Source organism: Gopherus evgoodei, chromosome 14 (assembly GCF_007399415.2).
Source record: "Gopherus evgoodei ecotype Sinaloan lineage chromosome 14, rGopEvg1_v1.p, whole genome shotgun sequence".
Classification (NCBI taxonomy): Eukaryota; Metazoa; Chordata; order Testudines; family Testudinidae; genus Gopherus; species Gopherus evgoodei.
In genome coordinates, this window is record NC_044335.1 from 7,292,498 (window position 1) to 7,363,513 (window position 71,016).

Sequence of the window (71,016 nt, forward strand, 5' to 3'; positions counted from 1 at the left end):
TGTACTTAACTTCAAGCAGTCTTTTATGGTGAATTTCTACTGCCAAGGATGTGTGCCCAGGGAACGGATCAACCCCTGGATGCACTTGTATAGCAAATTCTACACTAGCATTGCATTCGAAACAAAAACTCTTAGCTTTCTTCATTTTGTTTGTTTTTGTTTTATATCTAACTTGATTTTTAACTAATCAGCTCTCTCTAACAAACAAACTAATAAAACATTCTCTTAATAGCTAAGTTAAATACTCGCTGGGAATTGTCTTTGTAGCTCTAGTTGAGCTAAATCTCAAGTGTCACTTTATCCCTGGGGCTTCAGATGTTGCAATTTTAGTACTTAGAGAGATGTGCAAAAATATGGAGAACTCATTGAGATTGCTTCTTACATCTACCAGAATCCATTTTAACAGGGTGTTGGGTCCCCGGAAAAAAATGAAGCAGGTTTCCCAACATGCCAAGACTCACCTATTCTTGAAAGCAACCCATCAGCTTCACAAGGCAGCAGGGCCCTAGAGACTAGCCAAAACTAGAACCCTTTATCTTATATCCATTTGGATCTAAACATGCCCCTATGGTTTTTGTTTCCAGGTAAAATACAAAACCAGAAGGGTCCTATTCTCCAATTCTGGCTTTGTTTGTGGTTGAAGTCTCCATAAGACTCTCAAAAGGTTTTGTCCCCAAATGACAGAAATCATGTGAGAACAGCTCAAGAGATTTCAGTGCCATCGTATCTGAACCTGAGCCCAAACCTATCCCTGATTCAGAGTCAAACCCAAACCCAAACCACAAACTCTAATTTAATAATGTGAATCCACATCCAGATTGTAGTCTGACTGCTATGCCAGCAAGGAAAAAGGCAGCCAACACGGCACAACAGCGACCGTAGATATACTGAGCACTGTCTCCTAATCTTGTGTCTCATTTTAACTATGACCATCATTTTCATTGTAGAAAATTACCCTGGCAAAAAGTGCACTGGCAAAAAAAAAGCAATGCAAAGTAATCATCTCTAGGGATATCTCAGTGCTATAAAGTAGATGCAACATAATAGAATTTGTGACAATTCTGATCATCCCACCTGCTACATGTCCAAAATAGTTAGATTCAGTCCCCCAGGACTAGAGCAACTCAGGAAATTACCGTCCACCTCCCCATGAAATTTGTTTACAAAAACAATTTTTTTTCATTTTCATTTCCAAATATTCATTTTAAAAAAATTTCATCCAAGTTTGGTTTTTCAGTTGCCAAAAATCCAAATATTGTTGTGCTTTTGGGTTTGTTTGTTTTTTACAAAAACCTGAACGGTCTTGACAAAAATAGACATTTTTCAACAAAAATTTCTGTTCCGTTGAAAAGCCCTTTTCCATTAAAAAAGTTTTGGTGCAAATTTTTCCAGCAGCTCTACTCAGAACCCAGACCAAGTCTTCCTCTATGTTTTGGAGATAGCTGAATGCACTCACAATCGAGTAAACAGGAACAGTGGAGTTGAAGGTTTTTATGATAATTATATGTAAATTACATGTCACGCACCAGGCTGTCCACTGAAGATATGCATCACTATCCTCTCCAAGTGGGTTGCAGTATCAGCACAGGTTATGAAACCAAGCCCAGTAGGAAAATTGAATCTATGTGGAGGTTGGAGGTATGAAAATTGGCCCAAAATGTACACCTGATTTGTATTCCATTAGTACATTTGGTCACACAAATCAGGTAATGGTGAACACAAGTACATTTTAGTGCAATTACCCAGCATGCATATGAAGGTTAGTTTTGCTCATGCAAACATGCATTTGTGTGTGCACAGTTTGCACTCTCACTTCACTTGAGATTTAGGCCTGAGATTTTACTTAGTGAAACAGAAGTAAAGAATGTCTTTAAAACAAAGCATAAAAAAGTCCACACATAATTTTTTCCTTTTAGTAAATAAGATCTTCCTGATATAGCAATCTATTACATGAGAACAAACCCATTGTGCCACCAGTAAAAATGCCAAAGAAATTTGATATGAAATATTGCCTATCCATTTAAATTATTTAATGTTATTAACATTAATTACCATACTCCGATACTGTGAGTGAATCACATTTTCCATCCCCCAACTTCCCCAGCAAAGTTTAAGTCTTAATTAAACACACTGTGTTTTTCTCCGTTCATTTCCTTAAAGGGACAGTACCAATCTGACAGAATGAAATATCAGCTGGACAAGTGCCTGGAACCAGTTCTTGCATTCTTGACTCTCATCCCACTACTTCAATTGAGTTTATCTAGAACTTTATTTCTCTGTGCAGTTTCCTTCTTCTACAACACAGACAACACAAGCCTGCAGTGGCACCCCCAGCCTTACACACATTATGCACGACGCATACCATTGGCAGAGATGTCAAGTCATCAGTGTTGGGCACTCCCAATGATAGTGTGATGAGAAGCAGTGCTGGCTGCCCTTCTGCCCACTCAGGTTTGACCCAACAGCCCCAAACCTGAGCAGCACTTGGGTGCCATCCCACTCGCTCAATTTTGGCAAGACCTATTCTGGAATACTGTGCACAATGCTGGTCACTTATGTTCAAGAAAGTTTAATTCGGTCTGGACTAGGTATAGAGAAGAGCTACTAGAATGATTAGGGGACTGGAGGGCCTCTCTTGTGAGAAGAGACTAAAAGAGTTTGTCTTATTTAGCCTAACAAAAAATTAAGGCTGAGCGGGGGTATGATTGGTCTCTATAAAAACACTCGAGGAGTAAACACCATCGAAGGAGAAAAGCTACTTAAGCTGAAGGATAATGTTGGCTCATGAACAAATGGCAAAGAACAAAAATAAACTGGCCATGGATTAATCCAGGCCGGAAATTAGAAAAAGGTTTCTAACCACCACAGGAGTGAAGTTCTGGAACAGCTTCCCACTAGGACTAGTGGAGGGAAACAATCAAACAGTTTTAAAATGGAGCTTGCTAAGTTTATGATGGGGTTGCCTGAAATAGCAGGGGACTGGACTCAAGGATCCAAATCCTCAAACCCATATCACACTCACAAGGAACAGCCATCAGATTGTAACAAATGTGGTCACTGTTGAGCTGGGCTGGGTGTGAACTGGAGACAAATGGTACTAGCCTACCATGAGTTATCTGGACCAGCCATTTCACCAGAATATTGTTATTTTGAATGCATGTTTGCCCTCTGAGGGACTTTGGAAGGGTAAACGTAAGATGTTAGAAGGCCAGAGATTAAAGTCTAACACTCTTCAAAGGATTCCAGCACTCCTCTGTAATAAGAATGACAATATTTTATTCCAAAACGTGAGTTTCTTAAACCCTTTCAAGCTGGTGGGCTCTGAAACTTGGCAAAAATGTTCATAGATTCTGGTACAGCACACGGAATAGCAGGACATCGGCTATGTCTGACTACCCTAGAAAGGCGCACATCCCCAGAGTATGACAAGCCCACAAAGGCAGCTCTTATTGTCCATTTAGTGCCAGCATTGTGGGGGAGGGGCACTATACAATGTACACCAATAAAGGCAGTCTCTACCTTGAGAAGCTTACAATCTAAAGTAGGCTCCCAGAAGAGCTCCTGCGAATCCAGAGCTGGGGAGGAAATAATGGATTCTTCTCTTTGTTTGCCGTTATAAAATTCAGTTCTAGGGTGGGTCAATATTTTTCAAAATTGTTGAAATTTCAGCCAAAAATGGCAATGACTTTTTTTAAATTTTGTTTTTTTGGCTATTTTTCAACCAGCTCTGCTCATTTCTTGTGGGAATTCCAGGAGAAGGATATTTATAAGAGGGGTTTGAATGAGTAGGGGCAGTGGCTTAGTGAAGCAGGGAGAGAAAGGTATTTCATCCACACTAGGTAGTGTGGAAAATATCACAGAGATAGGAGTGGGAAAGGACACGAACAGGGTAACAGGCCTGGTGTGGCTGGTGAGCAGAGGGATCAAGGAGGGGGCAGATATGACAACCATCCCAGCACCTTATTGATCTGAATGGGCTGCTGAACCTTTTGGGGAGACCTTGTCTTGGAATCTTGAAGTTCGAACATAAGAACGACCACACTGAGTCAGACCAAAGGTCCATCTAGGCAGTGGACAGTGGCCAATGTCAGGTGCCCCAGAGGGAATGAACAGAACAGGTAATCATCAGGTGATCCATCCCCTGTCACTCATTCCCAGCTTCTGGCAAACAGAGGCTAGGGACACCGTTCCTGCCCATCCTGGCTAATAGCCATTGATGGACCTATCCTCCATGAATTTATCTAGTTCTTTTTTGAACCCTGTTATAGTCTTGGCCTTCACAACATCCTCTGGCAAGGAGTTCCACAGGTTGACTATGCGTTGTGTGAAAAAATATTTGCTTTGGTTTGTTTTAAACCTGCTGCTTATTAATTTTATTTGGTGATCCCTAGTTCTTGTGTTCCGAGAAGGAATAAATAACACTTCCTTATTCACTTTCTCCACACCAGTCATGATTTTATAGATCTTAATCATATCCTCCCTTACTTGTCTTTTTTCCAAGCTGAAAAGTTCCAGTTTTATTAATCTCTCCTCATATGGCAGACGCTCCATACCTCTAATAATTTTTTTGCCATTTTCTGAACCTTTTCCAATTCCAATATATCTTTTTTTGAGATAGAGTGACCACATCTGCACGCAGTATTCAAGATGTGGGTGTCCCATGGATTTATAGAGAGACAATATGATATTTTCTGTCTCATTATCTATCCCTTTCTTAATGATTCCTAACATTCTCTTCGCTTTTTTGACTGTTGCTGCACATTGTGCATAGTTCTCTGAAAACATCTAATCAATGACTCCAAGATCTCTTTCTTGAGTGGTAACAGCTAATTTAGACCCCATCATTTTATATGTATAGTTGGGATTATGTTTTCCAATGGGCATTATTTATCAACATTGAATTTCATCTGCTCCTTTGTTGCCCAGTCACCCAGTTTTGAGAGATCCTTTTGTAGCTCTTTGCAGTCTGCCTGGAACTTAACTATCTTGGGTAGTTTTGTATCATCTGCAAATTTTGCCACCTCACTGTTTACCCCTTTTTCCAGATTGTTTATGAATATGCTAAATAGGACTGGGCCCAGTACAGGCCCCTGGGGGACACCACTATTTACCTCTCCAGTTGTTAATCTGAGAGAAAATCACAAGCACCCAAGGCACTGCAGACATACAAACACACATGGAACTGCAGTTTTCCAAAATCAACTCCACATCTGAGGTGTGCTCCAGAGTCCACTGCAGTCAACAGAAAAAGCCTCATTCACTTCGGTGGGCTTTGGATCAGGCCCTAAGCCTCTTCCCCACCCCCTCCTTCTGATCCAGACTCAATTCTCGAGGCAGGAGTCCCCCTGGGCAGACATTTCAGCATTACACTTGAGCTGCATTTGATCTGCTGGTTCCCTTTGAAATACAATGCCTCACTCATTTAGTCCAGGTCCCATTTGGGAAGCTTCCTCTTCCTTCTGTCAAATCAGGGTATCAGGGGAGCAGGGTTTGTTTTTTTGTTTTTTTAAAAAAGAAGAAAAAGAAAAAAGAAAAGATGATTTTGAAGTTATTGTTTTAATGTACAAATACTTTTTCAAGAATTTTTTTAAAAATCCCTTTAGTTGGTTGTTTTTGGTTGGTTTGTTTATTTATTTAGTTGTGTCATAGTATCTTTCCCCAATCTGAATCTTAGAGTCCAAAAGTTGGGGTACCAGCATGAATTCCTCTAAGCTTAATTACCTGCTTAGATCTGATAAGCTGCCACCAATCAGGAATTCCAGTGCCTGATACACTCTGGTCCCCCCAAAACCTTCCCTGAGGACCCCAAGACCCAAATTCTTTGAGTCTCACAACAAAGAGGAATAAACCATTTCCCTTCCCCCTCCTTCCTTCCTCCCAGCTCTTTCCTGCCCTGGGTACACTAGGAGATCACCGTGATTCAAACTCCTTGAATCACCACAGCGAGAGGAATGTTATCTTCCCCCCGCTCCTCTTTTCCCTTCACCCAGAGGCAATACAGGTTCAAACTCCGTGAATCTAAAACAAAGAGGAAATTCACCTTTCCCTTCTCCCACTGCTCTCTCTCCCTTCTCCCCACCAATTCCCTGGTGAGTACAGACTCAGTTCCTTTGAGCCTTAACTAGGAGAAAAAAAATCAAACAGGTCTTAAAAAGCAAAACTTTTAGTAAAAAGAAAGAAAAAAAGTAAAAGTTGTCTCTGTACTTTAGATGGTAAAAGTTAGAGGGTCTGTCAGCTTATAGACACTAGAAAGAAGCCCCGCCCAGCAAAAGACAATTTAAAATACTTCCAGCAAACTACACATTTGCAAATACAGAAACAATCAAAATACTATAACCGCCTTTCTTACTAAAATACTCACTATAAGAGACTGTAGCAGGGAAATTGGCAAGAAAACTGGTTGCCCTTCTAGTCCCTTCCAGGACCCAGAGAGAACAAAGCAAACCCAAAAAACACAAACAAAGGCTTCCCTCCACCGAGATTTGAAAGTATCTTATCTCCTGATTGGTCCCCTGGTCAGGTGTTTGGTTCCCTGTTTGTTAACCCTTTACAGGTAAAAGAGACATTAACCCTTAACTATCTGTTTATGACAAGTTGCCCCGACAATTTAAATAGCCATAGCTCCTACATCTGTTTTTCTAAAGTTCCCCTTGATCTTTATGTAATAGCTGATATAGTTCAGTCTCCAGAACCCGTCTTTCCAGGCGTATGTTGGGGATCACTCCAAATATAACCTTAGTTTACAGTGAAGAGAAATCAGAATTGGGCCCAGCCCAGTGTTGGGGAGTGAACACCCCAACCAGTAAAATGTAGAGAGCACAAAATCTGCAGCGTGCTAAGCATTGACTGCAAACTTTTCTAGTCATTTAGTTAATCAACCATCTCAGCCTCCTCCATCAACTGAGATGTGATAGTAACTTAGTATCATAGGAGTTGCCATACTGGATCAGACCTGTGGACCATTGGGTCCACTATCCTGTGACACTGGCCAGCAGAAGTCCCAGTTGCTTGGTTCTCCATAACCTTAGAGACATAACTGACCCTGATTTCTCCTTCTTACACAATATCTCCTACATCTGCAAATCTGCAATGCTACCCATATATGCCAACACCTTGACTCCTTCCATGCTGAAATCCACATCTGAGCCTTTATATTCTCTTGTCTTGACTACTGCACCTCTCCAATCCAAGTTCTCCAGATTTCAAGAAGTACAGAATAGTGATACTCACTGTGACATATGTCCAAAGAAGCATCAGCCCCACACCCCATCCGCATGTATCCCCAGCGGCTCCAATATCATGCAAAATTTACCTCTGTGCTTTGCACAACTCTCCACGGACTCTGCAGTCTGCCTTCTTTCTCTAATCCCACCATACTTCCTCTGCCCACCTACTGTATTTAGAGCTGCCATCCCTTCCTACCATAGAAGTTCCAAAGCCACCTGCCAGGCGGCTCTGTCATTACATTCTCATGAAGGTTTTGAACGAGCACCTCCCGCTGCACTGACTCAGTGGGCCACAAACAAACAAGGCTTGGGCATGAAAAGGAATAAATGAAGCAATCAGCCAGAAGCCCTGACAGTGGGTCACCAGCAGAGGTTAGAGGGGATGGTGGCAAATTAGGTGAGGGCAGAACTAGGTGGCTAGCCCTACACACTGTCTCACTCACTAATCCAACCGAATCCTCCCCAAAAAAAGGATGGTTACTATTCTCCCATTAGCAGGCCTTGAACCACAGTCCTGTAATTGCAGCCGGTGTGCTTTCATTTGGAAATCACTGGCACTTAGCCTTTTAATAAATAAATAAATAAATAAAAAGCCTAACCTTTTCTCCTCTGATTTTTGAAAGTTAGAAACATCTTTTGTATTCCAAAGGCCAAAGGGCCAAACTTGCCTTTAATTAAAATGCATATTCTTTAATTAAAGGCCCCATAACACATGAAGGGCATTCATTGAAATACGATGTGTGACATAGTCATTACCCTGCTGTTAATTACTAATTAATGAAGCTATTTCAATTAATAGCTTCCCCACTGTCACTCTCACTTTGACAGGGCTCCGTGCTGAGAAGCCGTGGCAGAATCACAGACAATCATAACTCCTGGAACACCACCAAAAGGCGTCAGTTGAATATTCATGTCGCATGACTTTAACACTTTTCAATTAAACATAATAAAGTAAAATTGCCATCAAAAATGTATATCAAATGTGCATCAGCTTTTTCCCTCTCACTTTCTCTCCCAGCTTGTCAAAAATAACTAGAAAGAAAGAGGGGAAATAGCTGGTTTCTTTTTTCCTTTGACACCTCAGTCTGGAATGTGATTTATCAAGCAGAGCTCTGACCACACTGCATTGCTAGTCTGAGACAGGATTTACTACATACTGTAGCTGCATTTCAAACATACTCACCCATCTCTTCTTTCTGACGCTTTGGTTTAGGGCCTGATTCTCTTCCTATTGAAATCTGAGATAACAGTGCAATGGGTGCAGACCCTCAAATTGCATTCTTGCCCTGGGTCAGACATTTAATAGCTCAAGACCGACCTGTTTAAGTTTCATTTCAAGAGAAGTGATCTCTGAGTGCAGAACCTAATCACCGAGTTGTATTATTACAGAGGTTGCTGTTAATGGCAGATGTAAAGAGCTGCATAAAGGAAGCCATTTGCAGAGCACAAGTTTTATTGGGCCTACAAAACCCAGAAATTACGCTACCTGTTCTTAAGCGCCATCTACTGGTACTTTATCTGTTAATTAGCGATGTATTAGAGCGGGTTGAAATTTTTTGTTCAAAAATTTTTGGGGGCAAAAAATGGCTGCTTCGTCCAACTCTAAATGTCTGTAGGAATGTTCATTTTAACAAAAACTTCTGGCCCCAAGCTGCTGAACTTTTTCAGTTTTTGATGTTTCTGTGAAATATGTCTGTGCAGACAGGAAAATAAATCATTTTCAGCCAAATGTTTTGTGGGGAAATAAAAAAAACTTTCCCAAACCTCCCAATTATTTACACAGAGAGCGACAAAGGGCAATCTCGTAACAGTTGTGAAAGCAGCAAAGGTTAGTGTGATTTGGCATGGAGATTCTTCTACCTCTGGAGAAACAGTTAAAATAGTCCTTCCTGTAGCAGGGTTTGCTGTAGGCGGGGTAGAGACGCCATTGTGATTCATCAAGGTGTCTTTATTAAAGTAACAACTTACGCACAAAGGTGATAGGGCCTCTAATGAGATTTTTTCAATCTCTTTACCAGCTTGTAGCCCCTATTTGAAGGCAAGTGAACCAATAATCAGTGCTACATTTGTCTGTTATCAGAATGTTTTTAAATAAATTAGCTCAGGGCACTTCATCTGATGATGAGTACAATAAATTAATCATGGGCTTTTCTGCATCTCCAATCATACTTCTGCATTCCAGCATCTAGCCTGTTTCAGGGTGTTAGTGTGTGTTTCATTGTTGTAGCTTTCCTCCTCCTCAGCACCATTCGCCTGGGAGTAGCGAGAAAATCAAAATATATATTTTTTTTGTTTCCAAAAGACAGAAATTAAATGAAACTTCATTTGCTAAACGTTGCTTGCAACCATCTATAATTTTGCGCAAGGAAGTTTGTGCGTAGGAGAGTTACACAAAGGAAACCACTGTCTTTCTGTTTAGACATCAGAGCACAATGCTGTGTATAGCACTGATGAGGATGATCGGATAATGTAGTGTTATCATTCCTGGAGGTGACAAAATGTCAACCAGTTATTTTACTACTGCACTTCAGTTTGATGACAGGTTTTTTCTGGGGCATCTTATAAGAACAGATGGGAGGGATAGCTCAGTGGTTTGAGCATTGGTCTGCTAAACCCAGGGTTGTAAGTTCAATCCTTTAGGGGGCCATTTAGGGATCTGGGGCAAAAATCTGTCTGGGATTGGTCCTACTTTGAGCAGGGGGTTGGACTTGATGATTTCCTGAGGTCCCTCCTAACCCTGATATTCTATGAACATCAGTGTGGCTGTGGGGGGGGTGTCCCTGAATAGCACTATCTGCCCAGAACAGTAGCTCTGATAGCCAGAGTTAAACAAAGCAGGGGTGTGCTCAAGAATTTAAATTGGACTGCTTTGGCAGGGAGGGCACATTAAAAATACACTAAACCATATCAACACACGCACATACACCAGATGTGTAGAAATAAACAGCAGTACACTCACCATTTCAACAAAAATCCATGCACTGTGGAACCATCTGAATGAATGTATCCACAAGTACTTGGCTGTGGTGGGGTCATAGAACTCCCCCAGGGCCAAGGTCAGGAATGAGAGCTTCTCTGACTACTCTGCAGGGCTGGAGAAGTTCTGTGCCCCTGCTGATTACCTGGGGGGGGAGGGCGTGCCCCTGTTTGCCCCCCCTTGTGCATGCCCCTGAAGCAAAGAGAAATATACATTGGTGTTTGGGGCAGGCTCCAGGATAAATTCTGCTCTCAGTCACATGAGTGTAAATCAGGAGTAACTGTAGTGAAGTCATTGAAGCTACACCAAAGTAGAGGAGCTATGAGAGAGCTTAGAACCAGGGACACCAAGTTCAGTATGGAGAAGAGCCTAAAAGTTAGATATTTATCCTATTAGGCTCATTCATGTCTCAAAACCCTTCCCCACAGTTTCCACACACATCCCTTTCCCCAGTGTACTGTGGGGCACTTCCTACTCAGCTCCCACACAACGCCCTCATGCCAGCTTCTCACTTCCTGAGGACAGTTCTTGTGGCTTACCACCTCCTGCTCCAATATTTGGTGCTGTTCCAGGGGCTGACTGGGTGATCATTCCAGTGTACCCAGGATGCCAGGCACTGGACCTGTTCTCCCTGAATCCAGCCTCCAGGAGCAATTAACTAGTCCATCAGGGGCTTTCAGGTATACCCAGGCAACCAATCTCCATTTCTATTGCCCAATGGAGTGAGGCAGTTGGCCTATTCCCCCTAATCCACCTTCCCAGAGAAACATACATGTTTGATCATGGCTACAAATCTCGCAAAATTGCCTTTCTATGGTATTTCAGTACTTCCTGCTCGAGGATCGGGGAAAAACAGACACTTGGCCAATTGTTTCACAACCTCAAGAAGCACTCTGAGAGCCTAGAAAGGGCTGTTTCAATGCAAACGTATATTATTACTGTTATTAAGCCTACCGCCTATAATATTTCTTATCAGCAGATCTCAAACTGCTTCACAATCTTGCAATGCATTTATTCTCACAACACCCCTGTGAGATAGGGCAGTGCTATTATCCCCATGGTACAGCTGGGGAAGTGAGACCCAGAAAGGCTAAGTGATGAGCCCAAGGTCACACACAAAGCCTGTGGCAGAACTGAGAATTAAAACCCATCTCCAAAGTCCTAGGCTGCTGCGCTAACCACTGGGCCCACCTATAATAGAGACGTACTCATTCCATACCCTTTGGCCTTCAATGGTGGTAGGCGGAGGCAATTCTACCTGCAGATCAAGGGCACAGTATGACTCAGTAGGCTATTTTTATAATATTTACTGTGTATTTAGCTGTATAGAGAAACTACTATAGTAACATATGTCATTACAAGATGATTAGATAGATAGATTAGATTAGATGAGTGTGCACAAGGATGGATGGACAGACGGATAGATATCATTCCTCTGAGTGCTTTTTAATCAAACAGCTTTCTTTTAATTTTAATTTTTTGTTTGTGGTCACCAGCTCGAACACAGTAAAGGCAGGGATTCAGGGGAACTCCATGTGATGTGTCCAAGTGCGTGACTGAGGAACAATCATTTTTCGTCTGGCTGGCTGGCATCTAAAGACTGGTCTCCGAGGTCTCAATTAGGGTCCATTGTTGACTCAGCACATCCTCTCCTGGGAAGTAGTTTGCCCATTCTGCTCAATTATACATGGTGATTTTACCATGCAGAGGACAGATCATGAGGGCTGCAGCTTTAGTGTCTACTTTAGCTGTTAACCTCAGAAGCATGATTCAGAGCCACACAGTGCTAAAACAGCTTCACAGATTGCTCTTATGATGTAATAGGCCCTTGATCTGGTACACATGTGCAGGAAGCGGAGGCCAAATTAATTAACTTGACAGGTCCTGATTTTGTTTTAATGCCATGCCCCTGCTCTGAAAGGCTTCTTTTGGTAGCCAGTGATATTATATGGAAGACTTATATTAGACCTCAGTGTTCCTGGGAGCTGAGTTGAAATCTTTAGTGGGCTGTTCATTTAGCATTAGCGGAATAAAGCATAGTCTATACGCCACAGAAAAGATTTCTCATATGTTTGCATGAAAGACTCCAGACTGAAATAGCCTGTGTTGCAAAAGACCCTAGACTGAATCAGCTTGTGTCACAAACTGCTGTTGTGGTTTCATCTCATTGCAGATGCTCATTCTTTCTCCAAAAGTGAGGGATGTTTTGGCAAATTTTTAAAGAAGTGTTGGTTGATATGCCCTCCCTGGAAAATATTAATCCACTGGAGACGGATGAATCTATGGGAATAATCTGCTTTAATACACATTCAGCAATTCAGTTCTGCACTCTATTCTTTAATCCAAATATCTGCAAGAAGGAGGAGAAGGAGGAGGATGCACAGGCACAATCAGAGCAGAATAAAAACTGATACTGGATTGAAGGAAAAGAGAAATTATCCTCAATGTGTATGGTGATATTTTCTTACACACTTAGACCTGAATATTCTGCCAACAAATGCTGAAGCCCTTTCTTCAAACTCAGTTCTAGCTCTACCTAGATCCTGGTGTAAAATGGCATGGGCCAGAATTGAAATCCAAGCTGCAAAAAACAAAGCTTGGTAGAAAATGCTATTGGCTTTGTGCCAACACCCATGTAAAGTCACAAGAAGTTTTTCGTTCCACTAAAAGCAAGAGTTTTGATGCTTCTTCAAGAACAGGAACAATCATTTCCATTTTGTTTTACACAATAACCCTAGCCTTTTCCATAGCTTATTCTTCCCTTTCAGCAGACATTCAGGCTCATGGTATACTCTGATATACCTTTAAGAAATAGTCTATATTAGATTTGCCATCTGGAGTGTTTCTCTACGGACCCTACGTGCAAAAATATTCTAGGGATGCTCTGAGTAGTGATAGCTTCCAGCAGTCTGGCTGGGATTGCATTTACGAATCAGATTTTCAAATTAACTAGCTGCACAATTACATATCTAATTTATATGCATATTAACTGGAATTGCGTGTACAATTGCCAGTTGTACAGGTATGGTTATTTGATTTGCATGTGCAGCCTTGCCAATTGCACCTGCAAATTTGGCACATAATTGTGCATGTATTCACATTCCTAAATGTTGGAAAATCTGGCTCCCGGCTTTCATTCTGAATAGCATCAGCCATGTCCTGCATGCATTCTAATCTAGCCCTTTCAGCCAGGGTCTCCATCTAAAACTCTTTTAAAATATAACCTCTTCAAAACATATTGGTCCTTTAACCCTGGAATTCAAAGCTCCCACTGAGGGGATATGAGCCTTGTACTGCACAGCACCATTAGAAGGACCTAAAGTATGTGAGTCACATACTGCTCTCAAAAAGTGACAGAGTCCTGTGGCACCTTATAGACTAACAGACGTATTGGAGCATAAGATTTTGGGGAATACCCACTTCATCAGATGCACATAATGGAAATTTCCAGAATTTCCAGACTTTCCAGAATACTGCTCTCATTTGCTCCTATTTCGGGAAAAAGCCAGAGAACCATCTGCCTGCTTGGAGATGAGCAAAGGTGTCTGGGACTGGCCTGCTGCTGCTCAGGCACAGAACAGAGCATTCTCTCCATAGAACACAGAATACTCAGTCTTGCTTTGAAGGCGGCCTGGGTGATGTTGTCTAATAGGGATGAATGAACCTTAGTTACCGCTCTATGTCTCTCTCTCTCTGCTTCGTTTTTCACCCTGTGTTTTCATTCGATCTGTTTTCTCTCTCCCTTTCTCTGCTCCTTTTTTTAATAGTCACTCATGAGCAGAATGCAAAGCAGATAACATGCAAGTACAAGTCAAACTTTCAAACCCATGGTGTTTGAGTGGGTCCAGAAATTTAATGATAGGAGTTCATAGAATCATAGGGCTCTGAGAGGTCATCTAGTCCAGTGCCCTACATGCCTGGCAGTACTAAGTATTATCTAGACCAGGGGTTGAGAACCTCTGGCACGTGGCTCGCCAGGGTAAGCTCCCTGGTGGGCCGGGCCAGTTTGTTTACCTGCTGCATCGACAGGTTCGGCCGATTGTGGCTCCCACTGGCCGCGATTCGCTACTCCAAGCCAATGGGGGCTGTGGGAAGCAGCGCGGGCCGAGGGATGCGCTGGCCGCGGCTTCCCATCAAAGGAAGTTTTCCCACCTTTAGCAGTTTTGCAGGAGAAATCAGCATCTATCACTTGTTCAGCATCACTGTCTATTGTGTTTCTGTAACTTTTTCCAACCCCTCCCAAAAAAAGTTCACAATAATGAAAGTTAAGAAACATATGTCTACCTACCAAATAAACATTTCTGTAACAATTAAAGTTAGGCCCAAGCCTCAGAGTGCAGAGAGTTTGGAGGTGTTTACGTTGGAGATTTTCGTTCGGCTCATTATAGAGATATGAACAAGCCAAAAGTTCTGATCTGGATCTGAACCCAAATTCCCTCACAGTTTAGTAATCAGATGTGCATCATTTGCAGCAAGCAACAAAGTGCATCTTTCATTTTGTACCCACAGTTGTTTGCAGGCACAAAATTAGAGGCAGAATGGAATCCCCTACTAAAAAGTGTCCCCAAATGTCCAAATATTATTAGGAATCTGAATCTGCTCTCATTTACACTGGTGTAAATCAGAAGCAACCCCATGGAAATGAGTGTAGTTAGATGGATGCCAGCAAGACCAGAATCACATCCACTTATCTTACACCACCCTCTTCATTCTGCCTGTCATGAGCTCAGAAAGGCCAGACTCAATGTGAACAAAGGTGTCTCAGATTACCCTCCTTACTGCTGTACTTGCCCTGCTTATAGATGCATGTAACATAAAATTGCTAGGTCTGAGATTTCATTCTGAGACCTCCCTGTTCTAGGTGACTCATGCAGTGGAAGCTGCAGGCTGTAAACCTTTTAAAAGTCTATTTGCACCCTGTCAAAATGAAATTTAATAAAAAATCGGAGCAAAATAAATCACTTATTGTAAGTAACTGAAGACTGTGTCCCTGTCCCTCCTCACCTTCTCTGATCCTTGCCTATATTCTTGCTTAAAGTTCTGTATGGTTATTCTTAGTTTTCTGTCCTGGAAATTTGGTATTAAACATGGTTATTCAACTGGAGAATGCAGATTTCACTAGTATTAAGTGGTTACGAGGGATAATTGTGTGATGTAAAAAGGACAAATGAATCACATATTATTGACCATTTTCACATAATCTTGGGTACGGAATCATTTTGACAATTCATCATTTGAAGTAAAATGCTGAAAAAGTCTATTTTTTTAAAAGTGGAGCCGCAACATGTTGGCCCAGCACTTCGCTGGTCAAGTTGAGCCTCATTGCTGTAAGGTAGGGCTCCCAAGAGGTTACGATCTTTTCCCTGAATTCTTGCTCAAGTTCTCTGTTCTGACACTGACTGGACAGACACTTTGAAAACCTCACTAGAAAATTAGCCCATTTAGAAAATCACCTTGAGGAGTTGTGTTAACTAATATGTCAAACATGACTTTGCAATCACAGAATTGCCAACTTCAAAAGTTCAAACGTTATGAGTCAGCAACCCCCCCCTTAAAGCTTTTGCTTAAAATTGGCTTAAAAATAGGAGATTAAAAAAATAATAATACATTTTGTGTCCTTTTTATTTGCCTTCTGCTGTTTGAACCTTTTGGAGTCACAGTTTCAAGCTATTCTCCACAACCATCACTGCCAGAAACTGATTAAGGGGGCCTAATTCCTACACTCTCCTGCTCAAAGCCCAGTGAGAATGTTGCCCAGGGCTGCTGCAGGCACATCTTTCATGCCTGAGGGCTCTCTGCACAGGTCCCAAACAGGCCAACGTCTAGATGAGCACAGGCCAGGGATCCATGACCCCATGACTACACTGGCCCTGTCTCCCTGCTCGAAGGGTGTGGAGTGGTAGCGCCATTGTCCGAGAATATGGATTGCACTAGTGGCCTGAGCGTTTGTGCAAGTTCCCACCTGCCTTACTCTCCAGCCCCTTGTACAGCAGACTTTCTGCTTCATAGCACTGAGCCCATTTAGAAGGCGAACATCTGGGTATTCACTTACCAGCTTCTGTTAGATCTGGTTGTTATTGGTCACCAAAAGTGAGGGGCTGGACAGTTCCACCTGTTTTAGAACCACCAGGCTCTGAATATTGCGATTTAGGGCCTCATTCTGGTGCTAAGTATCAGAGGGGTAGCCATGTTAGTCTGGATCTGTAAAAGCAGCAAAGAATCCTGTGGCACCTTATAGACTAACAGACGTTTTGGAGCATGAGCTTTCATGGGTGAATACCCACTTCGTCAGATGCGTGTAGTGGAAATTTCCAGGGGCAGGTATATATATGCAGGCAAGCTAGAGATAATGAGGTAGTTCAATCAGGGAGGATGAGACCCTGTTCTAGCAGTTGAGGCGTGAAAACCAAGGGAGGAGAAACTGGTTTTGTAATTGGCAAGCCATTCACAGTCTTTGTTTAATCCCGAGCTGACGGTGTCAAATTTGCAGATGTCATGGTATAATCCTCAATCTGAACCTTAGCGTCCAAAAGATGGGGTACCAGCATGAATTCCTCTAAGCTCAATTACCAGCTTAGAACCTGTAGCGCTGCCACCAACCAGGAATTCCAGTGCCTGGTACACTCTGGCCCCCCAAAACCTTGCCCGGGGACCCCCAAGACCCAGACCCTCTGGATCTTAACACAAAGAAAGTAAACCCTTTCCCTCACTGTTGCCTCTCCCAGGCTTCCCCTCCCTGGGTTACCCTGGAAGATCACTGTGTGATTCAAACTCCTTGAATCACAAAACAGAGAGGACAATTCACCTTCCTCCCTCCTTCTCTCTCTCCCTCCCAGATTCTCCCTGAGAGAGAAAGTAATCCTGGCACAGAGAAAAATCAGCCTCTCTCTCCCTCTTCCCTCCTTTCTCCCCATCAATTCCCTGGTGAATCTAGACCCAGTCCCCTGGGGTCTCACCAGAATAAAAAAAACAACAACAATCAGGTTCTTAAACAAGAAACTTTTAATTAAAGAGAGAAAAAACAGTAAAAATTATCTTTGTAAATTTAAAATGGAATAGGTACAGGGTCTTTCAGCTATAGACACTCCCAGCCTAAGTATACAAGTACAAATTAAAATCTTTTCAGCAAAATACCAATTTGAACTTCTTCCAACCAAATACACATTTGCAAATAAAGAAAACAAACATAAGCCTAACTCGCTTTATCTACCTAGTACTCACTATTCTGAATCTATAAGAGCCTGTATCAGGGAGATTGGAGAGAAACCTGGTTGCAAGTCTGGTCACTTTGAGCCCCCAGAGTGAACAACAACCAAAACTAACAGCACACACACAAACTTCCCTCCCTCAAGATTTGAAAGTATCCTGTCCTCTGATTGGTCCTCTGGTCAGGTGACAGCCAGGCTCACTGTTCTTGTTAACCCCTTCCAGGCAAAAGAGATATAAAGTACTTCTGTGCCATTAACTCTTACTTATCTGTTTATGACAGCAGATGAGTTGAAGTTCAGCAGTTTCTCTTTGAAGTCTGGTCCTGAAGTTTTTTTGCTGCAGGATGGCCACCTTAAGGTCTGCTATAGTGTGGCCAGGGAGATTGAAGTGTTCTCCTACAGGATTTTGTATATTGCCATTCCTAATATCTGATTCTGGTGCTGTGGAAGCCGGTGGGATTTTGCAGTTGACATCCGGGGAGCAGGCCCCATGTACACTCATCAGCTACCGACTGACAATGAATGGATGTGGGATCTGGGAAGGGGACAGACTGGAGGTCGATTGGGAAGGAACAGACAGGGAAGGTGTTGAGAGGGGGGATGGAACAGCTGGGCATGGGAGTGGTCTATGAAGAGCCTGGAGGCAGTTAGAACCATATTTAAATTGGCCGCCTAGCTACATCCATTTTTATCAGACATCTGACTTTGTTTCCAGGAGCAAAATCACATGAAGGGGATTGCAGCAAAACTGCCGGGAACCGCACAGGATTCAGCTCAAGACCAGGGAACAATCCTGTCACTGGCATGGAACTGGGATGATTCTCAGAGCAAGAAATAACGGCCTGTTTGACATGACTAGGGAATGCAGGATAAGCAACCCTGTAGGGAGGCAAGCAAAGAATCAATGGCCTAAGGCAACACAATGTGTCAGGAAGAGAAAGCAGCAGTGCTGGCAGATTTGAAAGGCAGAATTTATGGGCATGATTTTCCTCCAGTGTTTCCTGCTGCAAATCAAGAGTGACCACACTGAGGTCACTGGAGTTAGATGAGGATAGGAACAGCACCAGAATCGAGCTCTTTAGGGCAACCGGGCAGTCCATGGAACCCAATAGTTTTGAATAGGGAATTGTCACTCCTCACTGCAAAGGTGCACTGCTGGTACAGTTTGTTCTGATTAGTCTCGTGACAGGTCCCAAGGTTTCAGCGGCCCAAGGATCATTTTTATGAAAGTGTTCACCTCACTCTAGCTAACACATGCACACATGAGAGCTTATAAATTAGCGGTTTTATAGGAAACTTGGTAGGGGAGAAAAAACATGAAAGGAAGTTAACAGCTGCAACGAGCCCAATGGTTTCACTGGAAAATCCCCTGTCAACTGCTAACTGTTTTCCATTAATGAGAATGCAGGATATGCTCTGGTAGGTTTACAATTCTTTGTATAAAATTCTTACACAATCTCAGATAATTGCAACACATGTACCATTCCACTCTCTCTTATGAAATTGGAATTATTTTTTTCTTGAGAGCTGAAATTAAAAACAATTTATTAGAGAATAGTTAATGAAAAAGCACTGGGAGATTACGCAAAGTTTTGAGTTGAATGCCTAACAGGGGCTTGTCAGTAAATTGCCTTGGTGGCCAATTATGCAAAATGGGAGACAGAGGTTTGGGAAGCGATTCCAATGTTTAGTTAAAGCTTTTCCAGCATTCGCTTGCACAATCAAACATAGATCATTACTTTTTTTTGTAATCCTTTACAACAATATGGAGAGCTGAGTAAAATTTTTAAAAGCACTTATGTAATGATTTAGGTGCTTAAAACCCATTGGGTTTTAATGGAATTTAAGTATCTAAGTCACAGAGGCACTTAGCAAAGGAAACCCCATATACAAAGAGACAATATTTCAAGGTTCGTTCTAAGGACTAAGGGTAAAATTTTCCATTCATTTTTGGAATAAAAATTACCATATACCCAATCCTGCAACGTGATCTGAGTGGCCGGAGAGCTATGCCCATGTGGAAGCTCATTGAAGTCTATTTCTTAAATATGATTTTTATTATTTGCATGTGGTATTATTATTTGCATTGTTATCTGCATGTTGCACTAATATATACTATTGTTATCTCCTGCAGCTAATAGCCAAGATCAAGGCCCCATTGTCCTAGGAGCTGTACACACATATAGTAAGACACAGTCTCTGCCCTGAATCCTGTGGCACCTTATAGACGAACAGACGTTTTGGAGCATGAGCTTTCGTGGGTGAATACCCACTTCCTCATGCATCTGAGGAAGTGGGTATTCACCCACGAAAGCTCATGCTCCAAAACGTCTGTTCGTCTATAAGGTGCCACAGGACTCTTTGCTGCTTTTACAGATCCAGACTAACACGGCTACCCTCTGATACTAGGCTCTGCCCTGAAGAGCTAACCATCTAAATAGATGAAACAGAAGAAGGGTTTGAGGGGAAACAGACTACAGAAAGAGAAAGTGATTTCCATGCACTGCCTGAATGGATCACATTGTAGGATCAGGGACCAACTCGGTACATGGTCGTCAATCACTATAGGGATTAATTTTCCTTTTGGTACAGGGGAAAATATTCACTGGGACAAACAGCCAGGCAAATGGCCTCTAATCAAAGTGATGATCTTGGTTTTCCTTCGTCAGCACCCAGAGAGAGTAGCTTTCACTGAGGACAAATGATTAAAAACAAAACATTCAAAAGGGGCAAGATGAATTTAAGCCAACAAACAAACACAGAGAAATAAAATGAAATTCAAGCTGCCAGAAAGAATTTTGAGGCCCTTGGCTGCTTCCACCCCAGCCCACCCCAGGTTTTAATGACAAAGCAGGCAAATTGAAAGACCCTTTACAGACATCTTCATTATTGCAGTCAGGTTTGAAATGGAAAATTGCTTGACACACAGGAGCTGCAAGGAATGGTGGTAGTTTGCTTGGTATAGCTCTGGGAGTTAGCTGCCCTTTGCAGACCCTGCCCCAAAGACCCTTGAGGTCAGTGGGTCCATTGGTTCCAGTGGGCTATGGAGCACTTCCACTTTTTTTGATAAACGAAGGAAATACATGTTCGATATCACAGAAACTAGGGGGTAGAAAAGTGCTCTTTAATAGTCATGCCCCATCTCCTGCCAGGGCAAGCATTTTCCCTTTATTTTGCTTACTATATGTTTAAATGTATTTAGTTATTTCGATTTATATAAACTGTAAGAAAGGGAAGTATCAGAGGGATAGCCGTGTTAGTCTGGATCTGTAAAAGCAGCAAAGAATCCTGTGGCACCTTATAGACTAACAGACGTTTTGGAGCCTGACTGACGAAGTGGGTATTCACCCACGAAAGCTCATGCTCCAAAACATGTTAGTCTATAAGGTGCCACAGGATTCTTTGGTGCTTGTAAGAAAAGAGCATCCATCCAATGCTCTGTGTGCCTGTGCCGGGCATTTAACATGCCCTGGACAATTTACATATAAACAGACCCATCAGTTCCCCCAGAATCAGTTCAACTCCAACAACATAAATATAACTGCAATTAATGCACCCAGGCACACAATCTCCAGAGTCTCAACCCCACTACCCAGCCCTTATCTCCACTGCAAGAGCAAAAAGCTTGACTGGAATACTGACAAACTCAGACTCTTACAGCCCAGTGGAGGAAGGTAGTTGCAAAGGCCAGGGGCTCGGACAGAGGACAGCCCTCTTTCAGATATGGATGAGGTGGCAGTATGTCACCAGGAGAGAGGCAGTCTCTTAGGTTGGTCCCAGGACATTCAGAGCTTTTATAGCTCAAAATAGCATAATTGATGGGATTTCACATCATTGTAGGCATGGTAACAAAAGACCCTAGCTTGGGGTCCCAAGCCTGGTCATGTTGCAAAGGAATTCAGGTTTTGCAAACCACTTCTTCAGCACATTGACTAAAGACACAAAGTTTCACGCTGCATTCCAGCTACAGGTAGGGGGAATAAAAAGACAAAAAGAGCAGCCAGTGGATTCTGTGATCCTCAGTTATTTTAGTTTCAAATACCTTTGAAGGCAATTTCCACCTCCATTAAAATTTATGTCCGTGCTTCTTTCTTGTATCATATTGTACAATTGCTGAACGTGCACATGAAAAGAGAAAGCAAATGATCACACATGAGGCCAAGTGAATGTGCCTCTGTTTACATGAATAACAGAGGTCAGAAACTTCAGCAAGAAGCATTCCTGCCAGTGTCTTGGACAGTTAGAACTGACTCCCAATTGTACCATTGGTGCCAGCCATTCAGAAACAAGTCAACAAGCTTGACGTGGATTAACACATCCCAAATCTAACAGCTCCCTCTGTTGGAATCTGTATGAAGCTATTAGGTAGGAGGAGAGAGCATTCTTTACAGCACGCTCCAGGCTGATGGTGATCTGTCTGTGGTGGGTAAAATACACCAGAACAACCCTAGTCTCCTACTCAGTCAGTGGTTAACACAGTAACTTTACACTTAAAAATAAATGTAATTAGTGCCCACTTACTGCTATAACTCAAAATATGAATAATGAAGGACTAATATACAAGGAACATACTGTCCCAAGAGTCTTAGATATGCAGCGAAAGGTGGACAATTGTAACTAAGGCAAATTCAGATTATAAATTATCAGTAATAATAAATTATTTGGATAATTGAATACCAAATTAAAGGGACACTATCAAACTATGTAGGCTAACAATGAGAACTTTCTTCAAGGAAGACAAATCCTATGACGAAGTCCTAGAGGACAATGATTAACATACAGGGGACAAAAGGTTACTTTGTTAATAATTCAGTTATCTTGTAAATAGCTTGAGTCTATTTCAGTGTTAAGTTTTTGCTTTGTTGAGGAGCCCATTTCTCCCCCTCAGCTGTTAGATCCTGATTTGCAAAAAGCTCAGATGTATAACTGCTCACACAGAAATGTGTGTGTGCCTACTTTGTATATGCAATTACCATAACATTGGCCATTTGTGCATGCAAGTCCCTGATTTGCACATGCAGTCAAATGTCTTAACAGTGACAGTCTCTAAAGTCTTTAAAAATATTTAAAGGCTGAAGGAATTTACTTTTCTTTAACTGAAATTTTTTTTCCCCTGAAGAGGTTGATGTCTCTTTAAAGTAAAACTGAAAGATGCAGGAGTGTTTCATTTTAAGTCTGCACATCCAGTCCAAAGCTGGATATTGAGAATTATTGTCTCTATGTGGATAATTGAGCAATTCAGATTGTGAAATTTAAATTATTTCCATTCCCCACCCTAAAATGACTGCACACTTTACTGTATTATTACATAGCTGTTGTGACTGGGGTTTTTTTTTAATGAAAGTTAATACTTAGAAACAGAGATAAGAGTTATATTCCTGTTTAAAAGGACAACTGTTGCTGATAAACACATTTGTAATACAGGTGTATATTTTCTATAGTATTTTGAGTCTGCTTTTGCTTATAATTATTCTAATAAATGAACAATATTACGTTTTATTTGCCGTTTGGTTTGAGCATGTAGGTGGCAGTCAAGTCGCATTTTCAAGCTTTTCTCCTCAACAGTGAGAGACAGAAACTCACTCCTTTTATTTTTTTAATGCAAGTTGAGATTCTCCCCTCCTCACACACCTCCAGGAGCTAGAGCTTTAAGAAAATCACCAAATATTACCAGACAAAATCGTGAGAATTGGCATCACTGCATCATTCTAATCTAGCAAATGCTTTGGAATTCGAAGGACAGCTTCCTAAAACTCCTGTAAGGTCTGCTCATTCCTCTCTCTAGTGCAGGGGTCAGCAACCTTTCAGAATTGCTGTGCCAAGTCTTCATTTAGTCACTCTAATTTAAGGTTTCGCATGCCAGAAATACATTTTAACGTTTTTCAGAAGGTCTCTTTCTATAAGTCTATAATATATAATTAAACTATTGTTGTATGTAAATTAAATAAGGTTTTTAAAATGTTTAAGAAGCTTCATTTAAAATTAAATTAAAATGCAGAGCCCCCCGGACTGGTGGCCAGGACCCGGGCAGTGTGAGTGCCACTGAAAATCAGCTCGCGTGCCACCTTTAGCACGTGTGTCATAGGTTGCCTACCCCTGGTCTAGTGACTGTTTCAATTTCTTAAGCTGACATCCCCCACCTCCACACTTTAGCACTCTGGTTAGCATGCTGAAAACCCCAGTATTCACCCTAGATGATAGTATGTGATACGCTTTTTGGTTTCTGTCCAGTCTTAATCTCCTTAATTAACATTTTGGTTTGGAGTCGGGAGGGTGGAGTGCCTTCAGTGAGAAGTCCTTGCCCAAGTCCACTTTAAATTCTGGCTCTACTCTTAAGAGTTTTACTAGCATAGCTGTGTCAGTTAGAGGTGTGGTTTTTACCGATAGAGCTATGATGGTAAAAGCCCTGGCTGCAGACACAGTTATACTGGTACAACTGTCCTTATACTGGTAGAGTGGGAGTTAGGCATCTATTGGAATTTTCAACGCATTTATTTACCTCTTTACCTTTTAAAATCTGGTCCTGAGAATATAATTTAAGGCAGATGAGTCAGCTGAATAAATTGCTACTTTAATACTTAATCACATTAAGTATAATTTGGATCTGGCTCTTCCTTATTAGCCTTATCACATTGCACCTATGTATTTAAATGAAAACAAGGCTTTGCTCATCTGATTGGTTTCCTTTATTTTTGGCAGGTCTTTCTGACTGCAACAACCATTGTCACACAAGTAAGGTTAGGCAAGATTTGCTTTTAAAAAAAATACAGCCATGTACAATGGTCTCAATACCTTATCAAAATGCACAAAACACATGAAAAAAAGCATCAAACACGCATCACATATATAAGATACCAGCCCGTGCTAGATTGACAGAGACAGATAACCAAGACCATGTACCAAAATGTCAGCTGCCAATGGGATTACAAAAGTAGGTACAGCCAGCAGTGCTGCTTTGGTTTTTCTGGGCTTGACTTCACTTGAACAGTTGGATTGAGTTATTCCAGTAGAACTAGCCTACAGTACGTCCACACTGCAATCAGACTGAGTGACTGCGGCGCGTGTAGACACACCTCAGCTAGCTTCGCTGCTGTTGTGACTTGAGCTAACTTTGATCTAGCTCGATCAAAGCAAGCTCAGGAATGTCTACATGTGCTGCAATCACACTTCCAATGTGCAATGCAGATATACCCCCCAGTGAGAGCAACTACACTGCAAAATCACACTCGAGCTCCATAGAGCAGGTGGGTTAGCAGCTGAGTTGTTGTGAGTTGGATTCAGGGGTAACTTAACAGATTTACCAGTATGCTGGGCAGCCAGGATCCTGGGCAAGGTGGGGGGACAGCTGTGGGCCCCTGGAAGGAGCGGGACCTTAGGTGGAAGGGGCAGGGCCAGGATCAGCACTAGGGGTTTGAGTGCCCTAGGCGGACGTCAATTTCACTGCCCTGCGCGCTGGTCCCGCGGCTCTGCTGGAGCAGGCACGACTGCGGCAGCTCCACTTGATCGTGGATCACCGGACCGCCCGCAGGCACCACTGCGGCAGCTCCATGGGAGCTGCCTGCCGCCCCCTCCGGCGGCGCCCTGAACCAGGGGGCCCCTGGGCTGCCTGCTGCCGCGGAGGCGCCCTGACCCAAGGGACACCCTGGGCTGCCGGCTGCCGTGGAGGCGCCCTGACCCAGGGGACATCCTGGGCTGCCGGCTGCCACGGAGGCGCCCTGACCCAGGGGACACCCTGGATTGCCGGCTGCCGCGGAGGCACCCTGACCCAAGGGACACCCTGGGCTGCCGGCTGCCGTGGAGGCTCCCTGACCCAGGGGACACCCTGGGCTGCTGGCTGCCGCCGGCAGCTCAGACTCCCTCTCTGTCCCAGCAGCAGCAGCTGCTCAACCATTTAAAAAAAATTGGGGGGCACTTTTTGGCGGCCCCAAATCTCGGTGCCCTAGGCAACTGCCTAGTCCGCCTAAATGGTTGCACCGGCCCTGGGCAGGGCTCTGGCCAGACTCTGCCAGCCAGCCCTTCAGCGTTGCCCAGCACGGCTGCTGCTGGGAGCCCTGGGCCCTTTTAAATCACTGGGTCCTGGGACAGCTGCCTCTTTTGCCAGCCTCCCGCCATCAGCGGCCCTGCCAGTACGGTTGACTGGGTACCAGCTTTCTTACCGGTACACTGCACCGGATCAGCTTACTTTCACCTCTGGTTGGGTTGCTGCCTTCCCCTGCATTAAACAGCTCAAGCATCAGCAGCACTTAAACTTCAAGCCACTACTCTTGATGGACCAGCTAGCTCAAGCTTAAAAGCACTGCTTAATTTGAGTTAGAGATTTTTGTGTGTGGACAGGAGTTAGATTAGACACACAACTCAAGTTACACCTTGAGTTAATGGCTACGGTGACCAGATGTCCCGATTTTACAGGAACAGTCCCAATAGTCAGAGATTTTTTTTATATAGGCACCTGTTACCCCTCAACCCATCCCAATTTTTCACACTTGCTGTCTGGTCACCCTGCTAACAGCAGTGAAGACAAGCCCATCGTGTTTTCTTTTTTAAGGTCTCAGCTTAAGACTCTCCTGCAGCTAGGAAGGGTTTATCGACATGCAGGTTTGCACTGGTATGAATATGTGATTTTAAACTGATTCAGTTAAACCAGTGCCAAAGACTGTGTGTTTCCGTTTAAACCAGGCTTGTTTCAACTAATTTAAATAGCTTGGGAACAGGTTTAACCTAAACTGAAATAAGCCACTCTTACACTGAAATGAGTGTAGAAAACACAGGAGTTTGCACCAGTTTAACTAATTTGTGTGCAAATTTGTATGCGGGCACCCCCAATTTTCTTATAAACCCTCTCACATCTTCCCAGTTCCACCACTCCCTCTCTCAGAGGCAGTGGTCTCAACTTATTTACCATTGTGAGTCGCATCCAATACTACCTGTATGGCCCTGAGGATGTCACATTGGCACAGCTGTGTGATGATTGGGCCTGAAGAGGCCCACGGGCCACAGGTTGGGAACCACTGCTCTAAGTAGATAATCCCTGACATCGCTTTTTACTTAAATATAGACTCATGGTCCACCACAGGCCAGTTTCAGCTCTGGATTCTGGCCAGTGGAATTTCTGATTGACTTCAAATAAAACGAAAAATGTGAAGTTCTCCTTGTTAAAACTCTGAACAGCACCATCATCTGGATTCTATGGACGGGTCCAACAATCGGCATACTCTGTGGTTTCCTGCATCATTTTCACCAATATGGTGTGTGGCTGATGGAAGGAAATGTGAACTCAAAGACATAGCCTTGCGTTCTCTTCTGCAAGTCCTGTTTATAGCATCTAAACTTTCATTTTCTTGACAGTTTTAAAACACTTCCCAGCAGCGTCATCTGGTCACCGTCAGGATGTGGGGCAGTGAGCTGTAACCGCAAGTCCGCCGCCGGCTACTAACAGAGAAAAAGCACACAAGAAGGAGAGTTCGGCTCCTCTCTTTGGTCCCAGGCCACACACATGCTGTAAACTCTTGTCAAGCCATTGGACAGGATCACCATGACCTATTAATATCTCAGTATGCATTAAAGTTCAACGCATATTAGTAGAGCTCATTAGCACCTCTGCAGTTAAAAGGTCCATCAATATTTTCATTATGAACCTGTGCACTCAGAAGTTTATGACTTGGTTGTAAATATGTTCTGAGCCGAAATTTGGCACCAAAAAAAAAAAGGGGGCAACACACATTTTCAAAGAATCTGGGCATTAAATCTGAGCCTGCAAATTTCACACCAACTTTTTCGTGAGTGTGGGTTTGGCAGCAGGTGTAAATTGTAAATGTCTCCACTATGCACCAATAATAATTTACATCAGTTTAGGGCCTGGCCCTGAAATGCCCTAAGCCATGCTCCAAACTGATTAATATGTCGTGGCAACCATCTGCCTCAACGGACGACAGTGTAAGTGCCAAAACAGGTCAGTTGCTAGGTGTCATGAGGCGGCATCGCGAGTGGCTAAAAAGGCCAATTCTCGAGTGACAGTCCTTGCCACGAACTGGAGCACAGAACTGAAGCTTAAAACCAAGATGCCAGGTTGAGGCCCCTTTGAAAATGTGTCCCCTGCTCATTCGCTCCACAAGTACAATTTTTTAAAACACAAATGTTGAACAGAACCAAACAGATTTTGCATAAGCTATTAGAATGGGTGCAGGAAGAAGAAGTTTTATGATGTTACATGAACCTCCGCATTTAAAATAGCCCTAACAAAATAAAATTGCAGGGTGTTAAATCCTTCCTTTCACGGAACACTCATTGATTACAGCAAGAGGTCCACACGAGACAGCTTGCAGAATCACCTTTTTAGAGCACAAAGTGGATTAGGCCTTTTTGGTATTAAAGTCAAAAATTATAAATAATTTAACACAATCAAGCTCCAAAGCATGCGTTGCAGTGGCATGGTAACTCCTTTGGTGAGCATTCAGCAGTATGGATCCATAACGCAGAAACAAGCCCTACAATTAATGTAAATACATAACACGCACTTTTCAGGCTCTTTTGAACGTCTCCTGTATTCCTGCATTCCTTTCAATGCATACTGGAAACAGGCCTAGTGAAGCAGAAAACACTTGGTATTATGGATCCATAGCCCAGAATGTGAGCCATCCTTCATATACATTCACAGCATATGGCAAAACAACTCTGAACCCATTCCTTTGTACACCCTGATTGTACCTGTTATATATATGGCAATACTGAGGCACACAAGGGCAAGTTAAGGACAGTCCTTGGTATTATTAAGTCCATTTAGTGTTGATGAAAGGAACTGATTGACAGCCCTGGAGAGGGGAGTGATCTTCTCAGCCACAGAATAGGTAGAACATGGACACCTGCAATGCATGATTCCCGCACTGCTCAGATGTCTCATCTCTGTACCAGAGGGAGCATCTCTTAGGACGAAAGAGGCATTCATTCTCAATGAGCCGTTCAGTCTTTGGCATCTCTGCTGAGACTCTCAGCTAAGGTACCATTTAGTGCCAGCTGGAATGGCATTTCCTGCACTAGGAACTTGACTGCAGGTACCAACTGATTTCACATAGGCCATGAGCTGCTTCGTTCAGGCACTAGTCAATTCAAATTCAAACTGGTGACCTAGAGCTGAAAGGCTCTATAACCCAAGAGCCATCCCCTAAGCAAAGTTTTAACTCTGGATTTCCTCTCTCCTCTGCGTTTAGTTCAGGCCCGTAATAGTCTCGCAATAGATTTTTTTCTATTTAAATTCTACAAAATAATAATATTCTCTTCTGCAAACAACCATTTGCACAACCGCTATCAATAGAAGTTACAGTCCTAAACCCTTCAACGGATTTCATTTGCTGAACTTATGTTTACAGCGACTATAGATCTACATATGCAGAGTCTGTGTCCATCCTTTGGGCCTCGCCAAAGATCAGGAATGTACAGAGCCCCAGGGCATTAACTGTAGCCACAAGGTTGAAAACAGAAACCCAAGAACCAGTGGTTTCAATCAGATGCCCGGCTAAATACACACAAACGACACCTGTGTACAGAGAGAGAGCAGAAATTAATCAAATGGAACTTGGCCAGGTCCTCGCCCTGTAATGTCAGCTCAGCCGGAGGATCCCCCATATGAGGGACAAAATTCCAGGAAAATCCCTTACCTAATAGGGCTCCACCTGTATTTCCAACGCCTGTAAAGAGAAGAAGGAAACCACTGCATCACATCAATTTGCACCCGATGATTCTAACCATAAGATACTTGCTAGGAATCTGGAAATTTCAACACTTGCATGTGCCCTTTCGATAGCCTGACTCCTGTGTGGGCACAAGCCTTAGACTCATTAAAGTGCATGCACGTGCAGTTATTTGCACCTGCCGAGGGCAAGGGAAAGCACATGAATAAGCACAGGGAGAGCTGAGCATTGATAATCTAGCTCTGAATGTGTACAGTGCTACTCCCAAGACTTTTCACTCCCTTTGGGTTCGCTCGCGCTGGTTAGACACAGCCCCACTGTGTGGGTGTCAGGGTAGAGCTGCAGCTCCCCATGGGGTAGAATGGGGGAGAACTCTTGGAAGCAGACTTCCTCCTTGAGCTTCCAGAAAGAGCTTATCCACTGCTACGCCTTTCAGGCAGTGCAGCATATACTTTCCCTAAGGTGCACCTAAGTCGCTCAGCTGTCCAGTGTGTGGAGGGCAGGGTCCACCTCCTCCCCATCCCCCTTCAGGATGTCTTGCTCTCCCAGGGGGATGCAGAGACTGCCCGTGAGTCTGGCTGCTGTGTAGGAGAGAGAACTCCTAGCACACTCCCTATGCACCCATAAAGCCACACAGTTTCATAAGTAGGGCCCTACCAAATCCACAGCCATGAAAAATGCGTCACAGACCAAGAAAACTGGTCTTTTGTGCACTTGTACCCTGCACTATACAGATTTCATGGGGGAGACCAGCGTTTCTCAAATTGGGGGTCCTGACCCAAAAGGGGGAGTTGCAGGGGGGTCACAATGTTATTGTAGGGGAGGTTGTGGTAGTGCTATTCTTACTTCTGCACTGCTGCTGGCGGTGGTGCTGCCTTAGAGCTGGGCAGCCGGAGAATGGCGGCTGCTGGCCGCGAGCCTACCCTGCAGGCAGTGCCCTGCCAGCAGCAGCGCAGAAGAAGGGATGGAAATACCACGCCAGGCCATCCTTACTTCTGCGCTGCTGCTGGCAGCGGCTCTGCCTTCAGAGCTGGGCTCCTGGCCAGCAGCTGCTGTTCTTCGGTTGCCCAGCTGTGAAGGCAGCACCACCCAGCAGCAGCACAGAAATACGAGAAGCTGTACCACAATCCCCCCTACAATAACATTGTGACCCACCACACACAACTCCTTTTTGGGTCAGGACCCCTACAGTTACAGCACCACGAAATTTCAGATTTAAATAGCTGAAATCATGACATTTACAATTTTTAAAATCCTATGACCATGAAATTGACCAAATTGGATCGTGAATTTGGTAGGGCCCCATTCTCATAAGCACCCACAGCGCATTTGGGCACAATCTTGCCCTTTTTAAATTTCTCTCCGACATGCAGAGCTGGGTCATGGATGTTAGCAATCTCTACCTTCTGTTACATCTCTGCAACCCTAATCAAGTCAAAAGGCTGCCTGGATTGAGCCACGTTCTGCTCTCAGCTACTTGTGTTTACATGTAGTTCCCTGGGAACTATTCCCCATACATGGGTATATTTTCTGTGCAAATAAAAATTGTTAAAAATGCCCCCTTACCAAACAACAAACCAGCACACGACGGAGCCAGATCCTGAACGTTGACTGAAATGCCACTGTTCACAAAGAGAAGAGAAATTAAAGGCTTTTTATTTTTAAACAGGTTTTGATTGTTTTTCAGAATTTACACAGGATAAGCGTGCTGTTTCTCAGTGAAGGGAACCAATCTGAACCAACCCTGTGAGGAGAAGGAGGAGGGAACTGAGAACCAAAATATGGTTGAAATTGAACCAAGATGGGAAAATAACTGAATGGAAAGACTTCGAAATAAGAAGCAAAGAGCTTCAGTATTAGCGGGAAAGTACAATAGATAGAGTGGTGGTTAGATGGCTGCAGTTACATTTATAAAGTGTTAAGTGGGGCCAGAACGAAATTTGAATTCTCTTGAGTGTGTCCATCATTAGCCTGCTAGAACGTGCCAGCTTCACTGTGGCAAGACTCAGACACTTTTCCCTGCTAGACTAGGACTAGGTGTTGCTGTACCAGTTCAGACCCACCAAAATCTGATGCTTCGATTAATAGCTTTTAAGGCAAGAAGGAACCATTAAATCAACTAGTCTATCCTCCTTCTGGACTGAAGCCCAAGACTCAGCATCTCCCCTGGCCCCCCATGGGGCTGAAACCCTGAGCCCTGGTGACTCCACTTCCCATGAGGCTAAAGCCCCATGACTCCTCTCCCCACAGCTTAAGCCAGGAGCTCTGCCGCTCCGCAGGGCAGAAGCCCCAAGCTCCTCCCCCACCCCCAGCCCAGTGGTTGAAGCCCAGAGCATCCCCTTCCCTTCCCCTGCTGCTGGGCCCTGGAGTTTTTATATCATGTTGGGTGGGGGGGGGGACCCAGAAAGAAAAATGTTAAGAACTCCTGCATTACATCCTCCTCCTGCATGTCACAGGCCGTAGAATAACACCCAATTACTACTGTATGGAGTTCAATAACTTGTGTTTGACTAAAGCATGCCTTCCAGAAACGCATTCCATCTTGAACTGAAGCCATCGGTAGGGACTCCACCACTCCCCTTGGTAGTTAGTTCCAATGATTAACAGCCCTCACTGTTAAAAAAAAAGTCTTATTTCTCATTTAAATTTGTCTGGTTTTAACTTCTAGCCATAGGTGGTTCTTCTGCCTTTCTTTGCTTCTATGATAACTCAAATTTAGAGGCAGAAAGAAAACCAAACAGTTGTGCTAAAATTGGGAAGAAATCCCCAGTTCTAAGTGGACAATAAGAGAGAAGTAAATAACAGTTTTAAAAGGATGGGGTGAATTTGCCAATGACTTCACTAGAGGCTGGCATATGTAGGAAGGTGCTGTGGAAACTCCTCTTGTGAAAACCTCATAATGCATCTCAGACCTGATTTGCAGCAACCTGGCTGCCCCATCTGCTAAGCAGCATATTCATCCATTACCCCTAGTCTGGCCCTGTGCTGGGCTGTTTCAAGACTAAGCTGAGGTAATGGGAAGGTGGTGAGAGAAATCCTTGAATTTGAATCGTGTCATGTATTTAATATTTCCCAACAGTGGGTATTTACAAGGATTTAGCTGGCTGTCTTGAGTTACTGACACATACAGTGCTCATGTTCTGGACACTTCATCTTTATGTACAGTCACTGCTCAATAAAGCCTGGATAAATCCTCAAGCCTTCAATCTTAGATTAGAACTCTTCACATGTAACAAATAAAACATTGGTTCAATTTGTCTGCTAGGTGTTTGACATATAAAGGCAGCATGGCTTATTGAATGGGGCACTAGAATAAGCCTCTGAAGACCTGGATTCTATTCTTGGCTCTCCCATTGGCCAGGTGGGTGACGTTGGGCAAGTCACTTAATCCCTTTGTGCCTCAGTTTCCCAGTGGGGATAATGACATCTGCCTCCTGAAAAGTACTCTGTCAGAGCTATGCACTACTCCTATGATTATTACTATTATTACCTGTGGTTAAAGGTCTGAAGTCCAATTGAGACAGATGCAAATACTATAGCTTTGCAAAAACTGGATGTCTGACCCATGCACAAGGCAAAAATGCTTGATACGCCTGATCCGATGACCTAAAGGAAAAAGAAAATTAAAGACATCTGCAACAAATTCACAGCGAGTTGCAGGGAACAAAAGTAGCTACTATTGCAGACGGGCTCTCCCTTTTTGAAAAACGATGGGCTCATTATGGTTCTGTACACAGAGCTGGGTGGTTCTTACGACTTACTTTCCTCTGTATGGCACCTTCACATTCCTAAGGCAACGGCCTACGGGCACAGACAAGTGCCCTTTTGTGAGGTGGAGGCAATGGAGCATGTTATAGAGCAGCGTTTCCCAAATGATGGGTCCTGACCAGTGTTCCCTCTAATTTCTTACATTCATGTGTGGAATGAATTTTGTGATGTGCACCAAGATGAAGGTGGTGTGTGATACATCACCTTCATAATGGGGTAGATAACAAAATTAATGTGGTGGGGTGGGGCCGAGGGGTTCAGAGTGTGGGAGCGGGGCTCAGGGCTGCGGCAGAGGATTGGTGTGCAGGGGGTGTGTAGGCTCTGGGGTGAGGCCAGAGATGAGGGGTTTTGGCTGCAGGCTTCCCCAGCCCTCTCTCATCACAGCAGCTTGGGGCCGGGGAAGAGGCACCTCTCCCTGGCCACGGCAGCTCTGGGGCAGGTCCGTGCTGGATCCTGCAGAGAGGGCTGCCTCTCCTCACCGCAGCCCTGAGCCCCTGTGTGGGGCTTAATAGGCAGCTGCGCAGCTTGGAGGAAACAGGTCCTGACCCACTAGTGCAGGGCTAGTCAATTACTTTTTGTCACGGTCCAAATTTCTTGGTAAATGGTATAGTTAAGATCCAGCCTCCAGAGAAAATAATAATAACCCCCGCCCCCCAACAATAATGATAATAACTAAATGAAAAGATATCGGGGTCTGTTCAAAAGTGGTCCAGATCTGGCCCATGGTCCCCCTATTGACTACCCGTGCACTAGTGGGTCGTGGGAAGGGTCTAGGTGGGTTGCCAGTCACTGCACCCCCCATGCCATTCTCCCCCTCCCCATGCTCTTTTCTGCCCGGCCGGGGAAGCAGGCAGCAGCACGGGGAGTGGGATCCAGGCAGCAGCAGTGCGGAGGAAGCAGCCGGAGCCAGCAAGCTGGCTGATAGTGACTGTGGCCTGGTTGTAGGGAGAGAAGAGCTGACTGGATGCAGCAGGGGGCAGAGCTGGGAGCATAAAGGCAAGAGGCTAGGGAGAGCTGAGCAGGGATTTTGGCAAGGCTAGTGAGGGGAGAGCGGGGGCTGAGAAGTGGAATGGGGAGCAGAAGGCTGAGAACAAACTCAGAATTGCTGTTGTACACTCATAGGATTTTAGAAATAGTCATTCCTGTACATCTCTATGTAACGGGGGCTCCTCATAAGAGACCAAACATAGTTGGGGGGCCACCTTAGTAAAATGTTTGGGAGCCGCTGTTCTACAGAAGGGATGCGCTGCTCTCACATGGGGATTTTGTTCTTGTTCATTCTTTTGCTGTTTCCCTTCATCCAAAATCTGAAGAGTCATTCGGTGTCAAAGAACACGCTTGCTCTGCGGGGCTGACAAAAACCCTCCATATCGCTCACAAAATTGCCACTACCAGGCAAACTGTTAAAATATCCTGGTTTGTCAAAGCCCAGTGAAAAAGTCATGGCCTTTCTCTGTGTCCTTCCCACAGATGCTGGTTACCAGCTATCTGCCTAGCTATGAAAGCTCTTTTTTTACAACCAAGATCATGAGTGAAGCTTCCCAAGAACTCGAATCTGATGTCCACTGTTAGACTAATATGCAAAATCGGAGCTAACAGATAACTGATGTTTCACTCGCAGGCTTTCGTCTTCTTACCTGCATGAACTTACGAACGGTGATCGTTTTATAGCCTGGAAGGGAAAAGGAAGACGATTGGAGGCATTTAAACTAGACCCCTCTCAATGAAGCAGGGACTAATGTTTCAGTCTAGAAGAGTTCAACACCCATAGTTTGGGCTCATGTCAGGAGAGTGAGTATAAGTTAAACTTAACACACAGGGTCAGAGTCTGTTTCAGACATGTGCCTACAACTCCCATACAAGACAAAGGGTCTGGCTACACTATGAGGCTTTTAGCTGCTGACAAAAAACTTCCACCCCCCACAAGAGGCAGTGGCTTTGTCGGCAGGAGAGCGCTCCTGCCGACAAAGCACTGTTCACAACGGCGCTTTTTGTTGGTAAAACTTTTGTTAACAAAATGAGAAAATGTTTTGCTGATGAAGTACCAGCGTAGACAAACCCAAAGCGCATTACAAATAAGTAGAGGCCGTGTAGAGGACAGTATTTATCCAAGTTCCAGGCCAGAAGCTCAGCTTCCTTTTTCTCCCATCAAACCCGTCTCCTCCCATCCAGTCTTTTCTTTGCATTATGAAAAGACAGAGCTGATGAACAACCCAAGGATCTCTTACCCTGATTGATCAGGTGATCAGACAGGAATCCGCTAAACAGACTTGTTGGGATTGCAACCAGCCATGGCACTACGTTAAACACCCAGCCCTGAAAGGGAGAAAAATCCTCAAAGGAAAAGTGAAGAGAACCAATGTTCACATCCTGCTAATGGAGCAGGGTTTGTTTGCAACTAATGGATTTTATACTGCAGGCGCGTCGCATGGGACATTAGGATTTACTCTTTCCTGGTGCTTTTGCTCACCTAACACAAGAGCTTTAAACCACTTTCTCACATTCCTTCCAATGCCCTACAGAGTTCGGTGCATTCCAGGATGGGGCCTGAGGTCTGTAATGTACATGCACACATGGTGCTATATAAATAAGTGAATTGTTAAATACCATAAAGTCTGACTGGCTTTACACCCATGACAGAGAGGCAGAAATTTCTCTCTACAGTAGTAAGGAAGGATTAAAAGTTTACTGGCAAACAAGATTCTGCGGCACAGAGCCAATATGCAAACTGTGTATTCTATCCAGCTTCATGGGTCACCAGCAAAACTGCAGACTAAATTCAGACTATAGCCGTTATATTATTAGCTAGCATTTCCATGCAACTGAGGGAACACAGCTGGGTTTTCTGGTGCCAGGGTTGAGCTTTCAAGACTGATAAAGAGGAAAATTTTGCTTCGTCTTTTCAACTGAGAAAATGTATTATGGATGTAACTGAAGACGACTAATGGAAATATTTTCAAAAGCACCTAAGTAATGTAGGAGTTTATATCCCATTGGCTTTCAGTGAGATTTTCAGAGGTATTTAGGTGTCCAGTGGGATTTTCAAAAGCACCAAAAGAGGTTAAGCCTCTAACTGAGTTCAATGGATGTTAGGAACCTAACCTGTTCAGACGCTTTTGTCAACCACACTAGGCACACATCTGCATTGTTAGGAACCTAAATACCTTTGAAAATCTAGCCCTTCATCACGTTTGAAAAAGGAACTTAGGCTCCTAAATTGCATTGCCAGTTTGCAAAACAAGAGCCTGATTTTCAGACGTGCAGAACACTTGCAGCTCCCAATGATGCCAGCTGGAGCTGTTCTCGCTCAGCACCTCTAAGCTTGTGGCCAAAATATACAAGAAGAACATAAGGACATGGAACAGTGCCACATAGTTCTTTTATAGAGTCCATTTTCAAACCATAGCACACTTCACGGCATGGGCCAAAGGTACAGGATTCTCTTCATTGAATTGGACTTTAGCAGAGGGAGAAAAACAACTCAGCTGCAGCATGTATGTTTGGCCAGTAGGTGACATAGTTTTATCACATTAAGGATTATTGTCAACCCTTTCAATTTACATTGAATGAATCCATGTTTTATTAATATTTACGAAGCAATGGCCAGATGCAGGAATATTATATAGAGCATCTTACATAAGGGCACAGGAATTAAATATGTAACAGATGGCTAAATTACCAAATCACTGCTACCCAAGCGTATTACAAGAGGTGCTGCAAATCTTGTTATAACAATATGTTTGCTGGTTTAATACATGATTTTAATATAAATATCAAGTATGCCATAAAGCCCCTCATTAATGTAATAAATGTACGGGATCCTGGGAAATTCCAGAAACACACGACAGAGCCACCATAGAAAAGACAATCTCGGGATTTCTGTGGGCAGAATGAATTGTAAAAATACAAGATCTCAGCCCGGAAGAATTTTAACCAAGTTTCAGAAAAATGGGTGATTTATTTGTGCAGAACAGAGAGGGGCCTTTCTTCAGAGCTTTCCAAATAAAAAATGTATATTAATTAGTAATGAAAATTTTTATCATTGTAACAACTAACAATATCACGCCTCTAAGCTCGGCTATGCCAGTACAGTAACAAAGGCCCTCGGTGGTTGTCTGAAATTGCTTGCAGCTATGAGCTCTGTGCCATCCTCACCCACACAACAGGGCAGCCTAGAGACCACAGAGAACTCTGTGAGAAAGGGATTCATGACGGGGAGCTGCTGATGTGCGGGAAGTGCAGCATGTTGACACTGCTGAAAAGGATCAGAGCAGGCAATGCTATCTCTTGGCACTGCTAGTACGTTTGGATAGTTAAACAATATGGCCACATCCTGGGATTAGATCCCATGATATCAATGTGCAGGTGCAAGGGGGGGATTTGATGGCATGGATCAGGGCCTGTATTTGAAGCTTTGTTTTAGAAGGGACGTGTGGGAGGTACAAGTTTCTATTCCCCTATTATTAAATAGCTGGACTCCTGCATATATCAAGCATATACCCCCTGCTTGCCAACACCTTCATGTAAGAATCAGGGGTAAAGGCAACAGGCCACCATCATGTATCTAAGGTTACAGCACATCCATATGGGGAAGAAATCATTCCTCCTTCTTCTCCCTTCTCTCCCTCTCACCAATGCTTGATCCCAAGGAAAAGCTTTTCTCCTATACTGACACTGTCTTCCTGTCTCATCCAAAATCCGTGGCCCAGTTACCAGCTCTGTGTTTTGGGGGAGTTGCGTTAGATCTCATGGGCTACAAAGGAAGCCTTGGACAGTGCAGGAGCAGCTTCTTCTTGAGATCCTGACATTATGGAGCAACCGAGACTGTTGCTCCTTGACATACTCTCAGAGGGGACTCTGCGGCAAGACAGGGCAAGCAACAAAATGTGAGTGAACCTGTCAGAACAATACAGAAGGACTAGGCCATTCAAAATCAAACGTAGGGGCGAAGGGGACTAAAATCAACCTTCTAGTGTTATTGGCTCATATACCGAAAGGGCCATTCTCTTCAGGCCTGATCCAGAGCCCGCTGAAGACAATGCAAAGCTTCCCAGTGTTAAGGGGAGCTAAGTAAACACATGGAAATACTACATCTGTTTGCTTGTACTGAGCTTTCAGAGTCTCCGCTTTGCTGTGGTGTCAGCCTACCTTAGACTCGGGAAAAGTGTCCTTAAAGAAAGTTGGCAACCAGGAGAGGAGGGTGAAAAATGTGCTGCCCGTAGAAAGCTGAGCTACTATGACAGCCCTGTAAATATACAATGGGAAAAAGAATCAGTCAAGATGACAGACCACATTGGATTAAAAAAAAGGGGGATTCTAGCTACCCACTACTTCAAGGCAGTGATGTCAGGCATATATATAAACCCTCTATAGCACTGAAGCTGCTTCCTGCGATTTACTAGAGATACCTAACCCCACGTGACTGCCAGAGCAAGAGGAGAGAGCAATGCACCAGTGAATTCTCATGATGCTTTCACCATAGGCAGCTCTGAATGGGGCCTTGATATCTTGACAACTTAAGATACAATCAGTGCTGATAACCATCATACTCATGGAGTGCGTCTCAGTATGAAAGATCCCATCAGCTCCTTACTTACAGCAGGACTTGTGCCTTTCCCTGGGATTTTGTTTAGGTCCTGCTAAATGTCTGTTGGGCAAACATGTCCACTCAAGCGATATTAGTGATAATAAGCAACTGATTTAATCTAGTATACTAGCTAGGGTGGTGCTGCCACTGAAACAATAACACAGACAGTTTGGAACAGAACCCTATCTGACAGGACACTGCAATGCAAGCGTACCAGGAAGAATTACTAGCTTCATGTTACACCTACATTATTAATATAGCTTCATTCTCACCAGTGCATCCTCGGCACCCTTTCCAGAATACTGCCCATTTCCCCACCTATCACCTTACTGTCTTTAAAGCCATGGCCATTTTCCCTCAGATCCTGTCACTGTCTTTCCTTAAATGGCCATAAGGCAGATGTGCTGAGCTACAGAAAACACTCCCCTGCTCTGGGCTGGACAGTGTTAAATCCAGAACCCTAAACTAGGAGGATGTAATGTCTCCTGAGATACTTTATTAAGTCAAAGTGACAATTAAAAGGGCATTTTTTGGTTGTCTCTCTCAGCAACGAGAGCAAAGATTACAGCACCCAGTGTCCTCTGAGCCACAAATGCAGAGTGTATGCAAAGAGAGACCAGGTGGGGGCACTAATATCTTTTATTGGACCAACTTCTGTTGGTGATAAGCTTTCGAGTCACAGGTCTTGGAAAAACCTGAAAAAGAGCTCTGTGTAGTTCGAAAGCTTGTCTCTCTCACCAACAGAAGTTGGTCCGATAACAGATACTAGTGCCCCCACCATGTCTCTCTAAATACAGAATGTGGCATTATGCCCTGGACTGTTTGAAGCACAGACAAATATAATTCACACAGGATTGGATGCTGTAAAGAGACTCACTCTGCAATAGGATAATACCCTGCTAAATGATGATGATTAATTTACTGCCTAGTGATCATAGAATCATAGAATATCAGGGTTGGAAGGGACCTCAGAAGGTCATCCAGTCCAACCCCCTGCTCAAAGCAAGACCAATTCCCATCTAAATCATCCCAGCCAGGGCTTTGTCAAGCCTGACCTTAAAAATCTCTAAGGAAGGAGATTCCACCACCTCCCTAAGTAACCCATTCCAGTGCTTCACCACCCTCCTAGTGAAAAAGTTTTTTCCTAATATCCAGCCTAAACCTCCCCCACTGCAACTTGAGACCATTACTCCTTGTTCTGTTATCTGCTACCACTGAGTCTAGATCCATCCTCTTTGGAACCCTCTTTCAGGTAGTTGAAAGCAGCTATCAAAGCTCTTCTAATTCTTCTCTTCTGCAGACTAAACAATCCCAGTTCTCTCAGCCTCTCCTCATAAGTCATGTGCTCCAGCCCCCTAATCATTTTTGTTGCCCTCCGCTGGACTTTTTCCAATTTTTCCACATCCTTCTTGTAGTGTGGGGCCCAAAACTGGACACAGTACTCCAGATGAGGCCTCACCAATGTTGAATAGAGGGGAATGATCACGTCCCTCGATCTGCTGGCAGTGCCCCTACTTATACAGCCCAAAATACGGTTAGCCTTCTTGGCAGCAAGGGCACACTGTTGACTCATATCCAACTTCTCGTCCACTGTAACCTCTAGGTCCTTTTCTGCAGAACTGCTGCCTAGACATTCGGTCCCTAGTCTGTAACAGTGAATGGGATTCTTCCATCCTAAGTGCAGGACTCTGCACTTGTCCTTGATAAGCTCATTGGTGTAATGATTATTGTTTTGATTCGGATATTTACATGGCAATGATTTGTAAACCTGTTAAAAATTCCTAAATAAATAAATAGCTATCAAAAAAAAGTAGCAACAAGAAAACCAGATTCTGCATGAGAGAGGGGCTGACATGCACAATACACATGGCTGTGACATATACTCACCAGATAGGGGCCTTTTTAAATAACTGCTTCCAGGGAACTTTGGTCTGTTTGGATAACGAGAGGCCCTTTGCTAAATGTTCTAAGTGAATGATGAGTTCTGCAGGGAAAAAATATATCAAATCAAAGCTATGTTTTCCAATAGTCTATACAGACACGCTGGATCTGTTTTATCCTAGGGCTTAACCACACGGTTTAAGAACTGCTTAAAATGTGCATTCAGAAGGATAACCCTGGAACATCTATGCATTAAACCATAAAAACTACTTTAAGTAGCCATGGTGTTCTAACTAAACTTCCTCCAAACCCCTACCTCACGCACACGCACACACACACGCACGCCTCCAGACACAGCAAAGCAAGAATTAATGCTGAACCTCTGTCCTGAAAGGACCTTGGTGTGGTCTCAGTTACTGCCACTGGCCTTGACAAATGCAGCCCCCACCCTGCTCATGTCCACTCAGAAGGCTGTTGCAAAGATCATTTTTCTAGCCCATTACTTTGCCCACGTCACCCTTCTCTATGCATCCCTCCACTGGTTACTCTCTATTGCATCAAACATGGGCTACTTGTCTTCACTTTCAAGTCCCTTACTGGCCTATCCCCCACCCTGCCTATCATCTCTCCTTCACTGTCGACTCCTGCCTGCCTCCATTGCTCAGTTGATCCATTTTCAAACAAGCGCCTTTGTGCTTCTCCGATGCTGCCCCTTACACTTAGGAGATGCTCCGCACAGGGGCGCTGGAACAGCAGGGCCAGGGGGCCATGGCCCCATCACTTTCTACCTGCCTTAAGGGCAAGTGACGGAGAGGAGGGGGCAGAGAGAAGCAAGTGGAGGTGGAGTCTTGGGGGAAGAGGCAGAGCAAAGGCGGGGCTTCAGCGGACGAGGGAGTGAGGGTAGGGACTTAGGGAGAAGAGGTGGAGCAGGGGTAGGATCGTGGTTCATGTGCCGGTGCCCCCTGCCCACTTCTAGGGAGCTTCTGGTGCTCCTGACTCCTTCAAAACATCCAAAACCCACCTAATTATGCTCCTTCAAGATCCTCCTTAAAACTCTCATTTTCTGTATAACTTACAAAAAATTAACCCAACAGCCAGGCTGCAATCCATGAAGGTACTTAGGTGCCCAAGTCAGAGGCTTAAGGACCTAAGTCCCAGTTCTGACTCCACTGCCATCCATGAATCTCCTGCCAAAACCTGTAGGCGCCTAAGCTCACTCAGCACCCAAGTTTTTGCAGTAAAAGTTCTCTATGCACCTACGTTTCTGCCTCAGCCCCAGAGAGATTCACAAACCAGGAAGAGCCAGTCACATGTGGAGCTGATCCAGTACGTTTGCTCAGAGGTGGCCTAGCAGGTCGAGTGCAACTCAGAATCCAGCCAGAGGAGGAGGTGGTAGTGCCACCTGTCATTTGCCCCAGGGTTAACAATTGCCATACATCACTTTCCTGTCATTTCCACAGCACAGCCTAGTGAATAGCTATTGCCAGTATGAATGAATAGGGTGGGAGGTTACCTTTTTCATTCAGGAGGTATTTGCACATGCAGTAAACCCAGAGCAAAGTGAGTAAACCAGAGAAATAGAAGACACTTTCCCAGCCATACCAGTCCAGAAGGAGGGACCCTGCCCCACCAATCACCAGCGTCCTGGAAGGAAAAGCCAGAGAGATCACGAGACTGATAAGAGTGTTCTTTGGGCAAACTCACAATCCATGCATCAGCAGTAATGAGTCAACACTATGGTTTATTGGATGTTATTTATCCAGCCCTCAAGAGCTGTTCATCTTATCAAACATTTGCATTGGCTAATCATTCCTACCCCAATAATGCTGAGAGGATCGGTTGCCTGGTTATTAAAAACCACTCCACTGTACTACAGACCATTCTAGTGCCACTGCATTGGAGAAGAACCTGCTCTATTTCTTAATTTGACACTTTGGGTCAAATCCTCAGCTGGTGTAAGTCAGAGTAGTTCTACTGAAGTTGTTGGAACATGGTCAATTTACACCAGTCGCGAATCCAGGCCTTTGTTTCCTACTGATGTCTGAAATACCTGCCAATGAAAGGATGCCACAGAGCATTCTGAGGTACACTCTGATTGTAGGCACTGAGACGAGGACATTTTAGCCCACTTAGGTATGTCTACACAGCAATTAAGCAGCCGTGGCTGGCTTGTGTCAGCTGACTCGGGCTTGCGGGGGCTCAGACTCTGGGTCTCTACAACTGCAGTGTAGACATTTTGGCTCAAGCTCCAGCCCACACCTGGATGTCTACAATGCAATTTTATAGCCCTGCAGCCTGAGCTCCATAAGCCCAAGTGAGCTGACTGGGGCCAGCCGTAGGTGTTTAATTGCTGTGTAGACATACCTTAGTCCTTCAAGCAAGATCACCATTTATATCCCAGAATACATCTATCCACAAAAGAAAGTCACAGGACGGAACTGAGTGATAAATAGATATGGTGCATAAAATACTACTGCTGCTTTGCAGCTCTATAGCCCTTTCTATCAGAGGTTCTCCAAGAACTTTACAAAGGTGGGAAAGTATTATTAATCCCCATTTAACAGAGTGAAACTGAGGCACAGGGAGGTTAAATGACATGCCCAGGATCAAGCCGCAAGTCAGTGAAAGGGTCAGAAACAGAATTCAGGACCCCTGATGCTCTGTCTTGCTCTTCCTGCTGGACCATGCCACCTCCTGTTGGAAACCAAATGTAATAGCAACTCCTTCAAGCCGCTTACTCAAAAGAAAAGACAAAATCCCATTAATCCTCAACACACTTGAGAGAACAAAATATTATAAAGGTCAAAGACTTCAGTAATGAGTGTGTATATTCTATAGAAACTGTCTGAGCCTTCTTCAACTGGAACAGATACCCTCCAGGATCCAGTGTTCCAGATGTACTTTGTGGGTGGGTGTTTTTGCCTATAGAAGTTTAATGGCACTTTATCTCCTATGGCATCCCTCTGAGACTCTGGGCTGGTCTACACTACGGGGGGAAATCGATCTTAGATACGCAACTTCAGCTACGTGAATAACACAGCTGATGTCGAATATCTAAGATCGGATTACTCACCCGTCCTCACCACACGGAATCGATGTCTGCGGCTCCGCATGTCGATTCCGCAACTCCGTTGGGGTTGGTGGAGTTCTGGAATCGATATAAGCGCACTCGGGGATCAATATATCGCGTCTAGATGAGACGCGATATATCGATCCCCGAGCAATCGATTTTAGCCCGCCGATACGGCAGGTAGTCTAGACGTAGCCTAAGTCACTCACCACCCAAAGAAAATGGAACTTACCCAAATTGAGAGCCAGTCCCTACTGTGCTGCACGTGAAAGCTCGCTCACTCTCACAGACCTTCTGAGAAAAGAGGCTGGCCAAGGCAGGGAAGTACACTCCTAACAACAATGGAAACGAAAGAGTCAGCCGTTGCCAGTCAGGGTACACAGCAGTCAAACTTGCACTCGCATGTTTGACTCAAAACGAGTCAACAAAGCAATGACCTCCCGGTGTCACACACCAGTATGACTTATGGCAGCCCACAGCTCCCCTTGATATACCATATGGTCACTTGGAAGCTCAATTGTGCCTTCTCTGTATCTGCTGCCATGCCCCCCTTTACTGTAATATCTGAGACCCTCCCAAGTGTGAGTGCATTTATCCTCACAACTTCCAGTGCGATAGGGCAGGGCCTTTATCCCCATTTCACAGTGACTTGCTAAAAATTACACGAGGAGTCTGAGCAGAGCTGGGAACTGACCCCCGCTCTCCTGACTCCCAGGCAGGGGAACCTTAACCACCAGGTCAGCACTCCACTGCTACACAATAGCTGAGTCACCCCAAAACTGATCCTTTTTCTCCCTCGGGGTTGAAAAAGCTTTAGTAACTTTTAATCCTTATAAAATAGATGCCAGCTTTTTCTTATGGTGATGTGGGTGATTCACCCTGGTTCTGGTGATGACAACATCATGTGCTCTGCTGAGTGCCAGGGTCACATGGGATAGCATCCCAAGACTTTGCACAGTAATGGCACCAGATGGTTTCAGTGGGGAGTTGACATTCATGACACTATGGAGACAGATGTGGAGAGGATGTGAAACTCCCAGGGTGGGAGCCAGGGAAGAGTTGAATTCTAGGCTGGGTCAGCTGTTGCAGTGGTTAAAATACGGGCTAATTTGCACATGGTTAAAATTGGAGTGGATGCTACTAGTGTTAATCTAGTCCTTGGTAGACATGTGGCCCCGAAATAGTAAACTCTTACACAGAAAAGGAGGAGTACAAAGAAAGACGGGTGGGGGGAAAAGGAGTAAGCAGGAGAAAAGGCCCTCACTGAGAAGCTATGCTGACCTGGTAGCTTACAAAAATGTAGTTATTTATAATAATGTATCAGGCACCCAGTCTGTGGAGGCAGAAGCCCCTAAACGAAACAGTGAAAATAACCCAGAGTTTCTTATTGGTTAACAAGAAAAAGTCACCCAACCAACTTTTGGGTAGCACTTGCCAGGCTTCTACACTTCCAAGACCTAGTTCAGCAAGTGGAAGAGAAAATCATCCCAAATTATCAACGTTCAGGAGAAAGGCCAAAGAACCCCTCAAATTGCAGGTGCTTTGAAGCATGTTTACCATTTCAGAGGCAGACACAGAGATTAAAGCTTTGTATAATGACAGCACCTTTCTCAGAGACAAATTTCTCAATTTGGTAGCCACTCTGCACCCAGCCACAGCAGTTTTTATAACAGGAGTTCCAGGTGTGGGGGCAGCTCAGAAACAGCCTGCTCTAACCAGCATTGCAATTTACATATTGCAGTTATGACTTTCATTTGAATCCATCATATACGGAGTTGCAGTATAAGCATGGGTGGGACGAACACATACACAATTTTTTGTCTCACCTTGCAGTAGTCCCATGAGGAATCGAGCAATTGTCATGAAAATCAGGTGGGCAGAACTGATATAGGTGAGCAGTGGAGTGATTGCGGTGATGAAACCCCAGGCAGATGCAGAGAGGAGAAGGACTTTTTCTCCTCCGATCCTGAAAGATAAGCATGAATTATGCAAAGGGGGAACTGTGGGTAGGGCATGGGGTTGGCGCATGGACTAGGAATCAGGACTTCAGGTGTCTCTTTCTAGCTGTTTAATAATGACAGTCAGCCAGGCCTCTCCACCTGATCTTCCCATCCCACAAATGTCCTCAGGGATGGCCAGCTGACCTGTGCCCTTCACCTTCTTCCTTCAGGGAGGTGAGAGGCAAAGCAGACCCTTCCCCATCTCAGTTGCACGTGTCCTGTACCATCATGTAGCAGCAGAACATGGCATCATTCCTACCATTTAACTGCATGTCTGAGAGGCCCTAGAATGCCACTGAGAGTGAAGGGGTACCCAAGGGAAATCCCCACTTGCTCCCCAACAGCAGCAGACAGTGGGGATAAGTGACTGAATCCCAGCCACATTCATACTGTCTGGGATGGAAATTGATTACCCATTCCACCTGTCCATACACTTACATCTTCAGTGACGTGTGGGCACCCACGGGGAAATAAACAAAAGCAGGAGCGTGTTAATTACAAGCCCATCTTAAAAACACAAGGTGAACACAGGTAAAAGAGGGTGAGAGAAACCTGATTTTAAAGCAACAGAGAAAGTTTTACAAACAACAGAGAAAGTGTAGTTCTCAGCTTGTTTAGTACTGGGATCTCCTTTTCTATCCTGGGAGCTTACCTCCATCCCAAATAGCCAGGATCCCCTTCCCAATCAGCAGTGCGGAAGGGCAGGCTGGTCATGAGCTCGGAGTTGAGAGAATCCCTGATGCAGGGGAAGTTTTAACAACAAGCAGTCAGCACTGTACTCTTTTTCTCAAAGCATGATGGCATTTTCTGTTCCATCCGCTCTTTAGCATTAGTTCTGCTTGCTTGTAACCTTTCGTGTCCTGTGTGCACTTTGCTTGCAGAATCTATTAAAGATCACAATGTGATGGCACAGCCCGCTGCACAGACAATGTGCAACTCCGAGACTGTGTTTCTTACACAAGATTTTACAGGAAAGCCGTGCCCTCTTAGGACACTGCAGTCTGGTGGATGAACTCCAGCAGGTAATTACTGGGGTTTCCACAAAACAGCTGACTGGGTTTTTTTGGTTTTTTTTTTTCAATTAATACAATCAAACTGTGCGGCACATGCTTTTCCCAAGCACGACTAGAGGCTGCAAAGGGGAATAAACTCGGGAGGAACTGCTCAGAAACGTGGGCATGGAGCGAAGAGAGAGAAAACAGATTCCGCGGATGAGAGGAAGAAACGAAGAGTTGATTTCCCTGCAGACCAGGGAACGGTGCCCCTCGCTGGTTGTTCATTGCTTGAATAGCCAGTCTGAAACTTGCCATCCACAAGGACGGCGTTTAGCTTTTGTTAATAAATAGATTGTGCTGGATGTGAGCTCTTGGCTAATGCTGGCTATGGGAAGAGCATTGCAATGATCACCATCCCATAATAATACAGACTGGTCTACACACAAGTTTTGTACTGGTATAACTATTTTGGTTAGGGCTGTGATTCTTTATGGCAATAGTTATACCAGTACAACCCCTAACGTGGATGCAATTCTAAAGGTGCCTTATACCTACCTAGCTTACTCCTCTTCCTATCCGGGAGTAACCGGTAGTAGTACAAATGCCAATTGATGTAATTGCGGTCACACTAGTGGGGACTGTACAGCTTGAAGTATACCGGCATAGTTTAAAACACGACAACTTTTGCAGGTAGGTAATTCCTAAACTGCACATAGGCCACACTGCAGCAAAGCTCCTCAGAACTTGTGTAACTTTAAGATCAGTGACAACTTAGAAACCAGTGGGGACCACTCACATACTTAAGTTTAGGCAAGTGCTTAAGTGCTTTGCTGGATCAGAGCCATAGAGCCTGATCCAAAACTTACTGAAGTCAATGGAAAGGCTCCCATTGACTTCAATGGACTTTGAGTCAGGCCTGCAGTGCTTTTCCTCCAGAGATATCGATGTACTTCACAGATAGTTTATCAATCCTCATCCCTTTGGGGTGGAGGTTAGATACCAGGTAACTTTGCCAAAAAAATTGATTGCAAAAACTGAGCAAGGGATAATATAAGGAAGTTCTAGTACCGATCACTGAGGTGCCCTCCGATGATCTGAGTTAAGCAGTAGCCCCAGAAAAAGCTGCTCAGAACAATGCCGGACTGTTTCTTGTCCCAGTCGAAGTGGCTGCTCATGGCCACAGCACAGATAGGCATGGTCACCCTGGCACAGTAGAGTAAACAAGTCCCAAGCAGTAACATCACAGTCCAGATTCGAGATTCGGGCCTGTAAGGATGAAGAAAGAGATGGGGAACAAACAAGCACTGATACAAACCCAGGTACCAACTTGTGATTCAGACCACACAATGCTGCCACGCAGGTCAGGCAGGTTTCCCTGAGTGCTTTCACAAGCCAGATAAGTCTATCTTTAAAGAGCTAAATGTCATAGCAATGCCAGCTTTGCACCCTGTCAGGCACATTCAAAGAGTGCTTCATCCACCTGCCTTTATGTCCTGTGCTGGTTCTTTAATTGTAAACACTGCTTTGGTCCCAGCTGTGAAACAGGCAGAGTAGCAGTCCTGTTAGTCTGTATCTGCAAAAAGAACAGGAGTACTTGTGGCACCTTACAGACTAACAAATTTATTTGAGCATAAGCTTTTGTGGGCTAAAACCAACTTCACTATGTATCCAATGAAGTGGGTTTAGCCCACGAAAGCTTATGCTCAAGTAAATGTGTTAGTCTCTAAGGTGCCACAAGTACTACTCGTTCTTTTAGCTGTGAAACACTTAGCAATGTTGATATTCCAATTGCAGTCTTTAGGTTTCCGATTTATGCTGTCTGCAGATTAGGGCATAGGTCACTGCATTGCTTACTCTTGGTCCATGTTTGGAAGAGTTGTTTGCTGTTGTTTTTATAACCAAATGGATTAGAAACTAATATTTTTTTAAATATAAATAACAAATGTAAGGTTAGTGTAACAGGTTGGCAGCTTTAGCCTGAGACACCTTTTCTTGATAGCAAGCGTTGATTAGGCTGAGAAAGGGCTAAGTGGGTTTTGCTGACTCAGAGGCAGGTGATTTGTTACCACTCAAATATCAGGAAAGTAGGCTTTCTATAAAGGAAGGATCTAAGGTGTGGACTCATCTGTCCAGAGGGAGGATCCCTAAGAAAAGACAAGGCCAGAAAGGTTTGAGCTAAACTTTACTAATATATTATTGCTAGGTTTTGTATTAAGAAAACCAAATACCAGGGAGGAGGGGAAGTAGATTGTGTACAGGATGCACCCTGTGTCTGAGAGCAGGTAGGGGATGGCACCTGCTTCTACTTCGATTCTGGAGAACAATTCTGCAGCAAAGACAAATGTTCTGCTGTAAATTTAGGTCCTGTTTCTGCAATGTACCATATATGGGTACACCCCAGTTCCTGTGTAGAGCCCTGCTGACCTCATCCCCCTGTGCACTGTACATTTCAGAATAAGGGCCGTGGTGATGGGGGAATTAACTATTATTTATTTTTACAGTAGATGACAGGGCCCCATGTGCTAGGTGCTGTACAAATATATAACAAAGAGGCAGTCCTGATCACAGAATACATGGAATCATGGAACTAACCCCCTGCACCTTCCATCCTCCTTTGGACATCTTTGGTACAGAAAATGAATATCTGTTTTTCTTTGTTACAGTTAATTATGATAGATGTCAGAGTCCAGTTATCCCAATATAACACAAGCCATTTACAAACATATCAAGGAGCCCTGTCACAGGCTGGAATAAAACACAATGAGTGGTAAAAACATGCCAGGCTGTTGTGCCCATTAGAAATTAATTTATTGCTATCTCCTGAAAGGAAGGGCAAGGAATTCAGTGTCAAGTTTTAGCAGGAGGTATTGGGACTTTTCATTATGTGCTTTGAAGCTTTCCTCCCTCTCCCTTCACACGCACAATAACTAACTCAAAAAATTACATATTCTGGCCTGAAGAATAATTAACCACATTGCACCTTGCCTGGCTAATGTAACAAACAGCGACTGTGACAGATGCTCTTAAAATGCCCTTCAAAGGTTATGTGAAAAGGAGACACTACAGCAGTGGAAGTTTAATTCACCCTGAAGCTGAAAATGATCTTTTTTTTTTTTTTAACCTGCAAATGGAAACGCCCTCCCCCACCATCCTCAGTGCTCCGGTGTTAACTTGAGAACTCTTGGCCGGAAACGGCCCTGACCTAGTTTTGTTTAATGTGGTCAGCTAGTCCCAGTAAAACTAAAAACACAGGTGTGCACATTCTGAACCTTTGGGCTGACCTAAGAAGGGCAGAGGAGCCAGGCTGGGTCTACCAAACATGATGCTTTTAACTCACATTATTTTCATTTGTGGTATAAAATGTTATGAAAAGTTTTTTACATTTTTTTCTGTTCTTCCTTATGATTAAGGCTACGTTTTAGTCTTGGGTATTTTTAGTAAAAGTCATGACCAGGTCATGGGTAGTAAACAAAAATTCACAGCCCGTGACCTGTCCATGACTTGTACTATATACTCCTGACTAAATCTTGGGAGAGGGGGCGGCCTGGGTGGTGCTGCGGGTGCTCTGGAGGGGGGACATGTTTCGAGGGAGCAGCCTGGGACCTCTGCTGGTGCTGGGGGGCTGGGTTGGTGGGACTGGCAGGCTCCCTACCCGGCTCCTTGCAGCACTCCCCGGAAGCGGCAACATGTCCCTCTCTCCCTCCCTCTGCTCATAGCTCCAAATACTGCCCCCACCCCGGCTCCGCAGCTCCCATTGGCCGGGAACTGTGGCCAATGGGAGCTGCGGGAGTGGTGCCTGCAGATGGAGGCAGTGCGCAAAGCTAGGAGCTGAGGGAGGGACGTGTCACTGCTTCCGGGGAGCTCCCAGAGGTAAGCGCCGCCTGGAGTCCTCACACACACACCCCACCCTGACCTCCCTCCCCCTCATCCCTGAGCCCCCTCCCACACACCAACCCCTGCTGCTGGGGACAGTGGCCTGAGACTGCCCCAGCAGTGGCCACTGCAGAAGTCTTGGATGTCCCAGACAGTCATGGAATCCTTGACTTCTTTGACCTCCATTATAAACTTGCAGCCTTACTTAGGATCAGAAAAGAGGCCTGATTCCCTCCTCGTGGGAAAGGAGACTGAGCAAAGGGGAGGTAAGATGCTACCGTGTTGAGGCAGCACACGGGTGTGAATGTCTGCGTGGAGGTGCAAGGCAAGAGAGACTCAAGCCCACTAAGTTCAATTGTTCTTTATAATATGGCCTGGCACTACTTGATCCGGTGGGTCTTTGCAGGGGCAAGTACAGAGGCCCAGATCCCCAAAGGAAATGAAAAGGAAACGCTGACTGAGGGTAAATATTTTTTGCTGGAGCAAGATACCTCCTGGCCCTACATACCTTTGAGGATCTGTTTGCAGTGTTGTTTTAGCCATGTTGGGCCCAGGATGTGAGCAAGACAAGGGGGGCGGGGAGAAGTAATACCTTGTACTGGACCAACTTCTGTTGGTGGAAGGGACCAGCTTTGGAGCTTCACAGATAGGGTGACCAGACGTCCCGATTTTATAGGGACAGTCCTGATTGTTGGGTCTTTTTCTTATAAAGGCTCCTATTACCCCCCCCCCACACACACACACACGCACACCCTGTCCCAATTTTTCACACTTGCTGTCTGGTCACCTATTCATAGAGTTCTTCTTCAGGTCTGGGGAAGTTAACCAGAGCTAAATACAAGTTGGGACAGATTGTTAAGCATCAAGGGTTCACACATGCTGTAAGAGACAATTACGGGTTAGCAGGCAGAGGTGTTACCGATTGTTATAATGAGCCATAAAACCAGTCCATGGTTTTTAGTGTCCTGCAGAGTTATCCATTTCAGTTCCCAGGCCTGTGTTTTGAAGGGGTGGTGCAGGTTTCTTTCGAGGATGAGGACTGAGAGGTCAGAGACTCACTTTGAGGAAAGTGTTTGACCACGGGTGAGAGGATATTTTTGCCTTTTTATCATTTTTCTGTGTGAGTTCATTTGAGAGTGTAGTGAGTGAGTCTGGGCCAAAGTCCTTACGCCCTAATGCAAGTGTGACTAGAAGGCAGGCACACGAGTCAAGTAAGGGTAGGTGCTAGTGCCCCCAAACTCAAAGCAGTCAATGGATATGCTCCCTTGGCTCCAATGGGCTTTACATCAGGCCCTCTGCAGAGGTTAGCTGACCAACAGCAAATGTTAAAAATCAGGACGGGATGGGGGGTAATAGGAGCCTATATAAGAAAAAGACCCAAGAATCGGGACTGTCCCTATAAAATTGGGACATCTGGTCACCCTAGCAGAGGTAAGGGCTTACGCCTTGTATCAAATCAATATAGTATCATTTTTACAACTATATTTCACTGGTGTCTATGATTTCACAAGGCAGTGGGAGAGTCAGGCCCAGGATGTTGACAGGGAGTGGCTGGGTCTAGAGATACAGGAGTGTGTTTGATCGTCAACAGGCAGAGCAGTTGCTTAACTCACACTCCCATCTGGTGTGACTCCTACACTGGGTTGCTGCACAGGCGGCTCTTTCATTAACACTGGATCAGGTTCTCCTTACCTTGTGCCTATGCATGTAACACGCTGCACCCACACTGTGTAGGATCAAGGCCTATGGCATTTTAAGTAGGGGTAGCAGAAAAGAGGAAAGACGGTGGTGTGGTTAAAGCACTAGCCTGGGATTCAAGACCATTGCTTCTATTCCCAGCTCTGTCACAGACCCTTTATGCCCCCTTTGACAAGCCACTAAATCTCTGTTTCCAATGACGATAATAAGCCTTCCTTTGTCCATCTTGTCTTTTTAGATGGTAAGCATTTTGGGGCAGGGACTATCACTTACTGTGTGGCTGCATGGTGCTTTGCATAATGCTACCCTAATCTTGCTTGCAGCCTTTAGGCTCTACTGTAATAAAAATAATAAATAATATACAGAAACCACAACATCCAGGGTGATTGGAACACAGAAAACAGTTTTCTCCCCACGGGTTTTTGACAAAATTTCTGTGTATATTTTCCAATGAGCTTTAGTTTTTAATCCTTTTTTTCCTAAAGGGTAGCAGATTATTTCACATGGCCTGAATATTCTCTTTGATTACTGTTCTGTTCTATTTATTTCTATTGTTTTGATTTTTTTAAAAGTCTAGCTATAGCTATAAGCATAAACCAGGTGGAGAAGTATGAAGAAGACTCCAGGATAGTACAAGGTTCTTAGGCGACATTTCCAGCCCGAAAATCTACTAAAAAATGCTGAATGTCACACACAAGCACTAGGTGCCCGCATCCACACCAAACCATTGAAGGAATTAATCCTGTGCAAGGATACTGATGTGCTTACATCAGAAGAAAGAGCCTCAGTTGTGGAAGCATTTTTCTCTAATTATAGTTATATAGTTATGTAACTGCGGATGAGTCACTCTTCTGCCTAGCTCAAAACAACAACATACAGGGTTATTAGGCAAGTCTTTACAGACATTGGGGCGGGGGGAGGAAATATATGACCCTATCTCAAGAACTAAATATTAATAAATAAAGAGCTTTTGCATGTCTGTAACACTCTCAATCTGAGCTCAATGTGCTTCACTGGGTGAGGCTCTGTGGCCTGCAGTGAGCAGGAGGTCAGACTAGATGAACATGCTGGTCCCTTCTGGCCTTAAAGTCTATGAGATGTTAATAAATTCAACCTAATAACCTCCCTCCTGAAGGGAGAAAACATAATCTGTCTGTTACCGATATGGAAACTGAGTCACAAAAACACAGGTCTAAGTGACTTACTCAACATTTCATATAACAGTGGCCAAGCTGGGAACGAACTCAATTTCCTGATGTCGAGTCCTAATGCTCTCTTGAGTTTTCACTTCCAGTCTCTCTTCAGCTCTCCACTACCCTGGAGACTTGGGATCAAGAACTAGTCCTGCTGACTATGGCCTGGGAGCCCTGGAGAGACAATAGGCCAGATCCTCAGCTGTCAGATGGGGCTCTCCAATCTCCATAATCAGGGGTTCTCAAACTGTGAGTTGTGACTTCTCAGATGGTCACAATGTTATTACATGGGGGTTGCAAGGTGTCAGCCTCTACTCCCAAAACCTGTTTCATCTCCAGCATTTATAATAGTGTATAATACAAAAAATGGTGGTTTTAATTTATAAAGGGGGGGCAGCACTCAGAGGCTTGCTATGTGAAAGGGGTCACGCATACAAAAGTTTGAGAACTGAGACTAGCAGCTGTCCCTCAGCAAAACAAGTGGAAGATATGTCTGCTCCTGCAGGGAACTGAATACACATCAGCTCTCAAACTAATGCTCCCACTTTTCTTACCTTCACAAAAGCTTCACAACCCCCCAAGCTACACAGGAAATCATAAAGATGAAATAGAAACCTGTGGTTCCATCCCTTTCCCGCAGCATCTGGGGCACATGTGTGTGATGGGGGAAGTTCATTACCTAGAAAGTAATCTTTGTTTTATCAAGCACTGGCCAACACTGGGACACATCTATAATCAGCTCCTGTGTTTGAGCCACAGTAAGCCACGTAGGCTTGGGTTTGGTTCGTTTATTCTGACAACCCTCAGACAGCGGTATCTGACACTGCCGTTTTTCCTTCTTGTACGGCAGTGCTGAGCTCCATGTCGCCATCAAAGTAGCTCTCTGGCTGTTCACTGGCTGTTCACTGCAGCTCTGCTTTGAAGCATCCCTGGGTAACAGTCCCCGGGGACTGTGCTCATACAAGCGAAACAGCTCAGGTGAAAGCAAATATCACTCTCTAAAATTTTGTATCAGTTGAGGACAGTTTTGACTAATTTCCTAGGATGCTGCAGAGCCCCCAGAGGCAAAAAAAAAAAAATTACCTAAGCCTCCCTCGAGCCCAGGGAAAGCCAGCAGCATAGTGTTCCTTTATTTGCAATGTGTTTTCAGGCTGGAGGAATTTCTCCAGTAGCTGCCACAGAACAAATATTTGTTCAACTTCATTTCTCTTGACTCAGTCTTACCCCTTTCCCTCAACTTGTGATTCTGTCTGTTTACAGCCATTTCGGCTGACTTTTCAAATGGATTCACTGGAGCTCAAGCTATCATTAGATTTTAGTTTAAGGCTGGCTTTCAGGCTGGAATGAGGATGGTCATATAGGCGTGTATTTTAATGAGGGATACGGGAGATGTTCAGACAGCAAGGCTAAGAACAGTTTCATCTAACTACATGGCCAGTAGCCCCAGCCGTTTGTTGTTGTTTTTCTAAAGGGAGTTTCCTATGGTAGTAAGAAGTTATAGGTTCATATCCTGGTCCCTGTTAACGCTGTTTTGTGTGGCTCCAGACAAGGGTGGGTGGCGACGTGAACCTGCACTCTGGTGATTCTACACTGGGGCAATAGTTCATAGGGGTCACTGCAGATGGACAGCAAGTTAGGGCGGTACTCAGAACTACCTTGTGGCAGCCCTGGAAGAGGAGAGGTGCAAGCTGCCTTCTCCCTGTTTCAGACAAATCCACCCCAGTGTTTCTGTAGCTCAGTTTCCTTCTCTTTAAAAAAGGGACAAGAATGCTCCCTCCCTCGTAAAGTGCTGTGAGATCTTGGAATGCAGGTGGCTGCCTGTGTGCAGAGTGTTGTCGCACACCTCATGCACGTCTTCACAGGGACTAAAACAAGAGTGTTGTTAGCCCAGAATTAGACCTGGCTGCTGCAGGTTTTCACTGCACAGAAACTTACCAGAGAATTCCCTTTCCTGCTCTCATGTCTCAGAACATCAGGTGTTCTGCTGCAGTCAATGGTAATTAAGGAAGTACTTCAAAATCATAGCCCTCTGCTGTATCATAGGTCACTTTATTTTTTCTTCACGGGTTGTTGAAAGCATCAGAGCCATAACCCTGTTCCCAGTCGTGTTTGATAATCCTCCCTGCTTGATTGTCCTATTCCTATGACTTTTTGCAGCTCACCCATCCATTGCTTTAATTTACAGCATGTTTGTGGCAACTTTTGATGTGGAGTAAACACTGCACAGTCACACAAATAACACTATACGGAAGCAAGTTAAATCAGAGATACTGCCAAGGGTGCTGGGTAGTTATTTTTAACTCTGCTTGATGGTTGTCTTCCTTGCATTTGTTTTTTCTCAAAAAATGATTGCTCCCACCATTGAAAATCCTAGTGCTTCTCTATGCTATACCCTTCCCTGCCCTGTGTCTGCTTTGCCTAATTAGATTGTAAGCTCTTCAATACATGGACCGGCTACTGCTCTGCTTGTGCCATGCCTAACACAATGGGGCCCCATTCTTGGTTGGCCTGTAGACACTGCCATAACAAACGTGACTAATAACTGTCAAGAGAGAGAATCCATTTTTCCCCCTGACTGCAACATATCATACATCAGCAGACACTTTACGATATGTAGCCATGAAAGGTAGCTTTGATTTCTCAAACCAATCAGCTAATGACTAACTGGAATGACCTAGAGGGGAGGGTTTTCTCCCACTGGGAAGACAAGTTTGTTTACTTCATGCATCTCTCCTGAGCATGGATTTCCTTAGCAGATCTCTCCTGAGCATGGATTTCCTTAGCAGAGCCACACATGGCAACAAGCACCATTTAAGCAAGAGCAACTTTCTGCTCATTCCCTCTTTTCATTTTTTGCTTTTGGCAGAATAAAGATAGAATTTGATTCTAGCTAGTAGTATGAGCAGAAAAAAACCCTACTAAATCAGCATGGAGGAGGTGGAAAGGTGCAACGGTAATCACACACAGACATTCTGGTCACTGAAACAGAGAAATAACACTTGACAATGCTGAATAACCACAACTGGCAGCTGGTTTCTTGATTATACCTCCTCAAAGAAAGGAGTCTTAGCAAGTATGTTATTTAATAATAAGATGAGTGACTAGTACAGTAAAAGAAATTAATGGGACTTGAATTGTGATAATCAGAAAGCTGTGAACAGAATCGTGCAGTCGGTGGAACTGGGCCCAGGACTAGCGGTTAAGTGGACAGATTCCAGCCCCTGTCACAGCTCATTTACACTTCCTCTGCAGAAAGCAACTGCTCCAGCTTATGCCATACGCCCACATTGGCCCCTGGTGTAGCTCAGAATCTAGAAGCCACATGGCCTTCAATCCCTGCTGAGTCTTTTGTGCTGCACCGCCTGAGAGAAACAGCCCAGAATCTGCCCCCTAGACTCCACCTTCTGATCCTGGATCTGCCCATGACTTTGTGTGTGACATTGGGCAAGGCATTTCACTTCTCTGTGCCTTAGTTTCCCATCTGTAAACTGGGGATGATGATATTTATATACCTCCTGGGGCCCTGGCTTGTAAAGCACTTTGAGATCTATGGATGAAAAGTGCCCTCCAAGTGCTAGGTTTTATTAATTGATTGTTGTTACTCAAAGTAGGGTGACCAAATGACCCGATTTTATACGGACAGTCCTGATTTTTGGGTCTTTTTCTTATATAGGCTCCTAATACCCCCCAATCCCGTCCTGCTTTTTCACATTTGCTGTCTGGTAACCCAAACTCAAAGTGACATCCTTTTCCTGTACAGCTATTCAAGCATCCTACTCAGAATTTTTTGAGTGTTGTTCCTTGGAAGAGAAGGGATGGTATGGGATAACGGAACCACTGGAGAGTTCCTCAGAAGTTTGGGAATGGCAGCTGGAGAGGATAGGATAAGATGTATAAGAAAAACAATAGAAGGGAAAGTGAAAAGTGAGCTGAAGAAATGGAGAATAGAGGAAGCAGAATAAACCAGGGAGAACAAAGACAGAAAAACAAGCATGCAACGATAAGTGGTTATCTGTCTCACTGCACCAAGGGGGCATGGAGGATCTGGAAGGCTGCCTGGCGTGTCTTTTGTTCCTGTATGAAAATGGATTCTATGTCATTTCTCCATCTTGATGAATCCTTGTTTCTGTGACAGTAGCTCATGAGCTTGAATGAAGAGTAAAGTAAAGTTCATCTGGAAATACTGATATTTATTTATGTCTATTATTTTAAATATATAATTGATGAGAAAGCATCCATCTGCTCAGATAGTTAGCTTATATAACTGCATACACCTGTCCCTCACCTGCTGTGTGACCTTAGGCAAATCACTTCCCTTTTCTGTACCTGTATTTCCCTTCCCACTCTTTGACGGTCTTGTTGACAGGGGCAGGGACTTGATCTCAATGTTTGCATGTGCAGTGCATAATACAGTGAGGCTCGGTTGTAGCTGGAGCCTCTGTGTGCAACAGCAATACAAATGATAATCTTCTTGACATTCCCAATATCCTCCGCCCTGTTCCTTCATAAGGTTTGTTACAACCACTTGTTGATGGAGCCAGTTGGGCACAGGACTGGCAGCAACTACATTTTCATCAAAAATTAGGGGTTCATCAATTGTTTTTCTGGAAGAAATTTGGAATGAAATCTGCCAACATTTCCCTTTGCCGCAGTAGGGCAAATTCTCTCGCTTTTTTTTTTTTTTTACTTCCCCCCCACTCTTTTTTAATGGGAAAAAGTAAACAAATCCGAGAAACACGGTTGGGGGGGGCACACAAATTTGAAACAAAGTTTTCCAAAATTAAACTTTTCATTTAGATTGTTTGTAGTGGCTCATCTACCCTCTCTCCCTCCCCATAAACAAGTGAAAAGTTTGAGCACTACAAAAACTGTACCTTGGTTTTAAAAAAAAATTACAACCAGCTCTACAGATTGCAACTTCTCTTAAATTAGACTGTAGACTCTTCGGGGCTGCATGTCTAGCCTTTACTCTCTGCTACTCAGAGCTGCACAGTGCTGCACTAATTCTGCTTAAAGTGTCTGGGTCAGGTCACAACATAAATGATCGCTAAGAACATTAGTTAAAAATGACTGCTAATTTTTCATCAGCATAGTTTTCAGTGCAAATCAAAAAAGAAATTAAATAAGTTTTGATTAATTGGTTCTATTTTCTTACCACCTCTCCTGGGGGTCTTATCCAAAGCCCACAAAATCCACTGGATTCATTGGCTTCCATGGATATTTGATCAGAAGACTTTCTATAACATACGTAGTGATGGTGATGGGAGGTTCTGGGCTACAGCCATACTTGGCAGACTAGAGGATCAAGATTAATCTCATCAGCCATCAATGTAATAGTTATTTGTTATGAAGCACACATCATTTTAAAGTAAGAATAAGAATTCTCCCCATGGTGAGCTTTCAGTTTTGCAAGGCTTCTTCCAGTTAGTCATGGTCCTTATCTATCCCCATCTCCAAAGCATTTCACCAACATTAACCAGTTAATTCCTGACAGCACCCTTGTGCATTATTAGAGTGGCTGCAAACTGATACCTAAAGGTTAAGTGATTTGCCCAAGGCCACAGAGAAGAGTCAGTTTTAGAGAGATTAAAAATTGATAATTCTTAGGTTCCTACAGAACACAAGACAACCCTGAATTTACACATGCCACCCCTGCCAAAGGCAGTATATTTTGGCTTAATAACCTGGAGACTCGGCTATCCTCAGAAAACATCCTTTTTTTATTATTTGTATTGTGGTAGCGCCGAGAGGCACCAATCAGGAATTGGGGCCCCATCATCGTACTAAGCACTGTACTTATGTGTAATGAAAATGGGAAAAGTGTAGCAATTTTACACGTCACCCAATCACTTAGCATGTGCCATAGACTTGTACAACTAAGTTCATACACAAGATTTGAGACTGTTTTCAATATTACATTTACACACACAATGGAGAATACAAAATGAGCTAGGAAATCATTCCCTGATCAACTCAGATTAAAATAAAATCACCCACCCTGCTGCACCCTCTAATAGTTAAGACTGGGCAGATAAATTATTTTAGAATATGATTTTTCACAATGCATATTGTAATTGATGCATATAGTAATAGTTGAAGTTACCATACTCACAATCAGCATAAAGGCCGTGTGGATCCACATTTTTGGTTGAATTTTTTTTTAAGTCTTTATTATTGAACTTGGAAAAACTATTACTGAGCAGTCTAGCTACCTTTAATCTTAATTAGTTATTATCTACAGTGCAAACATAACTGCTCAGACCTTTTGATAAAAAGCTCTTAATGTTTCAAATGGCATGTTTGTTTGAATAACCAACTACAGGGCAGATACAGGTTCAACTGTCCTGCATTTTAAAAAAGTGTTTTGTATTTTATGTAGTGGTTACCTTTTCTTTCTCTGCGGTGCAGTTTTGTGCTATTGTTATTAAAACAGTCCTGATTAGAATAGCACAGATTTACAAGGAAGACAGTTTGTATAGTATCTATCTATAGGTGGGTTCTTCTTTGGTCTCCACTGCCATAGTATCACTTCATAGTCTTAATGTAATTATCCCCACAACACCCCTGTGAGGTCAGGAAGTGCTGTAATCTCTATTTTACAGCTGGGAAACTGAGACACAAAGAGATTACGTAATTTGCCAGAGGGTCCACAGGAAGTCTGTGGCAAAGCAATGAACTCAACTCTCTGTGTGTCCCAGCCCAGGATGGATCCCCAACCACTGGACCATCCTTACAAAATGACACTGTCATTCAGACACCCTCATGTGTTTTATCTACAGATTAAAGAGCCATTAAACTGGAAAGAAAACGCAGCATCTCAAAACTATATAGCAGGGGTTTGTGCACAAGCAAAAAAATAAAAATATTTACGAAGACTGAGACTGTATAGTCTTACCTGGACCAATAGGAATCCACAGTCCCATCTTTTTTCGAGCCTTCCTTATATGTATTCTTCACAGGCTGCTGCTGCTGGTAGTGGTGGCTATGATGATGTAGCGAGACCAGGTCAGAACTATACACCTGAACACCGTTCCTTGAGGCCATTCAGTATTTTTTTACAAAAGGGGGACAACTCACTAAGTAAAATGACACTGATAGAGCGCGCGGTTGTGGCACTTATTGCAAGGATGCTGGCGTGACTGCAAAAAGAGCAGCCAGCAATGACAGGAAAAATCCCCAGAACAGGGTTACATTTCCTACTCTCCTAGAAGGTGTTTGCTTAAAGGAAAGATGCAAATTGCATAGCCAGGCTCATTCACAGGGAGTGAATGGAAGTGCCTGCCAGTCACCGCAGCCCTGCCTGTTCGAGCTGATCTGGTTTGGGATCCAGAGGGGAGTTTGTCTCTTTGCAATACGAAGTCCACGTGTCAGTTTTCAACTTCTCTTCCTGTTGGAGCTTTTCCAGGAAGCAAGTCTGGCAGCGGCTAGTACAGACTGCGATCAGCCCGGGGGAAATTTACAAGCTGGATTGGGTTTCCGACGTTACGCACCGGGCCGGAGCACACTGTAAAAAGATTTAGCCCCAGGGTAACAGAACCACGGCAGAGTTTGAATGGGTCCACTAAGGGATGATGATAAGCAGAGCTGCACCCAAATCACCCCTTTCAACTCTTCCAGCCAGAGACGACGTGGTACAGGGCAGTATAAGAACAGAATTACTTTTGCATCTCACTTGAATAAGTTGCAAGTATTGTTGCTATTAATATTGGAGTCCAACAGTCTTATTCCTCCCGAGGACCGTCTCTGTATTTGTACCCACGATAACCAAGGCGCACTGTTAATACCAGAGCACCGTGCAGCTACATTGCTCAGGGGCGTTGCCGGCTGGAGGCAGAAGCAGAATAGATTCCTAGACCTTTTTCTCTTAGCATCTAAGGTGCTATTAGGGTGACCAGATGTCTCGATTTTATAGGCACAGTCCCGATTTTTGGATTTTTTTCATATATAGGCTTCTGTTACCCACCACCCTCATCCCAATTTTTCACATGTGCTGTCTGGTCATCCTAGGTGCTATAAATCTTTCCCATGGGGTGTGGAGAAGGGGCAAAAGGGGAGAACCTTACTCCAAAGGACAAACAAAACAATTTTTATTATTTGGAATATGATACATGTGGGCTGTGCCTCTGCAGAGATGGCAGTGGAAGTGGCCCAGTCAGAATGGAAAACTTAACATGCCTGGGTATGTGTGTGTTTATATTGATCACAAATGCAGGGTGCAGAGAGACACTTGTTAGTTTCTCCTTACTTTCAGTTTTCTAGCAGTCCCCTAAGCAGAATGCTTGGTCTGAAACTGGTTTCCCTGTAACTCACACAATGGAAGCAATGGGAAAATGAAAAAATCCTGCCGCTCTACACCCAGCTCTACGCCTAGCCTGCTTTTTCATCTTCCCCCTCTGTGCTTTAACAGGCAGGGCCAGCTTTCGAATCGGGCCCCGCGGGTCCTAAAGAGCTGCTGCCTAGGACAAGGGTAGTGATTGAGCTGCTGCTGAAGAGAGCGGCGGCAATTTGGCTGCAGCTCAATCGGTTGCCGCTGTTTCCGGCAGCACTTCGGCAGAGGGTACGAGGCCCTCTTAGGTGCAGGGCCCAATTCCCGGGAATCGAGGGACTTGCCCTAAAGCCGGCCCTGTTAACAGTAATTTTGAAATTCATCAGCAGAGTATAACAGCAAACTATTTTTTATCCTAAAAGTCAAAGCAACATTTCCTAAAGCTGTGTGAATAATGAACTGTTTGCATCACATGCAAAACTGAGGCTGTTGAATACTTCCACTGCAGTGTAGCCTAATGGATAGGGCACTGCACAGAGACATGGGTTCTACTCTGCCATTCTGCCACTGGCATGCTGGGTGACCGTGAGCAAATCATTTCACCACCTTCTTGCACAATGCTTTGAGACATTAAAAGATTACTTCATATGTTTAAGGGTATCAAAATCTGGCCTTCCAATTGTAATCTTTTTGGGGGGGTAGGGGGGAGGGAATTGTCTGTAAAACAAAAAGCATGGTGGAACATATATAAATCATCTCTCCTACCCCTTCTACAAGTACTATATTTAATCCCGTGTCCTTACAGACTCTTTTACTCCTGCTTGAGTCATGCTCACTCAACTCTAAAAAGCAAAATATTAGGATAAAGGGATAATGAAGATAAGTATTGAGACTCTTTCCCATGCATTTTAAAAAGGTATGTACTCGCCTGTCCCCACAATTACTGTAGATCTACACACTTGCAATTCTTTGCATTTGGTAAAAACAGGTAAAAGTGAGGCTTTTTGATTTGAATAAAGCATGCGTATAAACCCAGACACACCCATTTTAATTCCTCCCACTCCATAATTTTTCAGCCCATGCACTCAGCTCTGCTTCGTTTTCAGAACTTCCACTCATAGTATATAAGGTTATTTAGGCTCAGACAGTTTTGTTTCTAGTAAAAAATAATATAGAAATCTTGATCATACATGGGTAGCTGCGATTGAAAGATTATCACCGACAAAGGTGTCACCCACCAAAGGTGTAGAAGCACCATGCTAGTCAAGAATTTGAAGAGTATTCTTCATTTGACTCATTAGAAGGGAAATGTAAGATCTGCAGTGAGCTCAGAAGCTCCACCATGGTTAAAGTTATACATGTGCATATTTAACATTACATTTCTGTGCATGTTAAAAAAATAGTTCAAGGAAGATGAGGGCAGGGTAACAAGTAGGAAGGCAGGGCTCCCCTTCTCTCCACCCAAACTGCTTCTACTTTTTCCTTGCTCACCTAATTTCATACATTTGCAAGTTATAAATAGGCCTGCTGCAGAAGAAAGCAATGTTATCAAGGCAAGAAGGGGACAGCAAGTAATGAGAGAGCCCTGTCCTCTCTCTTACTGCCTCCCACACAATCTTACTAATTTTCAGCAAATAAACATACATATGAACACCTCAGTACAAAGGACAACAGTTCTTTTTTTTTTAAAGGAACAGAGCAGAAAACATGGTGCAGAGAGCTGTGGGAAGAGGGGAGGTTCTCGAGGGAAGTTTTGGGTGTGAGTTCTTTGTTCTTTGTCCCGTGACCCTCTTGGCTCTGAAAGTGATCTTTCTATCTCCAGGCTTTCTAATCTTCTGTTTCCAAGTTGTAAGTACAAGGATAGTAAGACAACAGGTTTATATTGTTTTTTTTGTATTTACATGTGTGTAGTTGCTGGAATGTGTTAAATTGTATTCTTTTTGGATAAGGCTGTTTATTCATTTTTTCTTTTAAGCAATTGACCCTGTATATTGTCATCTTGATACAGAGACCATTTTATGTCTTTTTCTTTCTTTTTATATAGAGCTTTCTTTTTAAGACCTGTTTAAGTGTTTTTCACTGGTTAAGGCTAACAAACGAAGGGAGGGGGAAAATCTCTTTGTGTTAGATTTACTAAGCCTGACTTTGCATACCCTCTGGATGAGGGGGAAGAGAGATTTGATCTCTCGGTACTTGTGTTTCAAGGACGTGAAGCAGGGAGGGTGGAATCCCTTTGTTTAGATTCACAGAGCTTGAATCTGTATCTCTCTCCAGAAACCCAGGGAGGGAACACCTGGAGGGGAAGAGGGAGAAGGGAAATGGGTTATTTTCCTTTGTCGTGAGACTCAGGGTATCTGAGTCTTGGGGTTCCCCAGGGAAGGTTTTGGGGAGACCAGAGTGAGTCAGACACTGGAATTCTGGCTGGTGGCAGTGATATCAGATCCAAGCTGGTAATTAAGTTTGGAGGTTTCATGCTAGCTTCTCATGTTCTGAACTCTAAGGTTCAGATCTGAGTAAGACAGTTATGACACCTGCTGCAGAAGAAAGCAATGTTATCAAGGCAAGAAGGGGACAGCAAGCAATGAGAGAGCCCTGTCCTCTCTCTTACTGCCTCCCACACAATCTTACTAATTTTCAGCAAATAAACATACATATGATGAACACCTCAGCACAAAGGACAACAGTTTTTTTTTAAAGGAACAGAGCAGAAAACGTGGTGCAGAGAGCTGTGGGAAGAGGGGAGGTTCTCTCATCCCTGGTTTCATGCCTCTGCTCTCCCATCTCCTGTCCAGTTTTTGTGGTGGAGGGGTAGTAATTAGCCCAGCTTCCTCGTACATGTCCCACTTTAGAACACCCATAAATCTCAGCAACACTAACGCCTCACTGTTTGCCCCTATGCAACCCCACATCACTCGCTTACACTAATGAATCTCCAATAGGTTTGTCATCTGGAAGTTTGGGCCTCTTGTATCTAGGGATTAGAAGTTAAGCTAACAAGATGTCCATCTCTACAGAGTTCAGAGGAAAAAGATCGCTAACAATATTGTAGAGCTGAGTCTGACTTTGAGATCTTGGACAATTTTACAGTCAGGGTTCAGGTACAACACTTGGATAGGATCACATGAAAGGCAGGTCTCCCATGAATTTACCAAAGCAAAGTCATACTTAAAATTTAATTCTTGGAGGTGACAATACTGAGACAAGGGATGGACTCTTTGAGCTTCAAGGATTCTGACACAGTACCACATATTAGGTCAACAGGTGTGGCACTGATGGAGAAAAATAAAAATAAAAAATATTGACTTGGGAACAGCAGATGGCAATTAAGGGAGGAAAGGAATGCAGTGTTGACTATTGAGTCCAGCTCTCACAACACTATTAAGCTGTGAAATAAGGTCAGCTTTTATTTTGTGGCCAAGTGACAATTGTGCAAATAAGCCAGGATGCAGCTGCCTATGTGTACTTCACTTTGAAACCTGGTCCTCCATACTTGTGTTTCCATTTCCAGAAGAGGGAGCCATGACTTGGTAAAAAGATGTCAGGAGTTGTATCAAAAAGTTATTAGGAACACAGAATTGTATATATGATGTTAAAAAGGGTATTTGGAGGCTATATAGTTGAGAATTAAATTCTAGGAGGGGAAAAAATGAAGATAGATGCCAGACATTTTCTGTAAGTGTCAAACGCAAAATGGAGAGCATAAAATAAATAAGGGAGTTTTGGAAATACTTTATGGGTAAGGCAGAGTGACAAAAGCAGTAATAGTTCCAGGGGGGTTGGGAAATGTTAAAGCTAGACACGTACTTACACAGGAAACAAAATACAAACAACAAACATGCAAGTGGACAAACTTCTGCAGGACTTGGGAAGCATTGCCTCAGAAATAACATGGAGGGAAAAAAAAAAAACACACACATTAGCTCCTATTCATTTAGGCACTATGGGATCAGAGAATCTAGTTTACCCCATACACAAGAAAACATCAGCTATTGCTTTGTTCAGCATCTTCTAACAACCTTATTAGCAACAAAATTTTGTTCATATTGTACATATTCCATCCTGTCCTCCTTTTTAAACACACAGCTGTACGTGTTTTCCAGTGAATATCTGATTTAACCTTGCTGACACGTGAGAAGCAGTTTTGCTTTCAAAGTAAGCAGGGCCTGTGTTCCTAAGGTAGAAGGACTAGAAGAGAAAATACAAAGTTAGCTAACGGCCAACTTATGGCCTAGGCCATAAACCCATAGAAGAAGAAAGAAACCCTTCCTTACATTCCTGCACATTTTGCTGAACTCAGAGCTTTGATGGTCTTACAATAAATAAGAGGGTGGGAGCATTTTTTAGATAAATATGACTTCACATCCCAGTACTCTCAATCTAGCACTACTTGGAAATATTACATTCACTTACAAGCTCAATTTTCATCAAGATCTCAGCTTAGCTTCCCTTTTGGGCGCTTTTGAGAATGCAAATAATTGCGGGTAGGACTATGTCTAATTTCTTATCTGCCATGTTTTCTTCTTCCCTCCCTTATCCCTACAGTGAACCTCTTCTGTTGGAGCAGAAAAATATGCTCTATTTGACAACTACACAGCTTACTGTATTTTCTCTTTTATGCTGCTTTTTATGGTATTTAGGAAAACTGCGAGGGAAAGGGTAGATACACGGCAGGCAAAGAGGACAAAATATATCCACTCTACACCAAGTGAAAGCTTATTATATTAATACTTGAGGACAAGGTTTACACTTTAAGATTACATTTACAATCCAATATAGTCCATATCAGAAGAGCATATATAACAATTTAATTGTAACATTTTAAAGCTTTTATGAATTGCAGTATTATGCATTTTTTCTTTTTCTCCCAACCATGATCTGGAAATAGCATTCTGTTTCTTAAAAGCATGAGGTAACGATCATCTAGATACACATATCCTGGATCACACTCCTACTGAATTTAAAATCTTTCATACAAAAGAAGTTAGGTATTGTAAAGAAGCTCTAGTACTCAAGCAATCCTGTTCGTTTCTTAACTTGCACTCTTAAATGTGCAAACCAGAGGGATATTTACAACTTAAGCAACAAACAAAACAAAAAACACCCTGGGATAGTGTAATTAACATGTTTTACATTTGTGCCTATCTTACATGTGGTGGAAAAAAAAGTTGTGCCTGCTTGCTGCATCGTTTCCTTATATGGTTTTACAGCTACAGTGGTATCCTGTTTAAAAAAAGTTGAGTACACTCACATTCTACATAACTTTTAAAAACTTCATCTCAGTCTGCTGTCCAGGTATCTTCCTTGTACTTAAATATATTTTATATATATACATACACACACACACACACACACACACACACACACAGTCTCTTCAAAAATTCCAAATAAAAAATATAATCTGTTTATTAGTTTCTATGTAATAGCCAGTTCCCAGCCAGTAATATGCAAGATCAAAATATTCTGTAAACAGTATTCTCTGGGGGAGAAGAGTTTTTTCAGTACTTCACCTATATGTAAATCCACTATTTGCTCCCCATCATAGAAAACTATTGTATAACAGCAGAAAGCAAAAAAGTTTACCTTTCATATTTGACTGGCAAAATGGAATAATGGGAACAGCCAAGAGACAGAAACAACTAAGTAGGTAATCATCATGAAAATATGGGAAGTTTATATTCTAATCAGAATACAGTTAAGATATATTCACAAAGCAGAATATTTTACATCCTGTGTTCACATTACTAATAAAGCAAATCTTTCAACAAAGGAAAGGATGTGCTAGGGATATGAATAGTGTACCACACATTTACTATAGTTGTTTGCCATCAGTGAATTTAGAAGAGATCATAGTTAGATGCTGCCATATCATTCATACACAAAGAAATCTATCTTTGTACCATTTTGTTATGTTAAGTGGAACAAAATATATTTACACTAGCAGCAAACTGATCAAAGTGGTATTTAATGTTACTTGTTAAAGTGGTTATCTAACAATGATGGATATAACAAAATCCATTAATTAGTGGTCACCAAATAAGACATTTCTCATGCATGACAAAAATTCATTCATGTACTCAGGTCTGCGTTTACTGTGCACAGTATTTCCATAAGTTATGTTTCACAGCCCCTACCATTCAAAAATATTTCAGGGTATATATATATATTATATTTGTATATGCAAATTATATACACGAATATAAAGATCCCTAAAAGTACCATTATTACTATCTTTATGCTTTCTGTAAAATGCATAGCTTTTGAATATTTTCTTGCAATTAAAGACTTTACAGATTAAAGCTGCTTATCAATGTGGTATATTAATAAAAACAAACTCAGATAACCCTTTACTAAAATGTTATATTTCAACCTCTTAGAAAACATCTTATTTTTAATGGAAAAAAAATAAGTAATCTACGCACTTCACCCAAAGACTATATGGAATTAATGCTGCATTCTAAAAGTATGGTGAACTATTCAACCAGGTCTGTAATATCGCATTTCTCATAGAGAAAAATGCTAGTCATGCTACAAAAATTCACCACTTTCCACTTCCTCCAAGAAAAGCTTCAGATGAGGATCAGCACAAAAAGTGTCAGACTGGAGGAAAAGTTGATCAGTTGTTCATAAAGGAATCAGAGCAAACAGTTTAATTTCTGCAGTTTGTTATTAAACAATATTATACTAATCATATCGATTGCAAATTAAAATAATATACTTTAAAAAACTGCAACTGACTGAAAACAATATTTATCTTCTCAGTTCAAGTAAATTGTTAGAATAACCAACCAGGGTGAAATAAAACCAACGAGGGTGGCCAATGAAAGTTCATTACAGTTTTGTATGAATTACAAGAGTTGCATACGGTGAAAGCCTCAGGATATCAAATAAAACCATCAGTAGTAAAATGGGACAGTTCAGTCTCTTGTTTTACATCTATCACCTAGACTAACCTTGGCACTGAGGTGTCTCCTAAGCAGTATAGAGATAACTGTCTCCCCCAGAAAATAGCTACACACAAGTAAACTGTCCACAGTAACACAATCAGTAACAGGTTTTGTTATTCTCTAAGTCATGTCTCTGCAAAGATTTTACGTTTAATGCATAAATATTCCAGAAAATTAAGTGAAAACTAAGTAGTTTCAATCTACAGGCTAATAGTTACCAGACTAGGATAGCCACAGTATCTGATGGGTAGAGTGTAAACTGCCAGTGCACTGTGATACTATGCTATTTTCTCCATCAAACTGGTCTTTGTTCAGCAGTTTTGCAATAACTCAGCAAATGGGTTTTAAAGATCTAGATCTCAGTTTGGCAAGGTCAGTGCATAATACTACCAGATATACCAGTATGAAGTAACGTAAGATTATGTCACGCATCCAGCAAAACCTCCTGCATCCAGAAGATTACAATTCAGTGATCAAGAAAATCAGGGCCTTGTGTAAGCATTATAATGTTCCTAACAGGAGTTGAACAAACAATAGTACAGCTGTGAAAACGAACTGCATCTTTTCAGAAAGATAAGTCACTGAGATTATGGAAAAGGGTTTTGTAATGTCACTGCTCCACTCATCCAAGGCATAATATGCCAAAAGAATGGTTACCACTAGCACACTACAAACTATGCCACCCACCAACCCCCAAATCGTGCAAGCTATTCCACAAAGGCAGATCCTGCGTCACGGTAGACACTGGCAAAAAAAGTCTATGATTCCCACCTTCCCCTGTATCACCAAGGAGACTTCAGCTAACCAAGCCACACACGAGTTGCCATTAAGGGTGTAGTAACCAGTTAGCATCACTGCAGTGACTAGAAGTGGACGTTTAACATAAGGAAAAAAAATCCCTGAATAATCAAAAACAAAACCCTATTTAAATATATGATTTAATGTCTTATTTCAGGAAGCCATTTTGGTCATTCTTGAAATTAAAAAGAAACTTTTATTTCCAGCAATACTACTTGTGAAAAGATGGGTCATTGATCCACTGTGAACATAGCTCTCACCATATAAATAAAGCACCAGAGTCAGAAACAAGGGAAAAAAAGTCCTTAAATTATGATTTACAAGTTTATACACTATTTCCTATGCAAAAGGTTGGCCATACAGTAAGAAAGTTTTAGACGAAAACTTGACCAGTTGTTAGTTTTAAGGGGAAATGCATATCTTGCTATAACTTAACATAAGGTAGAAAATATTCATTGATCTATATACATTTCAAATGAGAGAGAGTTAAACTTAACTGAATAGTTAACCTCATTTAACTCACTGGCCACTAAACTAAGCATCAGTAGCCAATTAGAAACCTTGAGCACTGTATTTAAAATGCCATTTTTTTCTTTCCTATCTAATTGGATTTTTTAAAAATGTATGATAGTGCATAGCCTAAGTCAGACTTTCAAAGAGATACAGCGCCTTTCAATGCAGTTCTCAGCATTTAAAAGGGACTTTTCTTCCTTTAAATAAGATATTCATTGAAAAAAATCTGAATTGTTGAGTTCTGTACTGTAGTAAAAATATTTCAGTCACAGACTGATATAAATGTATACTGTGCAGTACTAAGATTGCTTGATGTCCATATCTGCACACAATTTACTTGGGTTCCTCAATTGTCCCCTTGCTGAGGTCTGTCATTTTTGGATATTTTACTTTCTTCTGGTCCAGTTCATTCTGAGCCCACAGAAGTAGCTTCAGTAATTTAGCCAACTTGGGTGTTGACTCACGATTTTCATAGTCTAGAACAGCTTGGTTAACTTCGCTCCATACCTGGAAAAGAAATACTGAACTTAGAGTAGTGATCATATATATTAACTGAAAGAGAATGTCCTGCAGAGTTTATGAATTCCTCTGAGTACAAGTTAGAAAAAGTAGAGCTTAAACACCTCACTGGTCTCACATTACACTGAAAACAAGTAAGAGGAGTTGAGGATCTGGCCTTTTAAACCCTCTCTCACACTATTACAGCAGTTCCACAAGGTGTTAAATCTATCTTAAGGCAGCAGCTGAGAATTGCTCAGCTGGCATAAGGCTACCATGCCAGCCCCTCCTGGCCCACCCAGCGCAAAGAAAGATCAAGAGTGAGGATGAGGAGATAAGGTCAGAATGCAATGTGCTCCAAGGATCCTGGTGGTGGAGCAACCAATGGGGACCATAATCCACCAGCACAAGTTAGAGTAAATTAACCACATAGACTATTACCTCACTGCATTTTTTTGCCTCTCCAAACCATTCGAGATAAAAATTCTGCTCTGAAGTTCCACTACCAGTTTGTGCAATAACAGCAATTTTTCCTCAGAATATAAGATTAAACAATTCTATAAAAAAATAGTGTATGGGATAATATAGTTCTCTTGATAGCCATCCCATAAGGAAGCCTACATTTGCCTTACCTTCCCTACATAGAGCAATTTTAATGCATAACACCAGAGAGCACAAGTTTACCTTTCATATTCTATTAGCAGCCTTCAGGATCAGGAAGGGTGTGGGAGGAGAAACACCAAGATAAAATTAAGCCATTTTAATTTCTCAAAACCCCCGCATGTAGGAAGCACTGTTCTGGTGCTTCCAGTATCTACCTCAATGTGTTACAGTTTT

The 71,016-nt window shown here is 43.3% G+C and overlaps 2 protein-coding genes across 4 annotated transcripts in view; both read right to left on the reverse strand.

Annotated features, from left to right (window-relative positions):
* Positions 1-28,777: 28,777 nt before the first annotated feature.
* Positions 28,778-60,413, reverse strand: SLC17A9 (solute carrier family 17 member 9). The gene is made up of 13 exons (XM_030533409.1): positions 60,056-60,413; positions 47,465-47,662; positions 45,228-45,367; positions 43,634-43,733; positions 41,845-41,975; positions 40,338-40,434; positions 38,012-38,108; positions 35,092-35,179; positions 34,501-34,535; positions 32,586-32,701; positions 30,662-30,717; positions 29,063-29,092; positions 28,778-28,941 (listed from the first exon to the last, which is right to left on the reverse strand). Exons 1-13 carry the CDS (start codon positions 60,202-60,204, stop codon positions 28,778-28,780), a joined length of 1,401 nt encoding a protein of 466 aa, XP_030389269.1. The 5' UTR covers positions 60,205-60,413.
* A 5,710-nt stretch (positions 60,414-66,123) lies between these two features.
* GID8 (GID complex subunit 8 homolog) overlaps positions 66,124-71,016 on the reverse strand; it is a 9,485-nt gene continuing 4,592 nt past the window's right edge. For all 3 annotated transcript variants that reach the window (XM_030533222.1, XM_030533223.1, XM_030533224.1), the window contains exon 5: positions 66,124-70,188. In XM_030533222.1, the coding sequence (XP_030389082.1) occupies positions 70,015-70,188 (174 nt within the window). In that variant the 3' untranslated portion in view covers positions 66,124-70,014. The remainder of the gene's footprint in view (positions 70,189-71,016) is intronic.

Excerpts from the sequence above, each read along its gene's own strand:
- SLC17A9 (XM_030533409.1), bottom strand. The coding sequence starts at position 60,204 with ATGGCCTCAAGGAACGGTGTTCAGGTGTATAGTTCTGACCTGGTCTCG. Across the intron at positions 35,180-38,011 it reads ACACTTTTCCCGAGTCTAAG|GGCTGGGTGTTTAACGTAGT; the intron begins GTAGGCTGACAC and ends TCTCCCTTTCAG. Across the intron at positions 34,536-35,091 it reads TGATCACCTGATCAATCAGG|GCTATAAAACGATCACCGTT; the intron begins GTAAGAGATCCT and ends TTTCCCTTCCAG.